This window comes from Trachypithecus francoisi, unplaced genomic scaffold (genome assembly GCF_009764315.1).
Source record: "Trachypithecus francoisi isolate TF-2019V2 unplaced genomic scaffold, Tfra_2.0 Lachesis_group14, whole genome shotgun sequence".
NCBI classification, from domain to species: domain Eukaryota; kingdom Metazoa; phylum Chordata; class Mammalia; order Primates; family Cercopithecidae; genus Trachypithecus; species Trachypithecus francoisi.
The window spans coordinates 26,661,534-26,733,622 of NW_022681459.1; the positions used below are offsets into that span (position 1 = coordinate 26,661,534).

At 41.2% G+C, this 72,089-nt stretch overlaps 1 protein-coding gene across 1 annotated transcript; it reads left to right on the plus strand.

Moving 5' to 3' along the window:
• Positions 1-6,605: 6,605 nt before the first annotated feature.
• On the plus strand, positions 6,606-58,845 carry SH3BGR (SH3 domain binding glutamate rich protein). Its single transcript, XM_033232508.1, has 8 exons — positions 6,606-6,927; positions 17,132-17,317; positions 26,510-26,590; positions 42,467-42,541; positions 44,010-44,102; positions 53,326-53,355; positions 55,712-55,847; positions 58,425-58,845. Exons 1-7 carry the CDS (start codon positions 6,694-6,696, stop codon positions 55,811-55,813), a joined length of 801 nt encoding a protein of 266 aa, XP_033088399.1. The 5' UTR covers positions 6,606-6,693; the 3' UTR covers positions 55,814-55,847; positions 58,425-58,845.
• Positions 58,846-72,089: the final 13,244 nt, after the last annotated feature.

Sequence of the window (72,089 nt, forward strand, 5' to 3'; positions counted from 1 at the left end):
CGGTAGGCTGCTAGGCAGCAGGTGTAGACGCCTGGTCAGTGCCTGGGAAGCACAGTTTCCCTATTAACCCTGTGTCATAAACATGTTTTTTTTTGTTTTGGTTTGTTTTTGTAAAACAAAATCTGATGACAAAACAATGCGTTATTTGGCATAGAGAATTTAGAAATGTACAGGTAAGTCCAAAGCAAAAGTCAAAATCACCTGGATGATGGAGTTACAGCTGCTTTTTAATGGCAGCATAGGAATTTGGCATAATTTAGGAAGACTTACATTGTTTCCTTTTATTTATTTACTTTTTTTCCTGTATCAAAGCCATGTTGAATATCCTTGCAGATGAATCTTTGACGTCACCCCTGTTTCCTTAGGATAAATTCCTACATGTGAGGTTGCAGGGCCAAAACATACGCTCACTTTGAGGCTTTCTAAAGGTAGAGGGAAACTGTCTTCCAGCATAGGTTCCAATCCTTGGCCCGCATTGGAAATTCTCTTTTTTCTTACAATTTTTTTTTTTTTTTGCCCATTTTATTGTCAAAAATTGGCATCTTTGGTTGTATTCACTTCCTTGTTAGTAGGAAGAATAGACTTTTTCCCATATCTTTCGTGCCATTTGTCCTTATTGTGTGATTTGCGTTTTCCTGTCTTTTGTTCATTTTAAAACTTGGCATTCATCTTTTTAAAAATTGGTTTTGTAAGAATTTTTGATGCTTGAAAACGTGGCTTGCGATATACATTGTAAATATTTCCTCAGTTTGTCAGTTACCTTTAATTTTGTTTACAGTACATTTTGGTATTTGTGTAGAGTCAAGCTTATTATATTTCTTTTTATAGTTTCTGCATTTGGTTTTTATATAAAAGGAGAAACGGTTTTTTTTTTTCAAATTGACTTTAATCCTGCTTTGGTAGAAGTGGGTTAGGACAAGCTTTCTCTCTATATCACCATTTCTTCCTCTAGAAATGCATGACCTACCCTGAGTTTTGGTGGGCCATGCATTTCTGGAACTCCTTAGGTAAGGAATTATCCACATAAGATGGGTGCCGGTTGTTTTTGCTGGTGGTGATGGTTGGGGCAACATCTCCAGGTAGGTAAACATTAGACAAATGTCACCCTAGACTTGACATTATGGAAAGGTGGACTGATGCTTGGTGGCTGGTGGTGGTCCCATGACAGTAACAAGAGCAGAGGTTTGCCGTTGAGGGAACATCTAACCCTGGAGCTCAAGACTGGAGGAACTGAAAGGGAGAGGTTCCTTAGAATGGGTTCCTCCTCTTTTCTACCAGCTTTTCCCAGTCTGTAGACATGATAAGGTCACTCTGCAAATCTGCCCTTGAATCTTTCTGTTACAATTGAATAGTCTTTGTTTTTTTTTTGAGACATATCACTCTGTTGCCCAGGCTGGAGTGCAGTGCTGCCATCTCAGCTCACCACAACCCTTGTTTCCCGTTTCCTGGGTTCAGGCAATTCTCCTGCATCAGCCTCCTGAGTAGCTGGAATTACAGATGTGAGTCACAACACCTGGCTAATTCTTTTTGTATTTTTAGTAGAGATGGGGTTTTGCGATGTTGTCCAGGGTGGCCTTGAACTCCTGACCTTAAGTGATCTGCCCACCTCCGCCTCCCAAAGTGTTGGGATGTCAGGCGTAAGCCACCGTCCCCAGCCTTTGCTTTAGCTTTTGAAGGGGGTTGTTCTTGCTGTGTATACAATGGAAGGAGAAGAGCCATGGCCTTTCGCTATTCTGGTGGCCACCTCCATCATGCCACATAGTAAGCATAGCCTTTATTTGTCTGTATTAGGTTCCTAGGGATGCTGTAACAGATTACCATGAACTTAGGGGCTTAGAACAGTAGAACTTTATTGTCTCACATTTCTGAAGGTCACAAGTATGAAACCAAATTATCTGAAAGTTGTGTTTCCTCTGAAGGCTCTTAGGGAGAATTCTTGGACTCTTCCAGCTTCTGGGGGCTCCTGCTATTCCTTGGCTTGTGGCAACACCACTCTAGTTTCTACTTCCATCTTCACAGGGTTTTCTGCTCTGTGTCTTCCTGTCTTTCTCTTCTTAGAAGGACAACCAGTCATTGGACTTAGGGCCTACCCTAAATCCAGGATGATTTACACACAAGGCCCCCCAAATGATTACATCTGTAAAGACCCTATTTCCAAATAAGTTTACATGCTGAGGTTTGGGTGAACATGAATTTTGGGGAACAGTATTCAACCCACTACAGTTATTGTGGTGATCATTCCCATCATTCTACATAATAAACATGTGTCTTCATTTGTCATTTTAAGTTATCTGTAAAGTTAATGTAAATCAAAACATATCGTCTGGTGTCATTTATCATGAGATCATCTGGGGGTCCCTATGAAGTTTGTAGCCAGTAACTCATGTCTTTAAATCAAAATTAGTCAAATCAAAAAGTGATGTTATTTGACTTGTTAAAATATACTCCAACAGACGGACAAAATGAACTACTGGTTCCTAAAATGAGATGCACCAAAAACAGAATGTCCTACTCGGGAGGCTGAGGCAGGAGAATCACTTGAATCTGGGAAGTGGAGGTTACAGTGAGCCGAGATCAAGCAACTGCACTCAAGCCTGGTGACAGTGTGAGACTCCATCTCAAAAACAAAAACCAAAAAACAAGCAAACAAAAAAAACCCCAGACTGTCACAGCCAGAAGGATGAGGGGTTAGTTATGTATTTTTGCATTATTAACTGCTATTAAGTAAGCACAAACCAGCTTCGGAAAAGCATAGCCAACACAACTTCAGCTGGAAAATTCCCAGATGACCCCGATAGACTGCCTAATGCCAGCCAATGGAAACATTCCCTCCCTCACTACACACCCCCGCCAATGCCTTGTGGTCGTACTACAACTCCAGCTGGACAAAGGACTGGTCTTATACACATTCTTTATTAATAAACAGCTGCAGACCTCAAGCCAATTTCCGCCAGCTTATAGAAATTGCACGTCGGCCGGGCGCGGTGGCTCAAGCCTGTAATCCCAGCACTTTGGGAGGCCGAGACGGGCGGATCACGAGGTCAGGAGATCGAGACCATCCTGGCTAACACGGTGAAACTCCGTCTCTACTAAAGATACAAAAACTAGCCGGGTGAGGTGGCGGGCGCCTGTAGTCCCAGCTACTCGGGAGGCTGAGGCAGGAGAATGGCTTGAACCCGGGAGGCGGAGTTTGCAGTGAGCTGAGATCCGGCCACTGCACTCCAGCCTGGGTGACAGAGCGAGACTCTGTCTCAAAAAAAAAAAAAAAAAAAAAAAAATTGCACGTAAAATGTCTTTGTGCCCTATAGTTCACCCGTTGATGTAAAGAGCCAAATTCCATCTCATTTTAATGCTAGAACTCCAGCCCAAAGTGAGCATGGAATGTATGATACATATACGTTTACCCACTGCACAGATGCCTGAATTTCCTCATAAATATTAGTAGATCCTCTGCAACCTTGCTCAGTATGTGTGTAAGGCTGACTCTGTAAGACCCCGATACCAGCTCCTTCCTCTCTTCTGCAGCGTGTGCATTTTTGTTTTTTCCTGTAAGCTGCATTTCCCAATCTGCAGGTTGTATTTCCCTCTAAAAATAAAGTCTCCTTTTCTTCCTCAGTGGATCTCCTGGTCTTTGTGAACAGACGCAAACAGCAAGCACTGGAGATGTTGAATGGTTGGCTGCCTGCATCTTCACGAAATTATACAGCTTCTTTCTGAAGTGGATTTTGTAAGTCAGGGGTTCCTTGAGCTTTATTTCAAGATGCATTGGGAATGTTCGGTATTCCTGTTAATTATGGTGAAGCTCATTCGTGTCATTAGCGTAAAAATACGTTAGAAGGAATCTTTCCGCTGGAGTTTTCAGATTTTTAATTTGTACATGTTTGTGGTCATTTTGAAAAGAATAAACTTAAATTCATAGTGAAAAGGGAGCACCAGGAATTTGAGGGTAGCATCTCAGGAGCCTCTCTTATGGTGTGGAGAGAAATGGGTGGGGCTCAAGTCTTGTATATGCCATTTCCTGTTTCGATCATCTCTAGTTCTGTGTCCTCATAGTGAGTGGGCACAATAATGGAACACAATTTTAGGGTTCTTGTACAGGTTAAGGGAGTGGTTTATGCAAAGCACCTAGAGCAGATCTGGCATGTGGACGACACCTACAAATTGTTAGCTGTTATTTCAGTAAGAAATTAATTTCTCCCCAGAGTTTGCAGATGGAGGAGGTGTCATTATTGAGGGCAGTTTTCATCTGATATGATCAAGAGATGCGTATTCTCTAGAGCATATGATAATCTAGCTATAGTTTATGTTACTAACTTACAAAGTCATTAGAAAATATGCCCCCACTTTCTTCAAGAATATTTGGAGAAACATGGCATGCTTATGTGGCAGACTTTAAGGTGTGAAAATATATAATTGTATGAAAAAATAATACATACTGTAGAAATTTTGAAAATGCAGAAAAGAAAAATTAAACTGATCTGTAATCCTTGGTGTGCTTTAAAATAAAATTTATAATTCTACTGACTTAAATTTGGGGAACCATTAATCATCCTCATTAAGGACTTTATTTTTGGAGCGGCTAACTTTGCATGTTGAAGCCAAAAGTTAAATGTTGGTAGTCACCTCAATCATTCATTGTGATGGAGAGGCATTTAAGTTATATTCCGGGAACTGGGATATTCCGGGGACTGGGATGTCTTTTCTCATTGCAGTCACCTACCTGAGGCCGGAGGAAACATACCTCTGGGGCTCTGGGACTCAGGTGAAGAGGGAGTACAGAAGCCTGGGAGATTCCTCTCTGCTCAGAACGTCGGTGCCACCCAATCCATGATGAGCAGCAGGGGATTTTAAAAAGGGAGCTGGAGAGGCCGGGCGCGGTGGCTCAAGCCTGTAATCCCAGCACTTTGGGAGGCCGAGACGGGCGGATCACGAGGTCAGGAGATCGAGACCATCCTGACTAACACGGTGAAACCCCGTGTCTACTAAAAAAATACAAAAAACTAGCCGGGCGAGGTGGCGGGCGCCTGTAGTCCCAGCTACTCAGGAGGCTGAGGCAGGAGAATGGCGTAAACCCGGGAGGCGGAGTTTGCAGTGAGCTGAGATCCAGCCACTGCACTCCAGCCTGGGCGACAGAGCGAGACTTCGTCTCAAAAAAAAAAAAAAAAAAAAAAAAAGGGAGCCGGAGAACAGAGAGACAGTAAGAGACTCAGCTAAGAGAGCTAAATATCCCCCAAGTGCTTCTTGAAAAACTAACCCTTTGTCCCTAATGCCCTTGATCTTGATTTTGAAACCTACCAGAAGAATTTGGGTAGCTAGCATTTGGGCTTCTTTGCTAGATTTTGTATTCCTTTAATTTGTTTGTTTGATTTTGTTTTGTTTTGTTTTGTTTTTTTTTGAGACGGAGTTTCGCTCTGTTGCCCAAACTGGAGTGCAGTGGCCGGATCTCAGCTCACTGCAAGCTCCGCCTTTGGGGTTCACACCATTCTCCTGCCTCAGCCTCCCGAGTAGCTGGGACTATATGGTTTTGTTTTAGAGATGAGATCTTGTTCTGTCACCCAGGCGAGTGCAGTGGGTGCGATGATATAGCTCACGGCAGCCTCAAACTCCTGGCTAAAGGGCTCAGCGATCCTTCCACCTCAGCCTTCCAAGTCGCTGGAAATACAGATACAGGCGTCTGCCAACACGCCTGGCTGGGTTTCTTGTTGTTGTTGTTTTTGGTAAAGTTGCACTTCACTATGTTACCCAGACTGGTCTTGAACTTCTGGGTTCAGGCAGTCCTCCTGCTTTGACCTCCCAAGGTGTTGGGATTACAGGTGTGAGACACCGCCCCTGGCCCTTCTCTAACTTTTAACACAATTCAGAGTACCTATTAAAATGTATAAACACACACACACACATATATAAAAATATATATGTGTGTGTGTATTTATATAATATATACGTGTGTGTTTATAAATATATATGTATAAACACAAAGTACCTATATAAACAAAGAGCCTATTATAAACAGATTATTTAGTTTTTTTCCCCAAGGACTTTAAAACAGTTAATAAGCTTCAAGTCAGTGACAAGTAAATAAAATAATGAGACAATTGGCTTGTTGCAGTTGTGAGTATTGACAAGCCAGCGGCTACTTCCCTGCCTCCCTGGATGTCAGTGAAACTTTAGATGGCCCATGGCTGGTCAGTTTCTGTTCTTTAGGAGAAACAGGTGGGAAAGAGAGCACACTGGAAACACGCCACTCCTAAAGGGATTTCTATTGTATGACAGTTTACTTAAAAAAAATTTTTTTTAACCTGCCAGGAAAAAAAAAAAGACAAAGACGTTGCTCTTTACTTAAAGGTCTCTGTGGCTATTCTGACCCTTCCAGTTTATTTGTTTGCCAAAAGCCCAGTAAACCCAGCCTCCTCCTAGACTGAGGTAGTGTTTTCTGGGCTTTTCCAGTGCCCAAGAGTTCCTCCCTCACTTCTTTCGCCTCCTGCTGTTCTCTTACCGGGGCCCCACCTCCCTTTGCCCCAAGGCATCTCTGCACAGGTCTCCGATTGGTGCACAGCACAGCCTGGCCTTTTAGGGACTGCTGTCGGGCATTTAAAGTGATAGGGAAATGGTCCAGTGGCTGCTTTTATCAACCAATCAAATATTTTCCTGACAGATCCCCAAATATTCCTGGGCCAATGGAGGGGGGAGCCCAAGATGCCTCTGCTGCTCCTCGCAGAGACAGAGCCTCTTAAGTTGGAGTGGGAGGGCCGGAGCTCAGTGGAGCCCTGGGCTGCCGCCAGCCCGGACCTGGCACTTGCTCGCCTGTGTCACTGTCAGGATTTGTCTAGCAGCGCATTCCCTAACAGGGGTGTGTTGGGGGGAGTCCTCTTTCCAACTGTCGAAATGGTTATCAAAGTGTTTGTTGCTACATCTTCTGGGTCCATAGCGGTAGGTGTCTGGTGGACTCTTTCTTCCTATACTCTTTTCTGAATAACTCAGGGTTGGAAGTATGGCCAACGTTGGCCTTCAGTTTCTTTTTTGCGTGTAGTCAGCTGTGGCTCTGCAATAAGTATGTGCGCCCTTTGCTTTCTGCATTTGATTTCATAGTGTAGAAAAAGCATGGAAAGGGTGTAATCTGGATGGTTGGGTGTGAAAAGGGATTCGAGGAAGGAGGCGTGCTTGACGCTAGAGTTTTTAACATGTGATTTGTGTTGTGTTGCCTTGTGAATATCATAGAATCAGGGACTTTTTTGTGTGTGTTTCTGCCATTCATTCTGCAGGGCTTAAACTAATTTAAAATTGCAAATAAACGACACTTTGTGTAACACTGTTTGGAGCGGATGATGAACCAGATTGCTAAAATGACTCCGGGGTGTAATCACTTGTATATGCCATGTAATGATGTAACCATACTGAAAGTGTAAAGTTAGCATGTGTAATATATTGTTTGAGGAAAGTGATGTCACAGTGACCAGAGCAAACGTCTCTCAGGCCACAGTTATAAACACTCCAGGCATTCAGATGGCCCCAAAATAAGAGCTAAACGCCGACCTCCATAACAGTGCTTTGTCTAATTTTCTTGAGACCATCCACCTCTTCAATTCTGGCCTTCATTCTGTGCAGGCTAGACCTGCCATAAGAAATAGGGGTGATGAAGTGACACTTTTCTCTTTGGAAATGGGTAAGACTTTGATGTTAGGGTTGAACACATATAGTGTCTGTCTGTCTGGGACTGATATTTTGGCCAGCATTTTAGCAGCAGTTAGGCTGTGGAGAGAAAAAACAGTTTTATTAAACCCAAGAGTTAGAGACGAGCAAGGCGGCTGTTTCCTTTTATATCTAGTTTCTGGAGGATCTCAGGTTTCTGCTCGGATTTCAGCAGCCACTCTGCCAGACATGGTACCCAGAGTAAGCCATTGGCTGGGGTGACAGCCCCAAAGGCAGCGGCCGTGTGCCACCATTCCCAGCCCCGAAAGTTCAAGAGGTTTCCGGAGAGGGTGAGAAGAAAACAAGAGAAAATATCTTGGCTGTCCCTTCTGCGAAGCACAACTGATGAGCGATTGTTTTAGTGATCTCTAGAACAAGTTAACCGAAAAAGATGAGGACCCACTCCCAATGTGAAACTCTGCAAGATCTTTTGTGGTTATTGATGACTGCTGAAACTTTCAGTTGATCTAGAAGAAGTGCATTTTTTGGCTATTTGGATAAAAAATATTTTTTGGGAGGAAAATGGCTTTGGTGGGCTTTAAATATGTTGTTGATGCTCATTGCTGAAAACTTTACCTCTTACCTGCCAGTCCTCTATGTAGTCTATAGACCTGGTCTACATATTCTTCAGAAGACAATAAATAAGTTAATGGATTTTTTAGATTTATTTGATGTCCTGTGTTCTTGAAGTTTGGTACCATAATTTAGTTAGCTTCGGATGACCGGGAGATGCAACGTTCATCCCAGGGTCTTGGAAAAGCGAAGTTAATTTTGGTTCCCTAAGCAAATGTTTCAGTGCCGTGTGTAACTGTGTGACCTTGGGAAAGTTACTTCGCCTTGTTAAGCCTCAATTTCCTTGTCTGTAAAATGAGGATAAGAATAGTGCCTACCTCATAGTGTTGTCATGAGGACTGATGAAATGATATGCTTCGGTGTCTCCAATGGTGTCAAGTGTGTATCAGCACTCCGGAAATGTTCTAATGATTAGTGAATGTTATTTATACTTACTAGCTACTATTAGTTAATATTAGTTGCTACTATAATTGTTACTTTTATTATTAGTTACTGTTAATATTAATTAGGATTTCAATAATTATTAGTTACTGTAATTATTAGCTAATATTATTTAGTAGATCGGGGTCTATGATCAGTATATGTGAGAAGAATTTTCCTGAAGCACATTTGTGGGAGAATTTCTGCCTTAGCCATAAGAATGAGAATTGATTATCCCCACGGTGTCAGTGCTAATGATTTTTTCATGGGTAGAGAAATGTCACTCAAAAGCTTCTTGGCAGGAAAACCCCAGAGTGGCTTCTTGTGCCCATGCTACTGTGTGGCAGTCAGTCTGCCAAGCCTTTCCTACTTATTTCTTCAGCCTGTACATTTAAAAAATGGATTCTTGCCTGACACCTCATCAGTAAGGGCATTCTGACTTCTGTTGGTTGAATGAAATAAATGAGAAAGGAAAAGCAAATTGTAATCTCCTTTTGAGGAATTAAATACATGCAGCTATGTATTACATCTCAATTTTAATAGTTGACTCTAAAGAGCTGTCGCACATTTGACCACGTTCTGGACAGATTTGGGTAAAGAGACCCTGGGGAGCAGGAGAGGGCGTGGGACTTCTCCCAGGACCCTCCTTTCTTCCAGAAGGCCACCGTGCGGCGGGGGGGACAAAGGGAGACAGGACAGTCCCTGCTGTCTCCAAGATGCACAGCTCCTGGAACTGATCTTTAAGGACAGACCCTCATGGTGGCTCTTGGGCTTCTCAGTCCTTTCTCCGTCTTGTTTGACAGTGTAAATATCGTGGGAAAAATATGACTCTTGAATTAGATCAGTCTGAATGTCATTCCTGGAAAATTCATTCATTTATTGGAGCCTCAGCATTGTTATAAAATAGCCATCCAAATACCTATCTGGATGGCCCATGTAACAGTGCACTGGGATGGTGGTGTGCTATATGGTGCCTGACAGTGTAGGTTTTCAGCCTGAGATACAGAATGCTTTTCCATGCATCATCATCTTCAGTTCCCACCAAAACCCCATGAGGAACGCATTGTTACATCCCGTTTGCAGATGAAGAAATTGGAGATCAGAACCCTTGCTCAGAAAGCAGCCTTCTAAGCTAGGATGGAAACACAGGTCGTCTCTGACTCAAATCCAGTGTGCTTTATACTACAGTACAGTGATCTCAGTTGGAAAGTCTCCTAACTGTACAAGACAATAAGCGAGAGATGCCAAGTGAGTGGCATTAAGAGGCGCTGCTGTCAGATCACTCCGACACAGTCTAGTAGCTAACAGTGTCTGGGTGACTTTAGGATGCAGAACAATACTTTCTTACAAGTAAATGTAACAGGATAGGAAAACGGAGCTCTCGGAGTGTTCACTGAGGTCCCAAAGGCTCCCAACAATGACACACACCCCAAGTACCCCCAGATCCTACCCAGGACAGACAGTGCAGCCTGGGGGGCCAGCATGGGCCATGGCACCCTGGAGGGTGGAGAAGGGGCAAAGGGGGAAAGGTGAAGAGTAGGAGTGTGTCCATGATGGGAACTGATGCGGTGCTGTGCACACCCCTCCCTCTGGGCTGTAAAGGGAAGGACTTTTCCAAGAGCTGATGCTGTGTCCCTGGGAGTCAGCTCAGCAGGTGCTGTGAGGAGCTGCGCTTTGCAGGCCCAGAGGAGCTCCTTGATCAGGGACCCTGCGAGGGGGAGGACTTTGGAGTAGAGGGGCCCCATGCTAGAGCCAGGACATAGGGGTACAGCAAGACGACAGTGCCAGCCAGGTTAGCTTCATGTGTTCACTCCCCTCTTCCCTTCTCTGGCCTGGATCCTAAGACCCTTTTCTGCAGGCTCCCAGCCCAGGCAGAACTTAAGTGCCCTGAATAGCCTGATGAGCAATGCATTGGGCCCTGTTTAAATGACTGGTGTTTGGGGGATCACAGGGGGCAAACAGATTTCATTTTTCTTTTTCTTTTTCTCTTTTTTTGGGGATGAGGGCTGAGAAACAGCACTTAACACAATGCCATGTGTCCAACAGTCCCGCAGTGGACCTGGATGCAATTGCCTGTCTCGTGAGGCTTAATCGTAACATCGTCTTCCCCTCCCATTGTCTCCATCTCTTTTTGCCTTTCTAATAGAAGAAACGTAAGTCAAGACTTTTGGAAATGTTTTTCATCTATTCCAAACTTGTGGAATAAAATAGAGCTTTTTTCCCATGCTCTGAGACATGGTTGGTAGAATGGAAATAATGTTGGTGAGGTGGCTTGGACCTGCCAGCTGCCTCCTTCAGGCTCCCAAGAGGGTATCTTAGAAGGCTTTGGAGAAAAAGCAGGCAGGGGTTTCAACCAAATAAAGGAGTTGCCTTCTGAATAGTTAATTAAAAGTAAAACTGCCTAAAATGAAGGCATCTCTACTCTTTGAAACAGCAAAGTGATCTCTGAAAAGATCTAAGGGAATAAGTGCTTTATAAAATGGCATGAATAGTTATGGACAGGTTGGAAAATATGTGTAGAGAATGTGGTTAATTAAAATGATGATTTAGTCCAACAACCTGTCATCAGGTCTGATGGGATTTTGTAATGTTGAAAATTCAACCATGAAGCTGTGGAATTTGGAGCAGTTTCCATGTGGAGGCACAGAGGCCAGGCATCCACAGTACAGCTGTTGGAGGAGGGCACCTTGGTGGGGAGCACTCGCCTCCTCCTTTGGTTCTCATAGGCGTGATCCTGGGGAATTACCGGAGTCCATTTGCCAGAAGTTTAAGAGAAATTCTATCATTCCGCACCTTTCTGTCTATCTATATTTATTTGTCCATGCTTGCCCCAAACTGCAATACCTTTGTTGTCCTGAGTCTTACAGATTCAGTAAGTGTTGTATTGTGGTGAACAGAGCCTTTAATTTACTGATCTAATGTTTTTAGTTCCATTATATTTTTTATATTGATGGTAAGTGTTCATTAAATTAAATGTGTGTTTACCATTTATATGTTTATATATGATTTGTATACTTATTTATTTAAACTTTTATAATATATATTGACTTTATGTCAATTTTGTTTTAAAAATTAACATAGTAAATATAAAATTTAAAAAAGTTAACTACTTGATATTAATTTATATTATATACTATATATACCATATATAATCAAATCACCATCAAGACCAAATTATATATAAATCACATAAATTATATATAAGTTATATTATATCATATAAATTACATAAAAATCTTATAGTTATGTATAAAAATCTTATATATGATTATTAGGTATTATAGTTATATATAAAAGTCTTATATATAAGATTATTATAATATAGTTACACATATAAATCTTATATGATTATTATAATATAGTTACATATCTAAATCTTACTATATACAAGATTATTATATATTATATAGTTATATAATTTGGTCTTGGAGGTGATTTGGTTCTAGGGCTTAAGTATCCAGATTTGTCTTACATTTCCTTATATTATGAAACACCCAGCTGGGCAACGTGGGTCTTGGGTCTTGCCTGTAATCCCAGCACTTTAGGAGGGCCGAGGCAGGTGGATCACTTGAGCCCAGGATTTTGAGACCAGCCTGGGCAACATGGTGAAACTCCATCTCTACCAAAAAATACCAAAAATTAACCAGACATGGTGATGTGTGTCTGTAGTCCCAGCTATTTGGGAGGCTGAAGTGGGAGAATCACTTGACCCTGGGGAGGTTGAGGCTGCAGTGAGCCAAGATCGTGCCACTGTGCTCCAGCCTGGGCAACAGAGGGAGACCCTGTCTCAAACAAAACAAAACAAAACAAAACACAAGAAACAAAATCCCCAAAGAAACATCCTAACACTGTATACGTGAGTCATTAAATTTGGCAAAAGTGAATAAAATAGATATTTTGGTTCACATATCTCTGAGAAAGGAGTTGAGTTTAGTTCAAAGAGGGTTTGCATCCCGATATTAGATTTGGGACAGGCATGTACCTAAACAAGGCACATGGAAATGACAAGGGGCCCTCGTGCTCTGTAAAACATTTTTATGAGTTGTTTTTATATGAGATGAGAAGCCTTTAAAAAATTGAGATATTAGATATTTTCATGTCAAAGAAAATATTTAAAGTTTTATTTATTATTTATTATTTTTGTTTTTATTTTTAAATTTGAGATGGGGTCTTGCTCTGTCACCCAGGCTGGAGTGCAGTGGCGCAATATTGGCTCACTGCAACCTCTGCCTTTTGGGTCCAAGCGATTCTCCTGCCTCACAGCCTCCTGAATAGCTGGGATTACAGATAAGTGCCACCACACCCAGCTAATTTTTGTATTTTTAATAGAGACAGGGTTTCACCATGTTGGCCAGGCTGGTTTCAAACTCCTGACCTTGGGTGATTCACCTACCTCGGCCTCCCAAAATGCTGGAATTACAGGTATGAGCCACTGTGCCTGGCCTAAATCTGTCTTTTTTTTTTTTTTTTTTTTTTTGAGACGGAGTCTCACTCTGTCACCCAGGCTGGAGTGCAATGGCATGATCTGGGCTCACTGCAACCTCTGCCTCCTGGGTTCAAGTGATCCCACTGCCTCAGCCTCCCAAGTAGCTGGGATTACAGACATGCGCCACCATGCCTGGCTCATTTTTGTGTTTTTAGTAAAGATGGGGTTTCACCATGTTGGCCAGGCTGGTCTCGAACTCCTGGTCTCAGATGATCTGCCCACCTCAGCTTCCCAAAGTTCTAGGATTACAGGCCTGAGCCACTGCACCCGGCCAAGTTTTAATCTTACTCTTAATAAATGGCCATACTTTTGCCTCATTATCCTGAGTGTATTCTGTATCTACATTGTACCAATTAGTTCTGTACTTTTTTTTTCACCCAAACAAGCAGTTTAAGAATCTATTCACATGAAGGACTTGGCACAATGTATTGTGCAAAGTAGAGAGTCAATAAATAACTGTTGATTATTTGTCTGATTACCCTTTGTTTCTCCTCCTTCCCTCCTTCCCTCCCTCCCTCCTTCCCGCCCTCCCTCCCTCCCTTCCTTCCTTCCTTCTTTTTTTTTCTTTTTTTTTTTTTTGAGACGGAGTCTCTGTCGCCAGGCTGGAGTGCAGTGGCACAATATCTGCTCACTGTAACCTCCACCTCCCAGGTTCAAGCAATTCTCCTGCCTCAGCCTCCCAAGTAGTTTGGGCTACAGGCACGTGCCAACACGCCCAGCTAATTTTTGTGTTCTTAGTAGAGACGGGGTTTCACCATGTTGGCCAGGATAGTCTCAATCACTTTACCTCGTGATCCATCCACCTCAGCCTCCCAAAGTGCTGGGATTACAAGCATGCACCACCACGCTTGGGCCTTTTTTTTTCTTTCTTTCTTTATCTTTCTGACAGAGTCTTGTTCTATTGCCAAGGCTGGAGTGCAGTGGTGTGATCATAGCATTACAGCCTCCACCTCCCAGGCTCAAGTGATCTTCCCACCTCTTGAGTAGCTGGGATTACAGACATGCACCACCCCTGTCTAATTTTTAAATTTTTTGTAGAGATGTGGTCTCTCGACAAAAATTTGTTTGCCCAGACTGGTCTTGACCTCCTGGGCTCAAGCGATTCTTCTGCTTTCAGCCTCCCAAAGTGCTGGGATTACAGGTATGAGCCACTGCACCTGGCCTGATTACACTTTCTGTCAGTTTCTCCCTGTGGTTATTAAAATGGGGTCCACAGAGTCTGCTGTAACTTATTTGCCAGTGTTTATAAAAGATGACGTCACACATTTTCAGGAGTGAATTCTTTGAAGAGAGAAAGTTGTAATTGCTTTTGTAATTGTTTATGGGGAAGGAGTTCTAAGCTTGAGGGATGGCCACGTTGGTACGAACTGGCTACTGGCAGATACGGTCATTACACATTACACAGGTAGAGAAAGGATATTCAACCATGTTCCCTTAGGTGTGGCTGCACTGCTCTCAGAGAGGAGCCAGGTGTGAGCAGGAAAGGAGGAATCTGTGGGAGAAAAGGGTTGTTTTGCTGTGTGGCTTTTTTATGTGCTGGGAGAAACATCCTCCAGCTTTTTCTAGCCCCTACTTGTGCCCTTCCCCTCCAATAATCTCTATGTGAGCTTTTTAAACTCCTGTAATATTTCTGAAGCTACTTTTAGTTCAATGTGACTAATACTCTTATTTTCATAACTGAATGAAATGCATTTTAGTGTGGGTATACTTGATATTTGAATTTCATAGTAAAGTATTTTTTTATTTTATTATTTTGTTTTATTTTTTAAAAAGTAAATAAAAAAAATTTTTTTTTTGAGACAGAGTCTCACTCTGTCTCCCAGGCTGGAGTGCAGGGCTTACTGCAACCTCTACCTCCCAGGTTCAAGTGATTCTCCTGCCTCAGCCTCCCGAGTAGCGGAGATTACAGGCACACACCACCACGCCCAGGTAATTTTTGTATTTTTAGTAGAGTCAGGATTTCACCACGTTGGTCAGGCTGTTCTCGAACTCCTGACCTCGTGATCTGCCTGCCTCGGCCTCCCAAAGTGCTGGGGTTACAGGTGTGAGCCACCGCACCCGGCCTTCTCTTCTTTTTTTTTTTTTTTTGAGACGGAGTCTTGCTCTTTCGCCCGGGCTGGAGTGCAGTGGCCGGATCTCAGCTCACTGCAAGCTCCGCCTCCCGGGTTTTTACGCCATTCTCCTGCCTCAGCCTCCGGAGTAGCTGGGACTACAGGCGCCCGCCACCTCGCCCGGCTAGTTTTTTTGTATTTTTAGTAGAGACGGGGTTTCACCGTGTTAGCCAGGATGGTCTCGATCTCCTGACCTCGTGATCCGCCCGTCTCGGCCTCCCAAAGTGCTGGGATTACAGGCTTGAGCCACCGCGCCCGGCCTCTCTTCTTTTTTAAACAAAATTTTTATTTTATTTTTAAGAGGGTCCTGCTTTGTCACCCAAGCTGGAATGCAGTGGGACAATCAGTACACTGTAACCTCACACTCCTGGGCTCAAGCAATCCTTCTGTCTCAGCCTCCCAAAGTCCTGGGATTATAGGCATGAGCCACATTGTCTGGCCTCTTTTTTCTCTTCTTTCCCTTTTCCCAATCCCTTGTCTTCCTAATTCTTACTTACTTTTTGGCCATTAAAGCTTTGCAAAAAATTAAAAGTATTTTGAAGACTGCAAAAAAGATACGAGAGAGTCTCTATTCCAATTAGGGCATGTTAAAAGACAACATTACAACTCATCTAGTTTTGTAGTTTTTTTTTTTTCCCGACAGAGTTTTGCTCTTGTGGCCCAGGCTGGAGTGCAATAGCACAATCTTGGCTCATTGCAACCTCTGCCTCCTGGGTTCAAGCGATTCTCCTGCCTCAGGCTCCCTGTAGTAACTGGGATTACAAGGCATATGCCACCACGCCCGGCTAATTTTGTATTTTTAGTAGAGATAGGGTTTCTGCATGTTGGTCAGGCTGGTCTTGAACTCCTGACCTCAGGTGATCTGTCTGCCTCGGCCTCCCAAAGTGCTGGCATTACAGGTGTGAGCCACCACGCCCGGCCATTTGTAGATCTTAATTGACTTCTGTGATTCCAGAATCTGGCAGCAGTCCAGGCCAAAAAATGGTTCACAAAGCTCTGCCCCATTACACGTGCAGGTTATATTTACCGCCAGAGAAAAGGAAATGACATTCAGAAAAAGGATGTGAGGTACAGATAGCTAGGTTGGGTTCTAACTCAGTGTTTGCCTTATTTGAAAGTGGTTTGAACAGTTGACCTTCTGTGATTGGCTAAAGCTTGTCTGCTGTCATTAACTGAAACTCAGCTCTGGTTACAAAGGCTAATTTCTAGTTAAGTTTTCAGTTTGTTTACGTACTAAGCTAGGTTGCAGTTCATTACCTAGGACTCCTATGGAGTCTTCTAAAGCCCAAATTTAGTTTTAACAGTTGATTATACAATAATTAATTAATTAATTAATTAATATTTTTTTGAGACGGAATCTTGCTCTGTCACCCAGGCTGGATTGCAGTGGCATGATCTCGGCTCACTGCAACCTCCACCTCCCGGGCTCAAGTGATTCTCCTGCCTCAGCCTCTCAAGTAGCTGGGATTACAGGCGTGTGCCACCATGCTTGGCTAATTTTTGTATTTTTAGTAGAGACGAGGTTTCACTGTGCTGGCCAAGCTGCTGTCGAACCTCTGACCTCAGGCGATCCACCTGCCTCGGCTTCCCAAAGTGCTGGGATTACAGGTGTGAGCCATCGCACCCAGCCTGATTATGTAATAATTTAAACATTGATGATACTAAAATTTCAGAAATTAGTCATTTTGTTGACCCTTTATAACAAAGAGTTGTGATTCTATTATTTTCCTTGTTTGAATACTTAACAAAGTTATTTGTGTTGTATGGTGTAACTAGAGGAAGGATTTAATTTTTGTACATGTAAACACAATATTTTTCATAAACAGCCTAATAATATTTCTCTACTCTTGACCAGATTAGGAAGAAACAGCAAGAAGTAGTGGGTTTTTTGGAAGCGAATAAAATCGACTTTAAGGAATTAGATATTGCTGGAGATGAAGACAATAGGAGGTGGATGAGAGAGAATGTTCCTGGAGAGAAAAAACCTCAAAATGGAATTCCTTTGCCTCCCCAGATCTTCAATGAGGAGCAGTACTGTGGGGTGAGTATGTGCTTCTATTAAAAATCCTACTGTGTGTGTGTTTATTAGAAATTTTCTAAAGCAGATTAATTTTGAGTCAGCATTCGAAATTGTTCACAACTGTCAGGTCATGATCTATTTCTACCATCCAATAGCTGGATGGTAGATCCATTATGAATAATCAATATTTAAGATTTAGAAAAGGACAGAAACAATATCATGATGATTCAGAAGTTTTGGGGATCATTTCAGGTTCTTTCTTTTATTTTGAAGAATTGAGGTCACGTGTTCAAAAAAATATACGTTTAGCTAGGAATTCTGCTCAGCCTTGCAGTGTGCACACACATGTATCTGCACAGGAACATGGTAAGTTTTCTCTGTCGCCCAGGCTGGAGTGTAGTGGTGCAATCATGGCTCACTGTAGCCTCTTTCTCCTGGGCTCAAGTGATCCTCTCGCCTCAGCCTCCTGAGTAGCTGGGACTGCAGGAGTGCAGTACCCCACCCAGCTAATTTTTAAGTTTTTTGTAGAGACGGTCTCCCTATATTGCCCAGGCTGCTCTGGAACTCCTGGCCTCAAGTGATCCTCCTGCTTTGGCCTCCCAAAGTGCTGGGACTACAGGTGTGAGCCACTGTGCCCAGCAAGTTTTCACTTTTATAAAATTGACTTGTAGAAATAAAGTCTTACTATAGATAGAAGATGAATTTGTGTAACTTTAATTAGTTTGAAAACTCTTCTGGGCGTTATGGTTATAAAAACAATTTTGTTTTATACATTTGATAGTTCGTTTCACCATAAGATCACTTCTTTTTTTCCCTGGAGTTTATAGATCGTACTTAATAAATCAAGTTGTTGGAAAGAAATTTTTTCTTTTCTTTTTTTTTTTTTATCTGAGACAGAGTCTTGCTCTGTCGCCTAGGTTGGAGTGCAGTGGCGTGATCCACCTCCTGGGTTCATGCCATTTTCCTGCCTCAGCCTCCTGAGTAGCTGGGACTACAGGTGCCCGCCACCACGCCTGGCTTATTTTTTGTATTTTTAGTAGAGACGGGGTTTCACCGTGTTAGCCAGGATGGTCTCGATCTCCTGACCTCATGATCCGCCCTCCTCGGCCTCCCAAAGTATTGGGATTACAGGCGTGAGCCACTGCATCTGGCCTATTCTTTTCATTTCTACCTTCGGAGAGGTATTTGTAGTTTATCTTACAAGAAGCTTTGCTTAATTTGCTTTTCTGTGGTCTGTGGACACACTTACAAAAGTACATTCATGAAGAACAGGGCTTTGTTTCCAGAAAGTAAGTAAAAATCATTATTTTTATTGTATGCTCAGATTTTAAAAGGAGACTCAAAAGTTCTGAAGGATATGCAGACTTAAAATAACATGAGTCTAGATAGTCAGTGTCCTTTCTACATGATTAAAATGTATGTAACTATTATTTAAGTGGTCTCCCCGGCTTCTGAAGATTCTTGGTCAACCCTATGCCGTGCCTGATGATGGCAGCAGGTGGAAGGAGACCCCAGAGAAAAGCAGTAGATTTCAGTGGGCAGTGAGGGGATTGGGCGTCAAGGGTAGTCCTCAGTGCCTTCCTGCCTCTGCCAGTTTGAATTTCTGCTACTCTGCGCAGAGCAAATGAAGATATTATCCTGAGAGCCAGGGTAGACAACTGTTAGACTGAGAAAGGAGACACCACACTGGAAGCCAGGCACAGTTGAGGCTAGGCTCCCCGCCTGACAGAGGAATGTGAACTGGAAAGAGCAGAGGCTCTGTTGTTGATGGCAAATTGGCATCTGTGCATTTTAGCCCAGGGAAGGGCCAGAGTGCCTGCCTGGGACCAAGATAGCCTGGGCCTGACTGAACACAACCAAAGAGGACCCGGATCGTTCAGCACAGAGGTGCCCATTTAGCAGAGGAACGCGTGTCTCCGGGCACTCAGGGCTATAAGGAAACACAGGATGCAAACCTAATTAGGGTGGGGAGAGGGCTTTTCAACATATCGATGTTACTGAACAAACTGTGTTATGTTCCTAAAATTTATTTTGAAATATGCTGTATGTGATAAGAAATATATAATTTAAACAGGAATGATACAATGAGCGACCACTGTATGCACCATCCAGTTTAAGATGGACAGGATACTATTACAGGAAATGTGGAAGCTCTCTGTGTGCTTCTCCCTGATCACATCCCTCGCCCTCTGCACCAGTGATAGTCATTGGAAAGAAAGGGTCTTGCTCTGTCACTCAGGCTGGAATGCAGTGGCACGATCATGGCTTTCCGCAGCCTCAACCTCCTGGACTTGACCAATCCTCCTGTCTCAGCCTCCTGAATAGCTGGGACTATAGGTGTGCGGCACCACACCTAGCTAAATTTTGTATTTTTTGTAGAGATGGCATCTCCCTATGTTGCCGAGGCTGGTCTTGAATTCCTGGGCTCAAGCAGTCCTCCTGCCTTGACCCCCCCAACGTGTTGGGATTACTGGTGTGAGTCACTGTGTCCAGACCTTATATTTAAAAACCTTTGTCTTCTTTTACCTCCCTGAATATGCACATAGTTTACTATGACACATGTGTTGCCATTGCAATCCCCTATTCCCAAAGAAATATAATTTTCTTTTAGAGAGCGTCTCGTTCATCTGGGAAGCTCGCTAGGCTTGGGCTCTTCTCTGCGGGAAATGTTTCAGTTTCCTTGATGAATGGACTCTTTAGGTTTTCTACTTTTTCGTAAGTTGGTTTTCATAATTCTGTTGCCATAAATTCTAAGACGGCTAGTTTGTTTGTTTGTTTTTTAGAATCAGGGTCTTTGTTGCCCAGGCTGGAGTGCAGTGTTGCCATCATGGCCCATGGCAGCCTTGAGCTTGTTTTTAAGTTTTAAAGTCTAGTATAACATTATTTTTCAAAATTAAGAGGAAGGTACGGAAATTTCCTATATATCCCCTGTTCCCACACATGCAGAGCCTCCCCCATTATCAACATCCCCCAAAGTTTTAAATAAGATATTCTTAAGGCCTGTTTAAAATAGGTAAGTTATGTCCTCTCTTCATTCCTAATGTTTCTAGTGTGTCTTCTCTGATTTTTTTTTTTAATTTATGTTGCTCATAGTTTTTGTTTGTTTGTTTGTTTTTGGTCTTTCGGCTTATTGATTCTTTCTGATCTCTCTATATTTATATCTTTATAGCTAATTTTTCTCTTATTTTTAAAATTTCTGCTCTCACCTTTATCATTTGTTGCTTCTATACACTTTGTTTTTTTCTCCCCTTACCTTAATGTTCAGTTAGATGCTTAGTTCACTTTTAACCTTTTTTCCTTCTCTAATGTAAATATTTAAGGCTAGACATTTTTCACTGAGTACTGTCAGTTCATTCCATATATTTTGATATACAGTATTTTCTTTTGTTTTCACTTTATTTATTTATTATTATTATTTTTTGAGATGGAGTTTTGCTCTTGTTGCCCAGGCTGGAGTGCGGTGTCCTGATCTCAGTTCATTGCAACCTCTGCCTCCCAAGTTCAAGTGATTCTACTGTCTCAGGCCTCCCGTGTAGCTGGGGTTACAGGCGCTACCATGCCTGGTTAATTTTTTGTATTTTTAGTAGAGACAGGGTGTCATCATGTTGGCCAGGTTGGTCTTGAACTTCTGACCTCAGGTGATCCACTGGCCTTGGCCTCCCAAAGTGCAGGGATTACAGGGGTGAACCACTATGCCCGGCCTGCAGTATTTTCTTTATTGTTAAGTATAAATGTTAAAACATTTATACCTTTTTTTTGACCCATGCATTGAAATTATGAGTATATTTGGAGTTTCTTCTACTTGGTTATATGCTTTTAATTTTTCTCAGTTTTGCAGTTTTTTTAATCCTTTCTTGATATAATTTTACTTACTAAAGTCTCTTTTTTCTAATTTTATTTTGCCCTTTACTCAATTCAAATAATCTATCCTTTTAGTGGTTAACTTAGCTATTTTAACATACATACTTAAATTAAAGATAATCAGTATCCTTGCTTTTGTCCCAAACTTTTTTTTTTTTTTAAAGACAGAGTCTCACTCTGTCACCCAGGCTGGAGTGCAGTGGTGCAATCTTGGCTCACTGCAGACTCCACCTCCCAGGTTCAAGCAATTCTCCTGCCTTAGCCTCCCAAGTAGCTGGGATTACAGGCACTGCACCACCATGTCCTGCTAATTTTTTTATATTTTTGGTAGAGATGGGGTTTCATCATGTTGGCCAGGCTGGTCTTGAACTCCTGAACTCAGATGATCTGCCCACCTTGGCCTCCCAAAGTGCTGGGGTTACAGATGTGAACCACCGCACTCGGTCTGTCCCAACCATTAAAAGGGCCTTTAGACACTTTAACCCTAATCACTCTCTCTGTTTACATGTGTTTGGTTTTTCAGTATTTCAGTTGGCCTCTCATTGTGCTCCACAAATTAGGCATTTCTATTTATTGGTTGTACAATCAATGTTTGTTCAGATTTAGATTTACCCACATATTTACTATTAATTTTATCTTCTTGAATCTCAGATATTCCATCTGGAATTATTTTCTTCTTCCTGAATACATCCTATAAGTTTCTTTAAGTGAAGGTCTCTTGGCGGTAACTTCTCTAAGGTTTTGTTTGTTTAAAAAATGATATTTTCGCTGGGCGCGGTGGCTCACGCTTGTAATCCCAGCACTTTGGGAGGCCGAGGTGGGCGGATCACAAAGTCAGGAGATCGACACCATCCTGGCTAACTCGGTGAAACCCTGTCTCTACTAAAAATACAAAAAAGTAGCCGGGCGTGGTGGCGGGTACCTGTAATCCCAGCTACTTGGGAGGCTGGGGCAGGAGAATGGCGTGAACCCAGGAGGCGGAGCTTGCAGTGAGCCAAGATCGTGCCACTGCACTCCAGCCTGGGCGACAGTGCAAGACTGCGTCTCAAAAACAAACAAACAAAAAAATTATTTTCCAGACGACTGTCTTTCTTTCACCTTCATGCTTGAAAAAATAGTTTTACTGGGTCTGGAATTCTGGGCTGATTGTTCTTTTTTCTAAACACATTGAAATTATTATTTTACTTTCACCTGGCCTCTATGTTGTTGTTGAGAAGTCAGCTGTCAGTCTCATCACTATTCTTTTATTGGGAAACTTTCTTTTTTCCTTTTTCTTTTCCTCCCTTTCTTCTTCTGTCCATCCTTTCTTCTTTTCTTCTTCCTCTTCCTCTTCTTCTTCCTCTCTTTCTGGTTGCTTTTAATAATATTTCTCTACGATGTGTCTAGGTTTAGGGTTATTTTTATTTATCTAGTTTAGAATTATTTATTGGGCTTCCTGAGACTAAGGGTTGTTATCTTTCAATAAGTCTAGAAAATTATTAGTAATTGGCCAGGCGAGATGGTGCATGCCTATAATCCTAGCACTTTGGGAGGCCGAGGTGGGAGGATTGCTTGAGCCCAGGTGTTTGAGACCAGCTTGGGCAGCATGGTGAGACCTTGTCTCAAAAAATTAAAAAAAGAAAATGTTTAGTAATTATATGCTTGAGTTTAGGTTTTCCTGTATCATCTCTATTTGCTTCTCTAAGAGCTCCTATACGACATTTGTTAGAACTTCTCACACTGCATTTTCATGCAATAATATTTCCTCCACATTTTTCATCTCTTTTTTCCTCTCTAGATTGTTTATTTATTTTTTTATTATTATTTTATTTATTTATTTATTTTAAATAGAGACAGAGTCTCACCATGTTGCCCAGGCTGGTCTTGAACTCCTGGGCTCAAATAATCCTCCCTTCTCTGCCTCTTACAGTGCTGGGATTATAGGCATGGGCCACCACACCCAGCCTGGATGATTTCTTTGATTGCATCTTCCAGTTAGCTAATTTAGCTAATTTACTCTTCAGGTGTTTTTGTTTAATCCACATATTGGGTTTTACAGTTCCGCTATTATGTCTTTTTATTTTCGGGAGTTCTTTTTGGTTCCTTTCTAAATTTGCTTGATTGTTCTCTCTAGGTATTTATTCTGTCTTTGGGTTTTTCTTTTATTTCACTAGATATATTAAATAGAGCTGTTTTATATTCTTTGCCTGATAATTCCAATATCTGATTCTGATTTTTAATTCTGCCTTCTGTTATTTCTTCTTGCTCTCACTCAGGTTTTCTTTTTATTCCCTTATTTATATGGTAACTTTTGACTTCAAACCGGTCATTTTTAAAAACTTTGTTTGTGGCTATCTTAGTCTGTTTTGTGCTGCTATAACAGAATACCACAGACTGGGTAGTTTATAAACAATAGAAATTTATTTAGCTCATGGCTCTGGAGGTGGAAAGTCCAAGATCGAGGGGCAGCATTTGATGAGGGCTTTCTGGCTGCGTCAAACATGGCTGAAGGCATCACAGTAGCAAGAGAAAGGGAGAGATATAACTCGGAGCCTCAAGCCTTTTTATAAATGTCATCAATCAGTTCACGAGGATGGCCCCCTTATGGCCTCAACAGCTCCCCTTAGGCCCCACCTCCCAACACTGTTGCACTGGGGATTAAGTTTCCAACACATGCTTTCTGGCGGATACATTCAAATCACAGCAGTGGATACTCTTTGAGGCCTGGAGTTTATTTCTGGCAGTTTCCTTAGAACCGTATCAAACTTAGACACATCTTAAACTCAGATTTCCTTTTAAGATTTTTTAGGATCACACATGGCATGGGAATTTGAACTGTAACCTCTCGTGAATTCTACCTGTGGTTATTCTCAGAGGAGAATATTTTCCCCTCCACCCAGAAGCAAAGTTGAATCAGGGACATTTCCTTCCATTCTGTTCTGTCTGGCAGGGTTATTTCTCATTCACATTTACTTTGAAGGCGGAACCCTCTGGAGTTCTGGTGTGTGTGCTTTATGAAACTCCCCACCTTGACGAGGCTCTGGGCTTTTTCTACTTCCCCCTTTTTCCTCTTCAGTGTCAAAGTGATGATCAAGGTGTCCTGTGTGTGTCAGAAACTCTCAGCATGAATGGTGGCTTATGGTGTGTGCTTACTCTCAGGATTCATGCTCTCACTGGCCAGAGTCTTTTCTGCCAGCTCAGCAGTGTATTTATACTTTTTCTTTTTCTTAACTGGGTTAAGAAAAATTTTTTTTGAGACAGCTTTTTAGGGCCTCTAATCTGCCATAATAGCAGAACTGGGAGTTGAAAACCTGTTTTAGGTTCATTATTTTCTACATATTATTTGGTAGCATAAAGTCAAAGATAATGATGAATTGTTCTTCAGCCTTCTGAAATTCTGAAGAAGGTATTTGGTCTTAAATTGAAGCAAAAGACTAATTCACTCAACTATAAGAAAATCTTTCTTGCCTTGAAATCTAGAGTTGGCTAACTAAAGAAGTTTTCAGAACTTTATATATGGTATTTTTGGGAAATAGCATAGATTTACTTTATTACATTTCACCAACTTAATACTACTACTACTATTAACGCAGTAGCTCATGTAATCTTTTAACAATGATTAGTAAGCATGTACTCTGGGAATCAATCAGAATCTCTGATACCAAAGCTCCTGCACTTACTCATGTTGTTATATTCCTTTCAAGCAAGATTTGAGGCAGCTTTCAAACACGTATTCAGTATAAAAGAATAAAATGAATCACTGAGAGACTTGAGGCAATGGATAGGAAAACAATAAAGCTTTAAATAAGAGTAACACTTTGAATAAGTGGCTCACACCTGTAGTCCCAGCACTTTGGGAGGCCGAGGTGGGTGGATCATCTGGGGTCAGGAGTTTGAGACCAACCTGACCAACATAGTGAAACCCTGTCTCTACTAAAAATACAAAAATTAGCTGGGCATGGTGGCACGTGTCTGTAATCCCAGGTAGTCAGGAGGCTGATGCAGGAGAATTGCTTGAACCTGGAAGGTGGAGGTTGCAGTGAGCTGAGATTGTGCCACTGCACTCCAGCCTGGGAGACAGAGCGAGACTTTCTCTCTCTCTCTCAAAAAAAAAATAAGAGTAACACACAGGAATCCTTTTTTTCTCAATAACTGTGACCTGTATTTAGTTTTAAGCTGCTTTTTTTTTTTTTTTTTTTTGTGAGACAGGGCATTGCTCTGTTTCCCAGGCTAGAGTGTAATGGCACAATCACAGCTCACTGCAGCCTTGATCTGCCAGGCTCAAGTGATCCTCCCACCTCAGCCTCCCAAGTAGCTGGGACCACAGGTGTGTGCCACCATGCCCGGCTAATTTTTGTATTTTTTGTAGAGACAGACTCTCACCATGTTGTCCAGGCTAGTCTTGAACTCGTGGGTTCAAGGGATCCTCCCATCTTGGCCTCCCGAAGTGCTGAGATTAGAGGCATGAGCCACCACGCCTGGCTGGTTTTAAGCTTTTTAACATACACTAAGAGTAGGGTAGGCAAAGAACAACTAAGTTGTTTTGTGTGCTGCCCTGTTAAATGAGACAAACGCTTGTGACTTTGTGAGCCTTTTTGCAACACTGTTGAAATTGCATCAAGGCCTTGATGACAAAGATTGGCAGTAGTAAAGTAGCCTGGGGGAATATTGTTTATGTTTTAATTATAAAAACTGAAACTCTTCTAAGCTATTGACAGTTATGTTACTGGGAAGGTGGTTTAGGGCTGGACCTGCCTGGTGAAGGACTGGCCCTGGTAGGATCCGGATGGGGTGGGAGCTTCACTGAGCATCAGATTTCAATCCACTACCAAGTTTCCGATCACTCCAGTTGTTCCCATTTTGCCAAAACAGTCGCCCTCTATGCCCCCGATGGTCTTGTGCCTGTTCATATTGGGAGGGCCTGAGATGCATGTGGGCCCTTAGGGATACTTTAATCACAGTGTAGACAGCCTGTATCATCTCAGTCTCAGCTGATCAGGGACCAAATGCTTAGAGCCAGATTATAAGTAAACCAGGTGGTGGTGTGAAACTTGGAAAAGCCATTTACTGCGTATATTTGGGTCCTGTCAGCAATTCCTGGACATGGGTAGGGGTGTGTGCGTGTGTGTGTGTGTGTGTGTGCGCGCGCTCTTGCTGTGGTATGCAGGCACAAGTAAAGTGTATAAAAACAAATGTAAAGTTCATGCTTAGATTTCTTAACTCTGGAGGTTAGTCATCTTTGACAAAGCAAACTGGGATGATTTTTGTGTGAGCTTCTAACTTAAGATCTAATAAATAAAAAGATCAGTTTCCATAAATAAACTGGCTCACAAGTGTGCAGTCGTTTTAAACTTTCTTTTTCTTTGCTTCAAGGATTTTGACTCTTTCTTCTCTGCAAAAGAAGAGAATATTATTTATTCCTTCCTTGGTTTGGCTCCTCCTCCAGACTCAAAGGTAAGTTTGAACAAACTCTATTGGGGTTCAAAACAGGTAATACTAAATGAAGGTAGAAATCTGCATCCAAGACTGCTTAAGAAATGATGATTTTTAAATTCCCATAATTTTAGTACACTTCTTATTCTGATGAAGTCCTATGCATAGAGAGAATGCAGCTTTTACTAAAAAAAGTTCCAAAATTATGCTTTTTATATTTATGCTATGTTTTCAACTTGTTGTGGTAAATTTTATAATACCTAAGTTAGGAAATATCGTTACTTTGAATAAACTTAAGTGCATTCATTAAATATGTAAACATTTGAGCTCCCGGGTTGTGTTTATACAATTATTTTGTTTTGAATTGATTTCTCATATAGCTTTATATGAGTTAATTTCATAATGATATATGCCCTTATATTATTTTTATTTATTTATTTATTTATTTATTTATTATTATTTTTTTGAGACGGAGTCTCACTCTGTCACCCAGGCTGGAGTGCTGTGGCCAGTTCTCAGCTCACTGCAAGCTCCGCCTCCTGGGTTCACGCCATTCTCCTGTCTCAGCCTCGCAGGTAGCTGGGACTACAGGCGCTGCCACCTCGCCTGGCTAGTTTTTTGTAGTTTTTAGTAGAGACGGGGTTTCACCGTGTTTGCCAGGATGGTCTCAATCTCCTGACCTCGTGATCCGCCCGTCTCGGCCTCCCAAAGTGCTGGGATTACAGGCTTGAGCCACCGCGCCCGGCCTTATTATTTCTATTTAAATGAACCAAACTGCATTTTGGTCTCATAAAAATGGGACAGGTAAGATCTCGATTCAAGAACAAGGTAGGTTTTATCAGGTTTTTTTCTCCCAGTGATGTCTCATCTTTGATTATGTATAATTAAATAGAGAATTATGCTAATAAAGCAGGAACTGTGAATTTGACTTGTGTGCATGTTTAATTCATGAGACTTGCTAAGACTTGCTGATGGATTGAATGTGGATAGGGATGGATTCCATGATGACTTCTAACCAGTGGGTGTAAAAATCTGCTCTGAGAGAGGACCATATTGACAGGAGAAATTAAGTTTGAGACAGCTGAGCAAAGAAGTGAGGTAGGCAATTGTATGCTGATCTGTGTCTCTGCAAAGTCTGGTTGGAGACACACACGTGGAAGCTGTGAGTGTGTAGATGGAGCTGAAGTTGTGAAAAGTGGATGAAACAAAGTAATGAGTTGACAGGAAGGAGACCAGAGTGGGGGCTGTCTAAGCTAAAACAGACTTTAGAAAATTATGTGGAAAAGTTAGAGCAGATGAACTTATTTGCCAGTGTGCAAAGTGTCTGGGATCAATCTCATATTTTCAGCAACAAAAATAAAATAAAATAAACATTTGGAAGTTGATCAATATAGATATTGCCATTTTTCTCTCTCTGAGATAATGACTTGCCATTCATGTCTAGGGACAGCCCACTTCCTAGACTTCTTCTCTTACATTTCTCCTGAGAAGTCTCAGAGTTCACCTCTCTTCTTATTGAGGCTTTTGTAGTCCTGGTATTTCTTTCCACCCATAATCTCTCTCATTCAGCATGAAATGAAGAGGAACCCCAGTGGAAAAGAACATACGATTCAGTTAGAAAACCTTATATGCTTTTTACCTGCTGACCCTGAATTTTTAATGTTTTCCCAGCTGTAAAATGAAGAGAGAAATATGACCACCTACCTCTTAGGGGTACTTATTTTATAATTTATTCTTTCAAGAGAATTTATTTGAGCACATGCTGGGCCAGACACTGGGCTGGTTGATTGAAGGGACTTTATGGTCTAGAGGAATAGTTAGATGTGAGCATTCTATAAGTAGATATAATAACTGTCTATGTGAATATGGAGATGATCCACCAATCTCAGGCCTTAGATTAAGTCTCTGAAAAGAGTTGATATCTCACTTGGTATTGGAAGATTTAGTAGGAGCTCAGTAAGTGGAAAAAGATAGTCAAGACACTATGGGAAGATGGATGTATATACTAAGGCAGTGAAATTTCTGAGAGTATGTTTCGTTCAGTGAAGTCATACTTTGGATGGATTCAGAGGTTTTAATAGAACCCAGGGTATGGAATTGGGTAAAGATAAGAGCTGAGGCAAGAAAAGTTAGTAGGAATGATATTGTAAAGGGCCTTCTGTGTCTGGACTTTTTTCTTGGCGATGAGAATGATGGGAAAAGGTCAATGCGGAATGATTTACATTTCACAAAGCCTCTGACTCAGACAGCAACATAGAAGATTATTAGAGATAAGATGTAGAATCTGGGACCATATCTTTCATATTTATATCATCAGAGCCCATAACTCATAGTAGGTGTTCACCTCTGAAATTTGAGGCAATAATTAACTGGGGTACCAAAGTCAATGAAACACTCCGGAGATATTCAGCACTATTCTTCAAATTGAATGTAAATGGGACAGGTTTGTTTGTTGTAACTTGCTTTTTTTTTAAAAAAAAAAAAAACATATTTTGAGATATATTTATACTAATACATATAAATCTATTTCAGCCTCTGCTGTGTTTTATCTTATCTTATTTTTATTTTAATATCTAACCTCAGTTTTTAGATCCTGCTCTGATTTGTGCTCAGGTACTGTCATATTATATAAAATTCTCATTATGTGGAAGAAAGGGATGGCCGTGGGATTATGAAACCTGGCCTGGAGATACCTAAGAGGCTGTCCAGTCCAGATGCTTCTCTTCTGAGAGGAGCAACATGAAGCCCAAGGAGCTTAAGTGACTTGTAGAAAGACACCCCACTAATTAGCAGCACAGTTTGTGCTAGAGCCTTTGGCGCTGTCCGTATTGCTTGCGTTTATAGCTGTTTATACTGTGCATAGGGACAGAGTACTTCCAGTATCATTTGAAAAGACAGACATCTGATTTATGGAAACATTACTTACCACAGTGTCATGTTGTAGTAAACAAGATTGTGGAAAGGTGTCAGCAAGGAAAATTAATCTCACTCAAGCTAAAAATAGGTACTCTTAACAGTTATGTAGAAAATGCATGCTCATAAAACATGTCATCGTATGCAACATCATTGCTTTTAGAATATTTTTCTTGTCTTAGGCAGGCTGTTCGAGGCCAAGGACTAGGCCAGTTTTCCCAAGAGGGCTTTGTAAGTAAGCATTGGTTCCATAAAGTCAACCTTAGTTCTTTAAAAGCATGTGGTCATATCTGATTAAATGAACATCATTCTTAATAGGACATGGCAGGCAGGACCTAGGTTACACAACGAATGTTTTGAATTGTGCCCTGGCAAGAAGGAAGACAGATTCTTATTGAAGTTATGCAAATAACTATATTGCCAAAAACTATGTGTGTATTCTGATTCAATAAGAATTTTTGAACTCCGGAGGGGTCAGGCAGGGAGAATAAGAGGTCATTTACAAGTGATTCATTTCAGTTTACAAAAGCAGAATCTACAACATTATTATCATGTATGAAAAACTTAAGAGAAAGCCAAAAGGGCTTCCTTATATATAAGGAAAATAAGACATTAAAATAATATCAACAGTATTCCAGACAAAAACTACTATCATCCCTCACCAATTCATTTAATCCTATGTAATTAATTCCTATTTCTTGTGGATCTTGGGTTAGTCATCTAATGAACCCTTCTGCTTCTCAACAAAAGTTCTGGAAGATTTGACTAAGTCCTTGGATATGGTCTCAAAGTTCTTTACACAGTGCCGTCAGAAACGTGAACCCAAATGTATTTAACATATAACCCTTTACTGCGGGGCTCTGAGCAGTCGTTCTTCATGAAAGATGAAGCATTTTTGCTTGTAGCTCATTACAAATAACTTCAGGGAAGTATCAAAGCGAAACATGCGAACAAAAATACCTGTAGATGACAAACAACTTAAAATGGGTGTCATTCGTTGCTTATAATTTTCAGAAGTGAAAGACTAGAAAGTCATAACAAGAATACTACGTTTGATGAGAAAATTTGTTGTTTTCTGTGACATGCAAAACAAACTATAAATTCAACCCCCCAAATTACTTACAAACATAATCATTAGCCCTATTTCAAAGAATACAAAAAACATTATATCTAATTTACAACAATAAATGGGCATAGCAAAAATCTTGATGTAATTATTCAGAGACATAATATACTCTGAATATACCAAGCATATGATAAGAATATCAAGAAACGAGATGTAGTGGGTCTGGAGTAGGTCCTAACATCTATTTATTAATAAAACTTTATGAGTAGGTGACAGGAATTCCCAATTGAAAAATACTGTTGTAAAACATGCTTGATTCAGATTAAAGAAGGATCAAGTTAACATTTAAAACAACTGAAGTTATGGTTGATGACTTAAACCCCTGTTGTCTGATACCAGGCAAAACAACAGTATAATTAATGTCTTTTTATTTTTATTTTTTATTTTTGAGATGGAGTCTTGCTCTCTTGCCCAGGCTGGAGTGCAGTGGCACAATCTTGGCTCACTGCAACTTCCGCCTCCCAGGTTCAAGCACTTTCCTGCCTCAGCCTCCAAAGTAGCTGGGATTACAGGCGTGCGCCACCACGTCCAGCCAATTTTTGTATTTTTTTAGTAGAGACGGGGTTTCAGCATGTTGGCCAGGCTGGTCTTGAACTCCAGACCTCAGAGAATCTGCCTGCCTTGGCTTCCCAAAGTGCTAGGATTACAGATGTGAACCACCACGTCCAGCAATCAATGTCTTTTAGTACATTAATTTATTCAGGGGAATATTATTATACCAATGAAAGATATCCAATTATATAGGCAATTAGATTTCCCCTTAATTGACAGAGATATACACAGCCATAACAATATTTTTTTGTTTCTGTTTTTTGAGGCAGGGTCTTGCTCTGTCTCCCAGGCTGGAGTGCAGTGGCCTGATCACGGCTCACTGCAGCCTCGACCTCTTGGACCCAAGCGATCCTCCCACCACAGCTTCACTGGTAACTGGGACCGCAGATATGCACCACCGTGCCTGGCTAATTTTTGTATTTTTTGTAAAGACAGAGTTTCACCATGTTGCCCACACTGAACTTGAACTCCTGGGCTCAAGCGATCCTCCCACCCCAGCCTCCCAAAGTGCTGGGATTACAGGTGTAAGCCATCATGCCTGGCTGTCGTAGCAGTGTTAAAGTGTTACCTTTACAGATTGCTGTTGGCATGTAACTCCTCAGTGCCAAAGCTTATACATCCCAGCGAGGGCTGTCCTTCTCATGAGAACCACATTAGGAAGTTCTAACATTCCAACAGCCAGACCAACATGGCTCAAAAGAGGTTTCAAATCCCTCTATTGGAGTCATGGTAACATCTTCTATTGGAAGATGGATTTTCTTGTAGAACACATTTCAGTCTAATGAATAAGGCAGGGATAATATATCTGGATCATGTAACTTTTGGCCAAAAGTGACTTGTGATGAAAAGTTCTGAAACTCATTTTCCGGTATGACTAGTGAGTTCCTATTGAAAGCAATTTTGAGTAATGGCAAAATATTTAAGTAAGTGTGGCATTTCCCAGTGACCTGAAGGAGGAAGGCCAAACTGGACAGATGACAGATGACTTCACTTGAAGGAGCACAAAAGGAAGAAGCGGAAGGAGATTTGGGGGAACATTTGTTGAGAAGCATAAAAGATATGAATTTGGAGCACAAAATTCATTCAAAAGATGTTCTGGAATTTTCTAATTTGAAACTACAAGATGGATCCTTACTGCAGGAAAGGGTATCATACCTCACCAATTCATTTAGTCCTATGTAATTAATCCTCGTTTCACTGGATCTTGGGCTAGTAGTCTCATGAACCCATCTGCTTCTCAACTAAAGTTCTGGAAATTTTGACTAAGCCCACTGGTATGGCCTCAGTTCTTTAAGCAATACCATCAGAACCTGTACCCCAAAGTTTCTAGCATATAATCCTTTACGACAGGCCTCTGAGCAGTCATTCTTCATGGAAGGTGACACATTCTGGCCTGTAGCTGAGCAGAGCTGAGTAGTCTGATACGTAACTTTATAGAGAACCAGACCTCAGAGTTCAAGGATGCCTTCCAGCTGTTTGACTGAACGGGTGATGGCAAGGTCCTTACAGCCAGTGTGGGGACATGACAAGGGCCTTGGGCCAGAGCCTCACCCATGCTGAGGTGTTCCTGTTCCTGGGGGAACCTCAGGAGTGATGAGATGAATGTGAAGGTGCTAGACTTTGAGCACTTCCTGCCCATGCTGCAGACTGTGGCCAGGAACAAGGACTAGGGTGCCTAGTCTTAAGATTAGGTGAAGGCCTTTGGGTGTTTGACAAGGAAAGGAATGGCACCATCATGGGCGCTGAAATCCGGCAAGTCCTTGTCACACCGGGTGGGAAGATGACAGAGGAAGAAGAGTTGCTGGTGGCTGGGCATGAGGACAGCAATGGTTGTCAACTCTGAAGAGCTCGTCTGTGTGATGCTGAGTAGCTGGGCACATTCCCAGCATCCCCTAAGCCCTGTCCTTTGCCCTGTGTGACACTGCGTATCTAGCCCCGAAGGCTGTCTGGTCACAGCACCCTCCCCATCTTGTCTCTCTTGGATGATGCTTGCCATGAGCATTCACCAATAAACTTGTTCTCTGTTCCCCCCAACCCAAAACCCTCAAACAAACAAACAAAAACTACAAGTTGAGCAACAGAGAGAGTGAACACTGTTCAGGCCTCCATTCAAGAAGACCGGAGGGAAGAAGGCATCAAACATAAAATAAAACACAAAGAAATAGAAATTGTGAGTGAAAGGCAGAAGTCTGCAAGTCAGATGCTGGAGACCTGATATGTGCACGAAAGGAGTTCCAGAAACAAAAAAAGACCAGATAGAAGAGAGCTAATCATTCAGGAGATGCCACAGGGTCTTCCAGTTGGAGATGCTGCTGCAGCTCCCCCACCCCCTTATCTTATGACTGCAGGAAAACTAGAAAGGGTGCTGCCTGAGGATCAGAAACTATGGGAGAATCCCTGAAAGGTTAGAAAGCAAAAACGTTCGGTTTGAAGAAGGAAATCAAGGTCCAAATGCCTGTCAGAGATGGGAGTGGCTCTATGGGCCCTGCACAGCCCCAGTGGTGTATTCCAGTTACAGGAAGGGCCTGGGCATGGGCTTGAAGCTTGAAAGGCAGAGCCCACTTCCATCCTGCTCTTAAACCTGGCAGTGGTCAACACAGTGGTCAACAGAGTGGTCAACAGGGCAGGGCAGTGAGCATTGAGTTGGGTGGGGAGGCACAGGAGGTCTGAGGGAGCTGTTCTTACTCCAGAGGGACAGAGAGAGGTTTAGATATTGGCAGTCAGCCTCCACCTGGCTGCACACTAGAAGTCTCTGGGGAGCCGTTAAAGCTATTAGGTTGGTGCAAAAGTAATTGCAGTTTTTGCCATTAAAAATAGTATGCCAGGGATACATTCGAGATCAATTAAGACAGAAGCTTCTTGCAGGGAACTCCCAGGTGAACTTAATGTTTTATCAATGTTGAGAGCCACTTCTGTAAAGGAAAACATTGAATAATAGTGAAATCAAGAATTGTAAACTATCTTGGAAAAATCTAGGAGTTCTGGTATCACTAGTGAGTTCATCACTGTGGATGGGGCTATATGAGAAAGGAGATATGTGAAAATATCCTTTACAAGGATAGTGTTCGTGGATGAGGGATATGGCAAAAAGAAGGGAGATAAGTCTAAGTGTTCCAAAGGGCGCGTCTCAATTGCAGGTGAACCATCTTGATGGGAACCCATGTATTGTGTAATTGTGAATGTTAACAGAGAATTATGTTTAATGATGACTATCATAAATAGGAAACTAAACAGTAGTGAAATAGAGAAGCATTTCAGAACATTTATGTTAATGAGGCTGGGGGGCAGAGCTGAGGAAAACAGAATGAGAGAAACTTTAGCCAGCAAGAGTAAGGAAAGGAAAAAGCATAAGAGAGAAGACAGGCTGTCATGAATTAATATAGCAGAAGCAATTGAACTAACTATATCAGTTGTTCTAATAAATTTGAAAAGGCTAAAATTTCCTAGAAGAAAAGAAACTATCAGTTTGGATGTTTGCACAGCTGTTCCACAGTTGAGAATATCTCTGACTATGATTGTGCATTTTTTATTCCTCCCTTTAATCCTGTCAATTTATTCTTCTTGTATTTTAAAACTCTATGTTATTAGGCACATTAGTATTTATGATTGTTATAGCTTCCTGATGGATTGACTTTTTTGTAATTATCAGCTGTCTTTTACAATTTCTGATAATACCCTTTGTCTTTATATCTGTATTATATGATAATAAAACTACTCTAGATTTCTTTTGCTTATGGTTTGCCTGGGATATTTTTTCCATTGATTTCCTTTCAACTTCCTATGTCTTTGTTTCTATAATGTCTTTTGGAAACAGGATCTGATTGGGTTTTGTGCATTTTTTTTTTTTTTTTGAGACAATCTCACACTGTCTGGAGTGCGGTGGCATGATCATAGCTCACTGCAGCTCGACTTTCCTCCCAGGCTCAAGTGATCCCCCTGCGTCAGCCACCTGAGTAGCTGGGACTACAGGCATGCACCGCCATCCTCAGCTGATTTTTAAGTTTTTTATAGAGAGAGGGTCCCACTAGTTGCCCAGGCTGGTCTCAAACTCCTGAGCTGTAGTGATCCTCCCTCTTTGGCCTCCGAGAGTGCTGGAATTATAGGCATGAGCCATTGCACCCGGCTGGTCTTGAGCATTTTAATTCATCTTGATAATCTCTGTTATAAATTGGAGTATTTAGTTCATTAACAATTAATCATTCACATAATTGTGTTTATATTTACTGTTTCATTGTTTTTTCTATTGGTCTCCATATTTATTTATTTTATTTTTTATTTTTATTTTTAGAGACGGAGCGATCTTGGCTCACTGCAACCTCCGTCTCCCGAGTTCAAGCGATTCTCCTGTCTCAGCCTCCCAAATAGTTGGAACTACAGGCGGGTGCCACCACATGAGGCTGTTTTTGTATTTTTAGTAGAGACAGGGTTTCACCATGTTGGCCAGACTGGTCTCGAACTCCTGACCTCAAGTGATCCACCCACCTCATCCTCCCAAAATGTTGGGATTACAGGCATGAGCCACCACGCCCAGCCCCATTTCAATTTTTATTATTTAAAAATACAATTTCCACTGTATTTTTCTCCAGAGAATAGTTTTTCTTCAGTCTTTAAGGCCTCAGCTCCTTACATGGGCTTTGGTCAGGGTCATGGGGCAGCACCCGCAGGTTTAAATAGGGGTGGAGGTGTTCGGTCCTTGCAAAACTTCACGAGATTTATTCCTCACTACTTTGTTTTAATATCATCAACTGCACAACTCACACAGTAATGTAGTTTCAAGTCCAGCTTGGGAAGCACACAGGCATTGAATAAGCTTGCCTAGAAATGTCCCTGACTGCTGTGGTCTCCACTGTGTTTCAAATGACAATTTCTTAATGGCCTTGTTCTTGGGCGCACATCAGGTATAGTTCATGCAGCAAATAGGGTACACGTGGCCATGGCCGTGGCCCTTTTTGGTATGACCTTTGTTCCTTCTTTTATTTGTCATCTTGGAGGCACAGACTGGAGCTGGCCCCCCATTTTCATTCCTCTGTTTTATACTTTTTTGCTTTCTTTTGGGCTATATGAATATATTTTAGACTTCCTTTTTAACTTATCTATTGTATTTTTAACTGTGCCTCTTGGCATTATTTGGTAATGGTTGCTCTAGTCACTATAATATGTAAATATTTTTTAAATTTTTTATTTCCATAGGTTTTTGGGGGACAGGTGGTATTTCGTTACACAAGTAGGTTCTTTAGTCACCACTGATTTGTGAGATTTTGGTGCACCCATCACCCAAGCAGTGTACATTGTGCCCTATTTGTAGTCTTTCATTCCTCACCCCTTTCCCACCCTTTGCCTCTGAGTCCCCAAAGTCCATTATGTCATTCTTACACCTTTGTATCCTTATAGTTTAGCTCCCACTTATGAGTGAGAACATACAATGTTTGATTTTCCATTTCTGAGTTACTTCATTTAGGATAATAGTCTTCAATTCCATCCAGGTTGCTGCGAATGCCATTAATTCATTCCTTTTTATGACTGAGTAGTTTCCATTGTGTGTGTGTGTGTGTGTGTGTGTGTTTGTGTATCATATATATATACCTCACAGTTTCTTTATCCACTCATTGATTGGTGGGCATTTGGGTTGCTTCCATATTTTGGCAATTGCGCATTGTGCTGTTAGAAATGTGTGCGCAAATATCTTTTTTGTATAATGACTTCTTTTCCTCTGGATAGATACCCAGTTGTGACATTTCTGGATCAAATGGTAGCTCTACTTTTAGTTCTTTAAGAAATAGCCATACTGTTTTCCAAAGTGGCTGCACTAGTTTACATTCCCACCAGCAGTGTAGAAGTGTTCACTGCATCCATGCCAACATCTATTATTTTTGGATTTTTTGATTATGGCCATTCTTGCAGGAGTAAGGTGGTATCACATTGTGGTTTTGGTTTGCGTGGGCTTTGGTTGGGGTCATGGGGCAGCACCTGCAGGTCTAAATAGGGGTGGAGGTGTTCCCTGATCATTAGTGATGTTGAGCATTTTTGCATATGCTTGTTGGCCATTTGTACATCTTCTTTTGAGAATTGTCTATTCATGTCCTTAGCCCACTTTTTGATGGGATTTTTTTTTTTTCTTGGTAATTTGTTTGAGTTCATTGTAGATACTGGATATTGGTCCTTTGTCAGATGTATAGATTGTTAATATTTTCTCCCATTCTGTGGGTTGTCTGTTTACTATGCTGACTGTTCCTTTTGCTGTACAAAAGCTCTTTAATTAAGTCCCAGCTATTTATCTTTGTTTTTATTGCATTTGCTTTTGGGTTCTTGGTCATGAAATCCTTGCCTAAGTCAATGTCTACAAGGGTTTTTCTGATGTTATCTTCTAGAATTTTTATAGTTTCAGGTCTTAGATTTAAGTCCATGATTCGTCTTGAGTTGATATTTGTTTAAGGTAAGAGATGAGGATCCAGTTTCATTCACCTACATGTGGCCTGCCAGTTATCCCAGCACCATTTGTTGAATAGGGTGTTCTTTCCTCACTTTATGTTTTTGTTTGCTTTGTCAAAGATCATTGGCTGTAAATATTTGGGTTTATTTCTGGGTTCTCTATTCTGTTTCATTGGTCTATGTGCCTATTTTTATACCAGTACCATGCTGTTTTCGTGACTGTGGCCTTATACTATAGTTTGAAATCAGGTAACATGATGCCTCCAGATTTGTTTTTTGCTTAGTCTTGCTTTGGCTATGTGGGCTCTTTTATGGTTCCATATGAACTTTAGGATTGTTTTTTCTAGTTCTGTGAAGAATGATGGTGGTATTTTGATGGGAATTGCATTGAATTTGTAGATTGCATTTGGCAGTATGGTCATTTTCATAATATTGATTCTACCCATTCGTGAGCATGGGATGTATTTCCACTTGTTTGTGTCATCGATGATTTCTTTCAGCAGTTTTGTAACTTTCCTTGTAGAGTTCTTTCACCTCCTTGGTTAGGTATATTCCTAAGTATTTTATTTTTTTGCAGCTATTGTAAAAGTAGTTGAGATCTTGATTTGATTCTCACTTGGTCACTGTTGGTGTATAAGAGAGCTACTGATTTGTGTACATTAATTTCATATCTGGGAACTTTGCTGAATTCTTTTATTAGTTCTAAGAGCTTTTTGGAGGAGTCTTTAGGGTTTTCTAGGTGTTTAATATATATTCTTAATATCTCACAGTCTACTTAGACTTAATGTTATAACACTTCCAGGTAATATGCAGAAACATTGGCATCATATGCATCCATTGACTGTTTTCCCATACTTTATGCTATACTATCATGTGTATCACGTTTCCATATACCATCAACTCTACTATGTAATGTTCCCATTGAACAGTCTCTTTCTTCTTTTTTTTTTTTAGTAGGAGGTAATCTTTTGTGCTTACCCAGACTTTTACATTTCTGATACCTTATGAAGAGTGAAGTTTCCATCTGGTGCCATTTTCTTTCAGCCCAAAGAACTTCCTTTAGTCATTTAGCATTGTTTCGTAGTGCAGGTCTGCTGGCAATAAGTTCTTTAGTTTTCTTTTGTGTGAAGTGTCTTTACTTTGCTTTCATACTTGAATGATATTTCGCTGGATATAAAATTCTTAGTTGACAGGTTTTATTTTTCCTTTCAACACCTTGGATCTGTTTTTTTCCCTTCTGTCTTTTGATCTCCATAGTTTCTGATGAGACAGGAAAATAATTTGAAATCTTGTTTCCTGTAGGTAGTGTATCATTTTTCTCTGGGTGCTTTTAAGATTTTAATTTTATCTTTGGTCTTCAGCCATTTGATTATGATATGCCTACCTATGATTTCTTTGGTGTACTTATTATTATTGGGGTTTTCTGAGAGTCTTGAATCTGTGTCATTTACCAAATATAGAAAATTTTCAACCATTATATTTTCAAATATTATTTCTGCTCCATTTGTTTTCATTTCCCCTTCTGGCACTCTAATTACATATATGTTAAATCTTTTGTTATTATTTCACATTTCCCTAAGGCTTAAAATATTTTTCAGTCTTGTTTTTCTTTGATCTTCATATTGGATAATTTCTACTGATTTATTTTAAGTTCACTTATTTTTGTCTTTGTCATTTTCATTCTACATCCAGTCTAGTAAATTCTTTATTTCATATATTGTATTTTTCAATTCTGAAATGTTACACTTGTTTGATTTTTATAATTTCTATTTTTCTATTGAGAATGTCAGTTGTTTCATTCATTGCAAGCATGTTTGCCTTTACATCTTTGAGCATAGTTTTAATAGCTGCTTTAAAATCCTTGTCTGCAAATTCCAGCATCCACGTCTTTTCTGTGTTGGTCTTCACTGGTTGTTTTTTCTTCTGAGAATGAGTAACATTTTCCTGCTTCCTTGTATGTTAAGTATTTTGGATGGTATCTTGAACATAGTGAGTCTTGTGTTGTGGAGATTCTGTATTTTGTTACATTTTTCTGAAAAACATTGTCTATTGTGTTTGTTTCAGCAGGCATTTACTTTGTTGGACCCAAACAGCAAACTCTATGTTTCTAGTAGCAGCTATCCTGTTACTTAGGATACTTTCAATTGTACCAAGATCAATCTCAGTTATGAATCAGAGGGTAAAAGTCTCTGGTTGTTTTTTTTTTTTTTTTTTTTTTGGAATAAGGATCTTGCTCTGTCACCCAGGTGGGAGTGCAGTGGCATAATCATGGCTCACTGCAACCTCAGACTCCTGGACTCAAGCAATCCTCTTGTCTTAGCCTCCCAAGTAGCTGGTACTATGGGCATACATCACCATGCCTTGCTAATAAATTTTTTTTTTTTTTTGTAGAGAAAGGATCTTGCTATGTTGCCCAGGTTGGTCTTGAACTCTTGGCCTCAAGTGATCCTCCCACCTAGGCCTCCAAAGTGTTGGGATTACAGATGTAAGCCACCATGCCCCTTCTCAAAAGTCTAAATAAAATACTAGCAAAATATATTCAGAAATGAATTAAAGATAGTTCACCATCATCAAACGGAATGTATTCAGTTGCCATAATTCATTACATGAAGTGATTAATGGAGAAAAACCATATGATTGCACCTATAAGTGCCAAGAAGATATTTGATATAATTTATCAGATATTTCTAGTTAAGAATCAATTAAAATATAAGTAGAAGGAAACAACTTAAAATATAAAATACATTTATCAGAGGTAATTATAAATATCATAATGAACCATGCAATACTGAAGCATTTCTATTAAAATGAGAAGCAAGATAGGTATGCCTGTTATCACTATATTACTAAACATTGTTTTAGGAGCTGTAGTTATTGTAATAATGTAAGTCTTATGTATACAAGACATAGATAAAATTTAAAAATTATCTTTATTTGCATATAATATAATCGCATGCCTAAAAATCTTTAAAACTCTAGTGGAATGCATTAGAATTGATAAGATGGTTTATTAAGTTTCTAGATGAAAGAAAAATATACAAAAATTTGTACATTTTGTTTACATTAATAATTATAAGTAGTAAGTTAAAATGTAAGAAGGAAAAATATCCCATTCATGGTACTGATAAAAATCTGTAAAATGTTTAGGAACAAATTTATCAACAAACATACAGGGCCTCTATGAAGAACATAATTTAATTTTATTCTGAAGGACACTAACAAATACTGAAGAAATAAACCTGCAATGTTCCTGGATGGAATGACTTAACAACAAGGAACGAACATTTTCTAAATGAATAAATGTTTAGTGCTATTTCAAGCAAAATCCTATTTTTTAATTTTTGGAACTAAGAAACATTATCTTAAAATGTTTTTGGAATAATGATTGTCTGAGGGGAGCCAAGAAAATTTTGAAAAAGACTTTGTGTAACAACTTGACTTTCCAAATATTAAAATATGTCCTATAAGCTACAATGATAAAAGCAGTATATATTTATATGTATATCTGAGAAATATATTTTTATTTATATACATTTATATAAAATATTTTAATTTTTATTTTCATTGTATCAGTATTTATATGTAGGATAGTGTAGAAACATAAATTTATGTATATATTGTAATAAATGACAAATATATAATCTGGATTTAATGGGAAATGATGGTTTATATATAATATAGGCAAAATTTCCCATCTATCTGGCAGAAAAGAAATGTAGACATTGACTTTACATCATATACTAAATTAAATTCCAGATGGATTAAAGCTCTAGATATTAATAACAATATAAAGTAATAGGAGGATATTTTAGAGAATAAAAGTTAGATAAATTTGCCCATAAAAAGACAAACAACTTTTAGTAAAGGACAAACAAGTGAAGTAACAATGAGCAATGCATTCACTGCAATGTCTACAAAAAGAAAAAAATAAAATGGGCAAAACATATAAAGACAATGATTTGAAGAGGAAATAGAAATAGCTAAAAATTTATTAAAAATATGCCCTTATTTCCAATAATGATAAATGTATAAATGAAACAAAATATGAAATTCTATTTTCTCTTCAACATATTGGTAAACATTAGAAATAACAATCATCTTCGCTGGTTATGAGGATAAAGGAAAAGGAGACACTTACATATCACTGTCTGGATATGAATTGCTGCCACCTTTTTGAAAACTAGTAAGAATAACCTCACCATTTTATTCAGTTTAGTATAGTGTTATTTGTAGTAGAAGAAACATACAAACATTCAGAACACCCATTGACTGGGGAATGTATGAATAAATTATTATATATTTAATATGAAGCAGATGTTAAAAATAATGATTCAATAGGATCGATCATATGAATTAACCTGGACAAATGTCCATGGTACATTGAGCTAAAAATGAAGTCATGCAAACTGTGTTCCCATTTCTGTTTCAAAATCACAAAAATAAAAGAAAATGACAATCAATTCCCCCTAAAATAGCCTTTATGTATTAGGATGCAGAGGTACCTATCACATTTTTAATACTGATTATCACAGGAGGGTGGGATTGGAGGGTGTGTGTGTGACTTAATTTGCTCCCACGAACTTGCAGTGCCTCTGTAATAAAAATAACCTGATATTTTAAAAGGCTGGAATCCATTTTGTAAGTTGAAAGAGCATCAGGGAGGAGGTGTAGACCTAGTCCTTCCCCTAACCCACAGTGTGACATTTTCTGCCTTTATTTTCCTGTCTCTGAAGTGTGGGGTAGTAATGACTGCCCTACCTACTTAGTGAAGATAAGATTAAGGATGAAGACAAATATAGTTTGAATAGTTAAGACATTGAAATGCAAGCTGCTGTCCTTAAGAAAATTCTCAAACACTCTCACTTTACATAATGCAGGTGACAAAATCACCCGAGGAAGCATCATCCCTTCCCAATGGCGATGTAGTGGGAGAGGCACCGAGCACCACAGAGGTAAGCGCCGGTGTCTCGAGCCATTGTCCCCATGCTAGTTTCCTCAGAATGTCTACTGGGTCCTAATATGTGTCTCTCTCTCTCTGTCCATCCACCCATCAGTCTATTATCTATCCATCTATCTAATCAATCGTCTATTGTCTGTATCTATCCATCCATATTAGTCTGTTTTCATACTGCCATAAAGAACTGCCCAAGACTGGGTAATTTATAAAGGAAAGAGGTTTAATTGACTCACAGATCAGCATGGCTGGGGAAGCCTCAGGAAACTTGCCATCATGGCGGAAGGTGAAGGAGAAGCAAGGCACCTTCTTCACAAGGCAGCAGGAAGGAGAAGTGCTGAACAAAGAGGGAAGAACCCCTTATACAACCATCACATCTCGTGAGAACTCACTCACTATCACGAGGACAGCATGGGGGAAACCGCCCCATGATTCCATTACCTCCATCTGGTCTCTCTCTTGACATGTGGGGATTATTACCATTATGGGGATTATAATTCAAGATGAGATTTGCGTGGGGGCACAAAGCCTAACCATATTATCATCCATCCATCCATCTATTATCTATCTATCTATCTATCTATCTTTATTTCTATCTATTTATCTACCTGTGTCTGTCTGCCTGCCTGCCTGCCTACCTACCCATGTTTGTCCATACATCCATTCCTCTGTCCGTCTGTTTATCTATCTGTCTCTGTACATTATCCATCCATCCATCCATCCATCCATTCATCCATTTATCCATCTATATATGTTTATCTGTCTACTTTATCTTTCTACCTTATCTATCTTCCTAATTTTTTTTTTTTTTTTTCTTGAGACGGAATCTTGCTCTGTCGCCCAGGCTGGAGTGCAGTGGCCGGATCTCAGCTCACTGCAAGCTCCGCCTCCCGGGTTTACGCCATTCTCCTGCCTCAGCCTCCCGAGTAGCTGGGACTACAGGCGTCCGCCACCTCGCCCGGCTAGTTTTTTGTATTTTTTTTAAGTAGAGACGGGGTTTCACTGTGTTAGCCAGGATGGTCTCGATCTCCTGACCTCGTGATCCACCCGTCTCGGCCTCCCAAAGTGCTGGGATTACAGGCTTGAGCCACTGCGCCCGGCCCTTCTTAATTTTTAATCTATAAAATTATAAGCCTCCCTCCATACAAGCAATAGAAAACACTGTGTGAAGATAGGATTCTTTGAGTCTCTCCTCATCAGCCTGAAGTGGGTGAATTGAAACTCTTCACTTAGGCAGTTTGTTACCCTGCAATGCACATAGGGTGTATCTTTGACTCATCCCAGCCGGCATTTTGGGGTTTGGAGATCCTATGCTCTAGTTGCTAAGTGACCTAATGAGTGGGCAGTCTATGTTTGCTTCATTTATATACTGTGTGTCTAAATAAAGCCACAGCATACGTGGCCTGGTTTTTTTTTGTTGTTGTTGGTGTTTTGGAGCTCATATCCTGACTTTCCTTTATGACCAGGGATCAGAGAAGGCTGAAGAAGGTGGAGAAACTGAGGCACAAAAAGAGGGCAATGACGATGCGGGCAACCTCCCTGAAGCCCAGGAGAAGAATGTGAGTGTGCACTTTTCCACATCAGTTTGACTGGATTCTCTGCTGTTCAGTAGAGACTTTTACAGGGCTTGTGCAGCCTGACTCTGGGCACAAGCAATCAGAAAGAGACTGAGTAGCTGCGAGTTTAGCTGGGGAGGAAGCAGGTAATTTCTACGGATGTGTTAAGCACTGGGGTCCCGGTGCAGAGAGGGCTAAAGGGAAGACGAAGGAGCCTGAACCTGGGCCTGGAGGGAGCGGGTTAGAGAAGGCTTGGAGAATTTGTTGTGGTATTGTTATGGCTAGGTTAGGTGCATGCTCTTTATAAACAAGGGCCCTTTCTGCTTAGTTGTGATTAATGACAGACTCCTAGCTTACACCCACCCAGGACCCCTGCCCAGTGGGGAAACAAAGCTAAGGGGGTTCAGTGTATCTGGGGGAAGACAACAGGAACTTGAGGATCAAAAGGACTCCTTGGGGAGGGAAATTGACACTCAGTGAAGTTCAGTCAGGGAAATAGCAGATCCTGGTGAAGTCACATGATTAATTCTAAAGGGGTTCCCTTACAGGAGCAGCAGGATAAGGAGTGGGCAATGTTGGGGGACACTGTGCTTCTGTGAGTGCCAAGCTGAGATAATGGGGGATGGGTTGGGCTACTTCTTCAAGGAGTTCTGAAAACGTGCTGGGAAGCCAGGTGCCAAGGAAGGAGCCTGGTGGGGCTGGGAATGGGGTGCAGGCATTGGTCTGGGCCTCTTTGGAGGAGAATCTCAGAGGCCTTCTCCACTGGGTCAGTTGCAGCAAAGACTATTTTCGAACCCTGATGGTTTGCTAATTTATTTATTCCAGGAGAGGTGTGGGAGCTTTTATGAGAGCTGGACCCTCATTCACCAGATAAAATGTGGCTAGAAAGGGGCTGAGACCCACACCCACACTATGGAAAAAGGGGTGTGGGGCTGGGCATCGATTTGTCTTTACCTTAAAGAATTTAAACTGGGAGGGGCTAGGGAAGGAAATTCCCAATATTTAGACTTATATTTGAAGTAGACTGCTATTTCAAAAGTTGATATTACAACTCTGAAGTTTTTGTTTTAAAGAAAGACAAAATCTTCAATCTTGACCTAGAAGTTAGATGGTGTTTCATGGCAGCCTATGTAATTCAGAAACAATACTTTAAAAATTAAATATAGTGACAATTTCATTATCTTGTAATTAAAAAAAAAATCTCCGTTTCACAATTTGAACTTTGCATGAGTTGCCTGATGCACCCTTACAGTCATATTGATGAATACTTTCAAGTTGAGTTTGCTTCTCTTAAGATATAGAGACGAAGATGAAAAGCATTGCACTCCAGCCCCTTTCTCCCATGGGACCAGCAGGGAGGTAGCATGTTTATAATCAGATCCTGCCTCCTGCAGCCAGGGTGGGCACTGCTTCAGCTTCTCAGCCGCTGGGCTGGGTTAGTTCTATGAAGTGATGAATCACCCAGCTTTTACGTTCTCTTTGCTACTACTTTTAAAAATTGTGAGCCTTTGACAAAGTCAATTATAACCTTGTGAATCCTGATAGGAATTAAAAAAAACATTTTTTTTGTTATTTTCATGTGGGCCATGGTGAAGAAATGACCGTAAGTGAAAAATATTTTTATTTTAGATGAATATATTGCTAACATCATATTATCAAATTCACTTTTCAACTCTTTAATACTATTTATCCTACAGAAAGACAGATTCTGACTTTTTCCTGTTTGAAAACCAACACATGCTCTTTGATTTACTTTAATTCAATTAAATTAGAAAAACCCTCTGTGATTGTCAGTAAACAGATGAAAAATGTTGTAAAAACATGATTAACCCTTATGAGTATATATGAAAATAGACTGAACTTTAAAATTTAAGAAGGAGACAAACACCACTTAGATATTTAGAATGCTTTGCATTTTGTGCTTCAAGAACTTGCTGGCTTGTTTTGACGGTCTTTGGTTTGTTGTTAAAAGCTGAGATGGGGCCGGGCACATGGCTCACGCCTATAATCCCTGCACTTTGGAAGGCAGAGGTGGGCAGATCACTTGAGGTCAAGAGTTTGAAACCAGCCTGGCCAACATGGTAAAACCCCGTCTCTACTAAAAATACAAAAATTAGCCAGGTGTGATGGTGCATGCCTGTAATCTTAGCTATTTGGGAAGCTGTGATGGGAGGATCACTTGAACCCGGGAGGCAGCAGTTGTAGTGAGCTGAGATCGTGCCACTGCACTCCAGTCTGGTCAATAGAGTCAGACCCTGTCTCAAAAAGAAAAAAAAAAAAAAAAAAGCTGAGATAGGAGGACATCGCGGTCTTTTTATAAGGGCATCTCTCCTCCCAGGGCACCCCAGGCATAGACAGGCTGATAGGGAATCGGAAAGACAAGGGAGAGCTCTATGTGTTTTGAACATTGATTTTGAAAGTATGAGACACATCCTAGTAGTTTCATGTAGGTATGACACGTCAGGTAAATCCAAGGCTTTAAAATGCCTAGCTCTGTTGAAACCATCTTGAGGTGATTTCTTTTTGCTCCTCTTGGCTCACTGTGGTTAAAACAGAGGCGCTCCCCTGGGCTTCCCTCCTTAACCAACACGCTGCAGTGGATATAAAGTTTAGAATATTCGTGGGCCCACACTTGGTTCCTAAGACTCCCGGGCAAGGAATATCAGCTTCCTTTATTTCCTTACAGTCCGCTATCAGCTCCATGTGCCCACCTCATGGCTGGCAGGAGCTTCCAGCTGGGTGGGGTGTTTTTGTCCTCCTGAGGGTCTCACAGCCATCCCGGGGTCGTTAATGGTGACTGGGCAGGGATTGGGTGCTGAATATTTGTCTGTGGTGGTGTTTCTGCTGTCTGTTCCTTGGCACGGGCCAGACCCTCTGCTCTGGCTGGACACAGACTAGCTTTTCACAGTGGCTGGCCTTCTGACCACGGACGCTGCTGCCTGTGCAGAGTGCCTGGTTACTTACATGTGCCAGTGGGCCCCGGCTCTGTTTCTGTGTGCGAGCAGGGCCTGGGCAGTACCCCTCCTGGAAAATCCTTTTTTCCTCCTCTGTCTGGCCACCTCCATCTTGCCAATTCCAAGCTCTTTTTTGTTTTGTTTTGTTTTCAGGTACCGCCTAGCTTTATCACCCCATTAGCCTAGGGTTTTGAAAACCAGGGCCTATACTTTCTTCCTTAGGGGTGGAAAGCCAGAACAAATAGGTGGCGTGTGGAAAGAGAAAATAACTCTTACTCTGACCCCTCCACCCACTCAGCTTTGTGTAGCAGAAAGAGCAAGTCACAATTCATATCCTGGCTTTCAGCCATGCTTATTAGGAGAAGGAATAGAAATAGTTTTAAACATTTTATTATGAAAAAACTATAGACTCACAGGAAGTTTCAAAAATAATAGAGTCTTGTGTGCCCTTCACCCAACTTCCCCAAATGGTGACATCTCATCTGGCCTTAATACAATAATGAAACCAGAAATGCGATGCATTGGTGCATTTCTGTTAACTAGATGACAAACCATATCAAGTTTTTACCTTTTTTTAAAAAAAACCTGCCTTCATTTATGGGTTGAAAACAATTGTAATGTGTGCAGTAAAAACACAAAACAAGCAAAAAACCTTTCTCCGGAACCTGGCAATGTTCAGCTGAGTGATAAACGAGGCAAGTGGCTAAATCCGGGACAGGCTCATCTGATCTCTGCTATTAAACATGCACATTCGACACACACTTGTAGGCACTCATACAATTCCATTTAATGGAGAGGAATATTTACCTAATGTTTGACATTGATTAAAAAAAATCAACAGAAATGGAAACAAAAACTATTATCTTCTTTAATAATGTGGACTTCCCCTGACCACCTTCTCAACCTCCAGGGTTCTTAAATACAAGATGCCAAGATGTAAATTCTCTCCTTGATAATGGATTGAGGCAGGAGGACTTGGGAGGTCAGAAGGGTGAACACTGAGAAGACCATGACTTCATGCCTAGGAAGATCTTAGTGTAACTTGAAGAAATAGGGGACCTCATGGGGCCTGGCCTGATGACCCAGGGAGGGTGAGGGGCTAAGGAACCCTCGCCTCAGGAGTCAAGGAGGAAAACAGAAAGTCAGCTCAGCTTCTGGGCATTCTCTAAGAAACGAATTGCAGACTGGGACATCACGAGAGCTTTAGAAAATGCTGGAAACATTGTACCTTGTGCAGGTTTAGTTTGTTTTTTTGATCAACGTCCAATTATTTAAAATTGTGTGCTTTGTCAGTCCCGTCATCCGATCTGAAAGTCATGAGGCCCTTGCTTGACAGACAATATGATCATGGTCTGTAACCACCCCTCTTGGCATCCTCCAATAGCAGTCTTGAGAAAAGTTTCAAGGGACAAACATTGATGTAGGTTTGTGGGAGGAGTCACGGGTCTCAGGCTGGTCCCTGGGGTGCCGGAAGCTCGAGAGGATTCTGCCTCTGTCTACTCATTTCCAGCCACTCTGAGGCTGGCTTCCCTTGCAGGTCATGCTGGGCTAGCCCTTCACTATCTCCCACGCCTGCCACCTGTTCGCACTGAACGCTGCCTGGCACTCACCACCACTGACACCTGTCCTTAGTTCTGGCCACTCGCCACCTCTGCAGTCTGCTTTTCTGGCCAAGTTTCCAACAAAAATAGCTGCTGTGGAAGGTTCTAAGACTTCCCACTTGTGAGGTTTCTCTCTTCTGGCTTTCTCTGAAAAACAAGGTGAAATTACTTTAAGGTGTGTGCTTCCTCAAATGATGATTATGTGAGATCTTGGCTTAATTGACTGGGTGATTATCATTATCTTAAAAAATGCTTTTATGCATGTAATTACTTGCCAACCATGAAAGTCAATTCAGTTTTACATAGATGACTTTTAAGGATCTGCCTAATTCCAGTATTTTATAATTCTGTGAACCAAGGTTGGAAGCTTATTATTATTTATTTATTTTTTTAGAGACAGAGTCTCATTCTGTCACCCAGGCTGGAGTGCAGTGGCATAATCATAGTGGCCTCGAGTGATTCTTCCACGTCAGCCTCCCGAGTAGCTGGGACTATAGGCACAGGCCACCCCACCCAGCTAATTTTTACATTTTTTGTAGAGATGGGGTCTTGCTCTGTTGACCAGGCTGGTGTCAAACTCCTGGCCTCAAGTGATCCTCCCTCTTCAGCCTCCTAAAGTGTTGGGTTTACAGGCGTATGCCACCACACCCAGCCATTATTTTTAAAACTAATATATCCCACCTCATTCTATGGGGGATTTGAAGCTGAGCTGGAGTAGCATTATATAAATACAGCCATTCAACACTTTATGGACAGATTGAGTGCTGCCACATGCCAGGCAGGATTCCAGGGACTGTGGAGGGGGCAATGAAAATGACAGAGTCACCGCTCCCACAGAGCTTATGTTCTGGGGGAGCTTGTGATGATAATATCCAAAGTTCTTCCAAGCTTACTTATCCTTTTGAGGCTAAGTATTTTTATGCATTCTCTGAGCAATCACTTTCCCTGCTTAACATACCTTTTAAGATATTAAGGTCAATTGAAATATTGATAAAGAATGCTAGGGGCCAGATCTGGTGTCTCACACCTGTATTCTCACCACTTTGGGAGGCCGAAGTGGGTGAATCAGCTGAAGGCCAGGAGTTTGAAACCAGCATGGCCAACACGGTGAAACCCTGTCTCTACTAAAAATACAAAAAATTAGCCAGGCTTGGTGGTGGGTACCTGTAATCCCAGCTACTCGGGAGGCTGAGGCAGGAGAATCGCTTGAACCCAGGAGGCAGAGGTTGCCGTGAGCTGAGATCGCGCCACTGTACTCCATTCTGGTCAATGAGAGCAAAACTTCCATCTCAAAAAAAAAAAAAAAAAAATAAGAGTGCTAGATTCCTCCGTAGTTGTTGCTAGCTAACTATAAAAGTTGAGACTTATATTCCTATAAGACTTCTTACTGCCCTCCAGGCTAGCTCTATGGTTGACCTTATTTTATTTATTTATTTTTTATTACACTTTAAGTTCTAGGATACATGTGTACGATGTGCAGGTTTGTTACATATGTATACATGTGCCATGTTGGTGTGCTGCACCCATTAACTCAGGTTGACCTTATTTTTAATAGTGTGTATCTGGTTAATTCATTTGTTTCAGCTGAATATAATTAATAAAAATAATTGGCTTCAGAAGAATGTAAAACTACATAATCAGTAATTCTGTGGTACATATAATGAATTTTATTCTGATCCTATGTGAAGAAGAAAATTAAAGTTCTCTGAGATTCAAAGAGTTACTAATAGATTTCATGTGTTCCTCTATCCAATCCCTAACGTATATTTATTGAGCTTGCCTGTTGGTTCCAGACAGTGACCTGGAGGGGCCAGACAGTTCCCAGAGATCCAAAAATGAGTAAGACACAGGTTATGCCCCCAAACACGTAGACTAGTGAGGGAGACAGGTAAGTAAATAATGATTATGGGAACAAGTGAGAAGGTCTTTAACTCAACCTTGTAGGTTAGGAAAGTCTCCTTGGAAATGTTTTGAGCATATCCTGGAAGGTGTGGCCAATGTGAGAAAATTGCATGTGACTCAGGGTGGCTGAAGTAGAGTGGTAAGGGATGAGGCCAGAGGGGTACGCAGAGCCAAACAGCCTTTTCACTGTTCTAAGGAGGTGTATTAGTCTGTTCTCACGCTGCTAATAAAGAAATACCCAAGACTGGGTAATTTATAAAGGAAAGAGGTTTAATGGACTCACAGTTCCACATGGCTGGGGAGGCCTCACAATCATGGCAGAAGGCTAAGGAGAAACAAAGCCATGTCTTACATGGTGGCAAACAAGAGGGCTTGTGCAGGGGAACTCCCATTTACAAAACCATCAGGTCTTGTGAGACTGACTACCACAAGAACAGTATGGGGGAACCACCGCCATGATTCAGTTACCTCTACCTGGCTCCACGCTTGACACGTGGCGATTATTGCAATTCAAGGTGAGATTTAGGTGGAGACACAGCCAAACCATATCAGGAGGGTAGAGTATCTTGAGGAGATGGAAGTTTCTAAAGATGAGGATAGCACAGTAAGGTTGGGTGCTTTTTGGAACGATCTCTCTGGCTGCAGTCTGGAGCACAGATTGGAGATGAGAAAGAAAGAGGAGGTGATAATCACTCTTTAGGATCTTCCTTCAGCAACCCAGTGAGCAAAGATGGCAGTCATGGCAGAGGAGGGGCGAGACATGGGCAGGATTAGGCAGGATTAAAGAGGCACGATCACCACACCACTGTGAAAGCAACACCTGGATTTTGCAACAACTGCCAGACTCTTCTGCACATTATTTGAGCACCAAAACTTGGGTGTCACCAGTGGCGTTTAATGTAAAGGTTAGTTTGAAGATTCCCAGTGCTGAAAAAGTCCTCTTGGACTGACTCAGACCTGGCCAGCACTGTCAGGCTTTCAGGTTCAGTGCCCATCTCAGAACTATGAAGGTATTGTTCTGGAAATGGCTAAAAGCATGAGGTTGGGCCAGGAGATGTGGGAGTGTGTTAGATCCTCTATAACTTGCCTTCTGTGATATTTATTTATTTATTTTAGACAGAGTTTTGCTCTTGTTGCTCAGGCTAGAGTGCAGTGGTACAATCTTGACTCACCCCAACCTCTGTCTCCTGGGTTCAGACAATTCTCCTGCCTCAGCCTCCCGAGTAGCTGAGATTATAGGCATGCGCCATCATGCACAGCTAATTTTGTATTTTTAGTAGAGATGGGGTTTCTCTATGTTGGTCAGGCTGGTCTCAAACTCCAGACCTCAGGTGATCCGCCTGCGTCGGCCTCCCAAAGTGCTGGGATTACAGGCATGAGCCACTGTGCCTGGCCTACCTTCTGTGATTTTTAAAATTTTATTTTATAGACAGGGTCTTATTTTGTCACCCGGGCTAGAGTGCAGTGGCACAATCATAGCTCACAGCAGCCTCAAACTCCTGGGCTCAAGTGATCCTCCCGCCTCTGCCTCTGGATGCCTGGCTAATTTTTAACATGTTTTATAGAGATGGGGTGAGGAGGGTCTTGGTATGTTGCCCAGGCTGGTCTTGAACTCCTGGCTTCAAGTGATCCTCCCATCTCGGCCTTCCAAAGAGCTGGGATTACAGGCATGAGCTGTTGCACTCTGCCACCTTCTGTGATTTTGATTTTTCCATTATTAATCTTGAGAGGCTGCCTGGTAGTGTAAGAAGGACACTTAATTAGGAATCAATAGACTTGCAGTGAGTCCTGATTGTGTTGACTCCTTGTCCTGTGACCTTTGACTTTGGCAAATGACTTCCCTGTGTGGCCTCAGTGTCCTCATCTGTATAAACACGGTGCTGGGTAGAGAATGTATATGACTGCAAGATCACTTTCAGTGCCCCCTGTTGATGATTCCCTGAGCTCACTGCCTGAGTTGAGAGGCATTAGGAATTTTTAGGGACTGCTCTTAAGAACCTCATCTCTCTCTTTAATTAAAGCAATTGTGGCACTCTGGCTCCAGGGAGGTTTATGGGACCATTCTGGGAAGGGATGGAAAAGCTTTTGTTTTCTTCTTAGAGGCATTTTTAGGAACTGTAACCTGGTTCTCTTGCTTTGATCTGGGGGAAATAGAAATTCCAGTGGGCTGTTGGTTTGCACAATAGAGACTATTGAGCCTTGGGTGACCCCACCCACTCTTACCTTGCAAGTTTCTTTCTTTACCCAGAAATCAGTATTTAAAATGCTATGTGATTCAGAAATGTTATCATTTTGTTCTCATAGAGGAAAAGTTTTTGACCTACTTTTATTAATTTGTTCAAAACTGAAGTAAAGACATAGTTATAAGGGCATAAAGTCAGAAAAGACATTTTTGTTCAAATTTTTAAATTAGTTGCATATGATCTGAATTTCGCTAGAGAGCGCTATAAATCTTTGGTATGCTTTAGAAATAGAATTAAATGTATTACTAAGCAGCATTAATAATTAATTACATTTTCTCAAGAGTTCAAGTGATGGGAAACTGTCTTTAATCTCACAATTATTTTAAGAGCTTGAAATACAAGGTATGAAAGAAGTAAGGATCACCCAGCCATCATATCTTTGCTATTTACTTATTTTATGGATAAACTAATATGCTGTTCATTTTGATTAGCTTGTTTTTTTATTATAGTTTGCTTGATTTTCAGATTTGACTTTAAGCTTACTTGAATTATGTTTTTTTCTTTAATTTTGATTTATGGACGTAAGGAAGAAGAAGGAGAGACAGCCACAGAAGAGGTACGGTTGACCATCTTCAACAGCTGTGCTTAATCTGCTTAATAAAAACATCTTTTAGGTGGGAGGATTGCAGCTTTAGGCACGTTCTTAATAACATGAGAGTGATGCAACCCACACACCCAGAAAATCCTCCTTTAACCTGCTGAGAAGGAAAGTAAGTTGGAGATCAGTTTGTCTGAGGAAGGTGGAGAGAGAAACAGGGCTCGGCTCTTGACCCTGTTCTGAGCCCCCTTGGGTGAAGGTACTTCCGTGGTTTCTCACTGACGTCAGGCCAGGCCAGGCCAGGGCACTGGCTGGAGATACCTGCTCCTCGTCCTTTTCCACCCTGTCGAATGCACTGGGTTTAGGAATCCTGCATGGTGGTGAATGGTGTTTTCACTGAGGGAGTGATTCCTACCTATGTTGTTTTTGAACATCTTTGCATTAATCACTTTATTTTCGTTGTTGTGTTTTGTTTGTTTTTGTTTTTTTTGAGACAGGGTCTCACTCTGTCATCCAGGCTGGAGTGCAGTGGTGTGATCTCAGCTCACTCTACCTCCGCCTCCTGGGTTCAGGTGATTCTCCTGTCTCAGCCTTCTGAGTAGGTGGAATTACAGGCACGCGCCACCACACCTGGCTAATTTTTGTATTTTTAGTAGAGGTGGGGTTTCACCACGTTGGCCAGGCTGGTCTTGAACTCCTGACCCCAAGTGATCCACCCGCCTCAGCCTCCCAAAGTGCTGGAATTACAGGCGTGAGTCACCGCACTGGGCCTGGATTAATGACTTTAAAATGCTAGAGAATTAATTTAAAATTGTGAACACAAGGGTAGGGAGAATAATTTACTAAGTTAGATGTTTTGTCTAGATAGTTCAGCACAAGGTCATCAACATTAAAGAGAGTCCCAAATGTCAAAAGAAATGCCCCCAAAGTAACTTTTGTTAACTTTTGAAATGACAAAATTCATGATCTTTATAGAAAATTTAAAAAATGCAGATAGAAGAGGAAAATGAACATAGCGTTTAACCCTCATTACCCACAGATAACCACTCTAGCTACACACACACACACCCCCCATCAATTTTTGATGAATACTCTTGTAGTCCCCCTTTTTTCATGGAATGTGTCTGTATTTGGGGAGGTATTAAGTATAGATCTGCTTCATTATTTTAAATGTTAATATATCAAACCAACCCCTCTTCTTAGACGTAAAGATTGTTTCTAGTATATTCTACACCATGATTTCTTATTATTTATATCTTTCCAATAATTATTTCTTTTATTTCTCTCTTGCTAGGCCAGCTTCAAAATAGATTTTTAAAAATAAGATAAAAACATGCTGTTAATTTGGAAGAAGTTCCAGATTATATATGTAGGTTGCTGATAAATTTTGCTTGAAGAAATTAGCTTGTTACAAGAAAATATAACCAACTTGTGCATTTAACAGCTTATCCTTTCTGACAAAATTCGATTTGCTGATTCTTTTTGTATTTTATTCTTCTAAATATATATATTTTATATATATATATATATACCTTCTGAATTTGTAAACGTTATTTGCTGAGAATGGTTTGTTAATATGAGTGGAGACTGTACGCTTAGGAGAGATTATAAAACCTGTTAGAATTAGCGTGTCATTCTAAAGCACCATTCCAAATTGAGGAGTCTGTGTTTAGGAGGATTTTGTGTGTGTGTGTATGTATGTGTGGTGTGGTGTATGGGTGATGTATGTGTTTGTGTGTGGTGTGTGTGGTGTGATTGGTGTGTGGTATGTGTGTGATGTGTGTGGTGTGGAGGGGATGTATGTGTGGTGTATGTGTGATATATTGTACGTGTATTTGTGTGTGGTATGTGATGTGTGTGGTGTGTGTGGTTTGATTGGTGTGTGGTATGTGTGTGATGTGTGTGGTGTGGAGGGGATGTATGTGTGGTGTATGTGTGATATATTGTACGTGTATTTGTGTGTGGTATGTGATGTGTGTGGTGTGTGTGGTCTGGTGTGTGCGTGTGTGGCATGTATGTGGTGTGTGTGGATGTGTGGGTGGTGTGTGTGGGGGTGTGTGTGCTGTGTCATGTGTGTTTCTGTGGTGTGTGTGGGTGGTATGTGTATGGGGTATGTGTGTGGCATGTTTGTGTGGCATGTGTGGTATGTGTATTTGTGTGTGGTATGTGTGTGATGTGTGTGGTGTGTGTGGGTGGTATGTGTATGGGGTATGTGTGTGGCATGTTTGTGTGGCATGTGTGGTATGTGTATTTGTGTGTTGTGTGGTGGGGTGTGGGAGGCTCTAACCTCTACTCCAGCCTTTTACAGTCTTTTTCTCACTGTATCCATGGCCTTTACACTCCTTAATACTAACGTAATTTTTGTGAAAATAAGACGGAGTTAACAACTACGGAGGGCGCAGAAGGGGAAGCCGAGGAGGAGGAGGAGGAAGCTGCAGAAGGAGAAGAAGAGCCTGGAGAAGAGGAAGATTCCTAGGCCTTTTCAAGCTTCATTTCTTCCACCTCTCCAGGTAGCCACAGGATTCCGGGGTGGAAAAGCTGCTAGTTACTGTACTGTATGCTATCTGCAGCACATTTTGCTTAGTAATAGTGAGAGGTGACAACGTGCTAGCAGCCCTCACTCTTGGCGCTGCCTTGGCCTCGGAGTCCACTCTGGCAGCGCTTGAGGAGCCCTTCAGCCTGCACTGTGGGAGCCCCTCTCTGGGCTGGCCGAGGCCAGAGCTGGCTCCCTTTTGCTTGCCTGGAGGTGTGGAGGGAGAGGCAGGGGCGGGCGGGAACCAGGACTGCACGCAGCGCTCGCGGACCAGCGCGAGTTCCGGGTGAGCATGGGCTTGGCAGGCCCCCGCACTCGGAGTGGCCAGCCGGCACCGCTGCCCCGGGCAGTGGGGGGTTTAGCACCCGTGCCAGCCAGCACTGCGCTGGAATTCTCGCGGGTCCTCAGCTTCCTCCCCGCGGGGCAGGGCTCGGGACCTGCAGCCAGCCATGCCTGAGCTGCCCCTGCCCCCGCTCCCGCCCCCGCCGGGGGCTCCTGTGCAGGCCAAGCCTCTGGAACGAGCGCCGTCCCCCACTCCGTGGCGCCGGGTCCCATCAACTGCCCAAGGGCTGAGGACTGCAGTGCACAGTGTGGGACTGGCAGGCAGCTCCGCCTTTGGCCCCTGGTGTGGGATCCGCTAGGTGAAGTCAGCTGGGCTCCTGAGTCGGGTGGGGGACTTGAACCTTTATGTCTAGCTAAAGGATTGTAAATACACCGTTCAGCACCCTATGTCTAGCTAAAGTTTGTGAACACACCAGTCAGTGCTCTGTGTCTAGTTAATCTGGGGAGGACTTGGAGAACTTTTATGTCCAGCTAGAGGATTGTAAATGCACCAATCAGCACTGTGTCTAGCTCAAGGTTTGTAAACACACCAATCTGTGCTCTGCGTCTAGTTAATCTGGGGGGCCAATTTGAATAGACTTATAAGTAAAAAGCTAATATAAAAAGCACTTAATCTATTTTTAGAGCATCTTGGAGCTAGTGAGAGTGGCCATCACAGTTTGTTTTTGGACCATAAAGGTTTTGTCATTCATTTGCTTGAATGAGAAAGTGAATCTAGCCCACGATTTGACGTCTCTCCAGGGAGTTTCTTTCATGCTTTGGACCCACAGACTTCTACTTTAAGGCCCTCTGCTTGCCACTTGGTTACAATTCCATTTCCAAGGAGTGGGTTGGGACTCATTTTTAAAAAAAGAAAACTGGCAAGCTTAAGATATTCTACCTGAAGAATGGTAGAAAATGAAAATATGATATTTATTGTCATACCAGAAACAAAACAAAGCAAAACTCACAGTAACAGACTCGTTCGTCCTGTTTAAATCCATGTCTGTTCACTCAACTTGGAAAGTTCTTTAAAAATTGTGCAGTTTTAATGTGATAATTATAAAGAAATATTGGATGTGAAATGGCACAGCCGAGAGAGAATCTTTAATGTAGACAGATGGCTTCTTTATAGGCCATTTCCAAAAAAGAAAGGAAAAAAGGCAAGTTACAGTTGTGGCTAGCACATTCTGCCTGTTTCTCTGATGGGTTCTAGTTTGAAATCCAGTCCCTATTAGTCTGTTGTGAGGTCAAAATGCCTGACAGTGAAGGAGTAAACCAGGCAGCACCCTAAATCCCAGCCACGGACTCCCGAAGAGAGTCAATAACCTTTAAAATGCGACATGATGCAGTCAGGTATTCTGCAAACTATTTGGCTTCCAAAAACAAACCCATCTCATAACTCATAGATTATCCACGCATTTAATTTGAAAAGACTATTTTAGACAGAACAAGGCAATGAATGGAACTATGAAAGAATTCTCATTTCCCATAGTTGGAGTTGGAGTCAATCTTTTTTTTTTTTTTTTGACAGGGTCACACTCTGTCACTCAGGCTGGAGTGCAGTGGTAAGATCATGGCTCACTGCAGCTTTGACCTCCCTGGTCTCAGGTGATCCTCCCACCTCAGCCTCTTGAGTAGCTAGGATTACAGGCACGCACCACTGTGCCTGGCTAATTTTTGTATTTTTTGTAGAGATGGGATTTCGCCATGTTGCCCAGGCTGGTCTCGAACTATTAGGCTCAAGTGATCTGCCCACCTTGGCCTCCCAAAGTGTTGGAATTACAGGCATGAGCCACCACATCTGACCTAGAATCTAAATTGATGTTTGAGTCTCAGGGCAAATAATGTCCAATATGAGACTGGTTTCTACCTCCCAAAAGGTGGCGGCTTAATACGGTCCTCTGTTGTAGCCATGAACCATTTAGAGCTCCCCCTCTAGGACCAACCTGTCAGTTCAACCTATTTTCCATGCAGACACAGTGGGAAATTATAATTGGAGATGTTGACTTCCTTATGGTGTCTGATACGTGTTTGTGCAGAGAAAGGATATAAATCTAGCTTGGTTTTTCCATGAGAGGAATTTCCTTTCAGTGGGGAGCAAATGATGACTAGTGGTTTATAGAATAAAAGGCAACACTTTCCTTTATTGTATGTTAAGTGATGAAGATTGTGGTAAACCTTCTGTGTCTTTCTCTAACAGTCTTTCCCTAATATTTGCTTTTTCTTTTAGAAAATGGAAGCTATGAAGCAACATTTCAAATGTCTCTCCACAAACCAAACTCAACGGAATACTTTGGCTTGAAGCTGGCACACCCGGGGTTCACTGAGGACTTGTGCTGCCCGACTTGGTTAGATGTACATGGATGTATCTCCCGAATCATACGAAATTAAATGTGAAGACAGTTTATGCATACCTTCATGTGCCTGAAAGTCTTAGCTTTTGAAGATTTTTTTTTTCTTTTTTGCTCTGCATAGCTAGACCATCTTATTAATAATACTCTGAAAAAAATGATTTCAAGGCATGGAAGTTCTCTGTGATACAGCGATAGTATTTCTTCAGATGCTCCTTACGCTACCTATCTCAGAAATAGGTTTGAAAATGAAATGCTTTCCAGAGAACCATCATATAAATAAAGATTAATAGAAAAATATCTTGTCCCAAGGAGCATCATTTCATTATTTATAGTCCCTGCTTGCATATGCCTGAACTCCGTCTGTGTGTTGCCAAGTCTAAATCTTCAGCAGCACTTTTCTGCCTGCGTTGGGATCGATGTTTTTTATTGCAGTAATTGTTTGGTCCGTGTTTTCAAATTGCACTGATTGTCTCATTATGTCGTATTTTTTTTTTATTACACACACGCTGTGCACATCATCTTTGAAGCGTTATCTAACTGTAACTCTATCATCCACTTGTGTGGGGATGATGGTAAGGAGGGATGATGGTAAGGACAGAAATTTGCAACCCAGTACCCTTTACACGTTTCTGAGCTGAAGGGAGTGGCTGCTTCTGTGTCTCCTGCTGTTGATTGATTTGTAGCCATGGCTGTGGAGTCGGGTCCTGTAATTTTGCTTCCTGATGGCCAGGAGTGTGTGTTCACCTACAGCTGATCCAGCTCCAATGACTTGTACACCAGGTAAGTTTGATAGCGTTTCTTCACTCACCTGCCCTGCCTTAGTTTACTGTAGATATTTTTTCTTCCTTGTAAGATTTTGTTGATATTCACCCTGCTACCTCCCTGCCTATATGCAAGTCCTTGTGTTTTTGCAGCAAACATTGCTCCTGTGTTGTCAGAGGGGCTCCTCTCCTTGCTGTACTGTTTTCCTATTTCATGTTGATTATGGCAATTCAACTTGGAGTGGCCATAAACTTTCCCCTTTGGAGTCTGCCTCCTAATTTTGTAGCAGAGTCTGTTGGTGTTATTTCAGAGTCTATTCTGCAGTTGCAGAAGTCTTGTGGCTTTCATGAACTCTGGGAAACGGCTCTTTTCTTGTTACCCTAGTAACAAAAAAAAGGCATTTTGAATAGAATTAGGTTCTTTTGTTTCCAATCATTGAAGTAGTCTGTGTTAAAAACATTTCTCCCTTTGCTTAAGGTAAACCACGACCACAGTAAAATGGAAATTCATATAATTGAAAATTTATTTCTATTTTTAATTTCATTGCATTAAATTATCCTATCTAAAAAGTTTGCATAATTTTTACAACAACCGGCTACACAAGTAGACCTTAACCATTTTCTTGCTCAGGGCTGACTTTTCTCTCTTTCATGGCAGAGTAGGAGGGAGATAGATTTAGCTAGGTGCCAATTTTCCTCCTATCTCTCTCTCTCTTTTTCTTTGAAATGGAGTCTGTTTTGCCGCCCAGTCTGGAGTTCAGTGGCAGGATCTCGGCTCACTGCAACCTCCGCCTCACAGGTTCAAGCAATTCTCCTGCCTGAGCCTCCTGAGTAGCTGTAATTACAGGCACATGCTACCACGCGCAGCTACTTTTTGTATTTTTGGTAGAGACAGGGTTTCACCATATTGGCCAGGCTGGTCTGGAACTCCTGTCCTCAAGAGATCTGCCCACCTTGCTATTTCTCATACTTAAAAAATGAAAATAAATACCTATGCTGACAATAAGCAAAGATAAAAACCCGGACCACTTATTTAAATTGAATTTTTTTTTCTTATATTGTTTTCCTGTAGTCAAAAACATTAACATTTTAGAAGGGTATTTGTATTTGCTCCTGTTTGATTTTCTTTAAAGTATCACTGAAATGCAAAAACCACTTAGATCAATAGTACCCTATGGATGGTATCAGTTCTCTGCTAGTTTTGGCTTCAGCTGTCCCTTCAGCCTTCCATGGTTAGCAATCCAGTGGCACAGTGAGGAGAATTCCAAATATGGACTGTGTGGTATCAAAATATGATGAAAAAATCTGAACGCTTTTCCATATAGGAAGCTTCTAGAAACTAAGCAGTATTGTGAGTCTGCAAAAAAGAATAACTCAAAAAGAAACCCCAAGTGAATAAGGAAAAATCGTTTTGGGAAAAAACCAAAAGAGACCAGAGAAATGGAATAATTGCATGTTGATCTGAGTGAATTGAAGTTCAAAGGCTTGGTTTAATAGTATAAAGGAGGTCTGAACATGCAAAGGAATTGTTTCCTTTTTTCTTTTCCTTTTTTTTTTCTTTTTTTTTTTAAATTAGAAAGGCAACTACACAAAAATTTGAGTATTTTTTTTCCAGTCACTGAACAATACACTCTCCCTTCCCCACTCTCCCCTTGTGGGCTCCCTCTCGTTTCTTTGGATGGAAATCTTCCTTTGGTTTGTGGTTGTCTTTGAGTTCTTAGTTTTCTCAATGAAATGTGAAAGATATAGGAAGAGAATGAACTGTATTTCCTGCAAAGATTCTTCGGAAATATTTACAATTTTTTTGTTTGTTTTTGAGACAGTGTCTCGCTCTGTCGCCTGGGTGGAGTGCAGTGGCGCTCTCACTGCACCCTCCGTCTCCCAGGTTCAAGTGATTCTCCTGCCTAAGCTGCCGGAGTATCTGGGACTATAGGTGTGCACTACCTTGCTTGACTACTTTTTTTTTTTTTTCGAGACGGAGTCTCGCTCTCTCGCCCAGGCTGGAATCCAGTGGCGCGATCTCGGCTCATTACAAGCTCCGCCTCCCGGGTTCATGCCATTCTCCTGCCTCAGCCTCCTGAGTAGCTAGGACTGCAGGCGCCCACCACTATGCCCGGCCAATTTTTGTGTTTTTAATAGAGACGGGGTTTCACCGTGTTGGCCAGGCTGGTCTTGAAATCCTGACCTCAGGCCATCTGTCCACCGCAGCCTCCCAAAGTACTGGGATTACAGGCGTGAGCTACCGTGCCCAACCTACAAATGTTTTCTTTCAAAACGTGTTTACCTGGGCCGGGTGCAGTGACTCATGCCTGTAACCGCAGCACTTTGGAAGGTCGAGGTGGGTGGATTGCTTGAGCCCAGGAGTTCAAGACCAACCTGGGCAACATAGCAAGACCCCATCTCTACAAAAAATACAAAAATTAGCAGGCATGGTGGCATGTGCCTGTAGTTCCAGCTCTAGGGAGGCCAAAGTGGAAGGATTGCTTGAGCCCAGCACTCCAGCCCAGCCCATTGATCACGCCACTGCACTCCAGCCTAAGTGACAGAGCAAGACCCTTTCTCAAAAAGAAACAAAACAAAACAAAACAACCCCCCCCCACCTCACTTAACTGTTACACCTGTGCAAGCACAGCAAGTAGGTGTGAAGTGGTCTGGTACTTTGTAATAACAGAAAATGGCCATTAGGTGGCGATGAAAGACAAGCTTCTTGCTATGGCGTCGCTGCCCCCGAGGTCCCCTGGCCGTGAGCCTGAGTCAGGGTACTGCTAGTTGACATCAGAAGGTGGGAAGAGGTATTTGTCAACCAGATGGAGGAAAACAGATAAAAACCCTACTTATAATTAATTGGTAAATTAATTAGTGTATCATTTATAAAGCTTATATCCAAGGTAACTATTTTGGGTGAAATGTGCATTTATTGTTCGGATGCACACATCCTTGCATTATACAAAAGGAGCCTAAATTTAGTCAACAACTGATTGCATATTGACAATTTTGATAAAGATACGGGATCTTCTTTTAGCTTCTGGGGGGGTTTTATTTTATCAAAGAAGTAAAAACAGAACCCTGATTGTTGAAGGGGCTGATTATCTATTCGGACTTTTAGTCCGAATAGAACATATGTCCCAATATTTGGAAACATATTCACGACCCTAACAAAGGCATTCCTTTCACAGTTGTCTAGGTTACTTGGCTTTTTCACTGCTTTGTTTTCGAAGGACTTTCTTGGAAGTAGAAAAACAGAGTTGGGAAATCTTTAAAATGGATCAATGCATCTGGCTGTTTTCCAAACTAGAAGTCAGGAGATTGTTGAAAGATGCGGAAATGTACTCAGCTGTGGAAGATTCCAGTTGGGGAGGGACTCAGGTGGGCAGGTGTGAGTAGCATAGAGGGGGCATGGGGCGGGGGCTTAACTGGGGGGGTCCTGGTTCCAGTCCAGCATTCTGAAGATTTAGCACCCGGATCTTGTCAGGGGAGTGAGAGAAACCTCCTCCCAGGCAGACTTCCATGAATCAAGCTCACAGCCTAGGATTACCATCAGGGTGAGGGCTTTCCTATTATTTTTATTCACGAACACTGACGGAGTGCTTGCTATGAGCCGAGTTCTGTGTTAAAGGCTTCGTGTGTTGCTACAGTAACCCGATGAGGTGGATACCATCTTTATCTGGCAAGGAGGAAACTGAGGCACGGGGACGTTCAATTCAGTACTTTGGCAATGGCTGAGCCGGAACTGAGATGTACCTTTGTCCCACTCCAAAGCCACGAACAGCCTCCTCAACAAGCCCTTTCCTCTCGATCCTGGACCACCATAAGGTTCCCCTACGGTGCCTGGCTGGCCGTGGACAGTGTGCGCCTTGGCCCCAGAGCGCCTCCTGTGCCCGGCTTTGGTCCCTGCATTCTGTCTTCAGACTCCATGCCGTTCGGGCCCTGGAGCAAGGTGCCTTGCACTTCTCACTTAGGATCCACCTGTTTTGTTTTCTTAGTTGCACCATCAGAAGTCAATTCCATTACCTTCATCTTCCAGTTCTTTGGGCGGCTAGCTGTGGCTGCCACCACCAGCGCCAGTTACAGAGGGAACTGGGTCACTGTCAACCCACAGGGTTCTAGAAATTGGTCAATGGCCTCAGATCCGAAGTTTCAGGTTGCAGAGAGAAAAAACTAAAGCTGCCACCTGCCTTTTCCAGCCTGGTTGTCCTTGGGTATATCTTGCCCGCTAATGCGGAAGGACACACCAAGAACTCATTTAATTCTGAGCTATCAACTGCCGCGCAGTGATGTGCCAGAGTTGCAACCAGCCCCACGTGGTATTTTTAGCTGAGAGAACAACTCCTTCTGCCTCTTAGTTGAGGATGATATTATTAATGAGTGCATCTTAATCCCATGACATGAATTTTAGTTTGTTTTGTAGCAGGTCAGGTTTCTCTGTAGTCTCTGCTTTTTAAAAAGTTAATCTTAATTTTAAATTAAAAAATTTTGGGGGGTACATAGGTGTATATATTTATGGGTTATATGAGATATTTTGGTACAAGCATGCATTTTGTTTCTTTGGGAAAGTCTATTTCTCCTTCATGTTTGAGGATATTTCCACTGGATATACTATTCTAGGGTAAGCATTTTCCCTTCAGCACTTTAAATATGCCATGTCACTTTCTCCTGGCCTGTAAGGTTTCCACTGGAAAGTCTGTTGGAGGTCCATTGTATATTATTTGTTTCTTTTATCTTGCTGCTTTTAGGATCTTTTCTTTATCCTTGACCTTTGGGAATTTGACTATAAATGCCTTGAGGTAGCCTTTTTTGGGTTAAATGTTTGGTGTTCTATGACTGTCTTCTACTTGGATATTGGTATCTTTCTCTAGGCATGGGAAACTCTGTTATCTTCCCTTTGAATAAACTTTCTATCCCTACCTTTTTCTCTGCCTCATCTTGAAGGCTGATAACTCTTAGATTTACCCCTTTAGGCTACTTTCTAGATCCTGTAGGATTGCTTCATTGTTTTTTATTCTTTTTTCTTCTCTGTGTATTTTCTTATTTTTGATGCACTTTTTGTTTCAATAATTTTTGGGGTATAGGTAGTTTTTGGTTACATAGGTAAGTTCGTTAGTGGTGATTTCTGAGATTCTAATGCACCTGTCACCCAAGCAGTGTATACTGTACCCAATATGTAGGCTTTTATCCCTCAACCGCCTCCCAAACATTCCCCTAATCCCTTAAATTTCATTGTATCATTGTTATGCTTTTGTGTCCTCACAGCTTAGCTTTCACTTATAAGTGAGAACACATGATATTTGGTTTTTGATGCCTGAATTACTTCACTTAGAATAATGGCCTCCAGCTCCATCCAAGTTTGCTGCAAATGACATTGTTTCGTTCCTTTTTATGGATAAGTAGTATTCATGGTTGTATATATACCACATTTTCTTTATCCATTTGTTGGTTGATGGGCTCTTAGGTTAATTCTATATCTTTGCAGTTGTGAATTGTGCTGCTCTAAACATGCATGCACATGTATCCATTTCATGCAATGACTTCTTTTCCTTTGGGTAGATACCCAGTAGTGGGATTGCTGGGTCAAATGGCAGTTCTAGGTATGTAGTCTGGAGATTCTTTTAAGAATTTCCATTCAGTTTTCCATAATGGTTGCACTATTTTACATTCCTACCAGCGGTGTAAAAGTGTTCCCTTTTCACCACATCTATACCAACATCTATTGTTTTTTGACTTTTTAATTATGGCCATTCTTGCAGGAGTAATGTAGTATCTCGTTGTGGTTTTAACTCGCATTTCCCTGCATTCATGATGTTGAGCTTTTTTTTTTTTTGTATGTTTGTTGGCTGTTTGTCTTCTTTTGAGAAATGTCTATTCATGTCCTTTCCCACTTTTTGATGAGATTATTTTTTTCTTGCTGATTTGTTTGAGTTCCTTATAGATTCTAGATACTAGTCCTTTGTCAGATGCTTAGTTTGCAAATATTTTCTCCGACTCTGTGGGTTGTCTGTTTACTCTGTGGATTATTTCTTTTGTGGTATAGAAGCTTTTTAGTTTAGTAAAGTCCCATTTATTTATTTTTATTTTTGTTACATTTACTTTTGTGATCTCAGTCATGAATTCTTGGCTTAAGCCAAGAATTTTTCTTCTAGAATTTTCATGGTGTCAGGTCTTAGATTTAAGTCATTAATCCACCTGGAGTTGATTTTTGTGTCACGTGAAGGACGAGGATCCAGTTTCGTTCTTCTGCATGTGGCATACCAGCACCATTTATTGAATAGCATATCCTTTCCCCGATTTATGTTTTTGTATGGTTTGTCAAAGATCAGTTGGCTTTAAGTATTTGGCTTTATTTCTGGGTTTCCTATTCTATTCTATTGATCTATGTGCCTATTTTGATACCAGTACCGCGTGTTTTGTTAACTATAGCCTTGAGAATAATTTAAAGTCAGGTAACGTGATGTCTCCAGATGTGTTCTTTTTGCTTAATATTGCTTTGGCTATGTGGTCTCCTTTTTGGTTCCATATACATTTTAGGATTGCCTTTCTCTAGTTCTCTGAAGAATGATGATGGTGTTTTGATGGGAATTGCACTGAATCTATGGATTGCTTTGGGCAATATGGTCATTTTCACAATATTGATTTTTTTCCCATCAATGAGCATGGGATGTGAGCATGGGATGTATTTTCATTTGTTTGTGTTATCTGTGCTTTCTTTCAGCAGTGTTTCGCAGTTTTCCTTGTAGAGATATTTCATCTCCATGGTTAAGTATATTCCTAGGACTTTTTTTTTTTTTTGCAGCTGTTGTTAAGGGGATTGAGTTCTCGATTTGATTATCAGCTTGGTCATTGGTGTTTAGCAGTGCTACTGATTTATGTACATTAATTTTGTAACCTGAGACTTTACTGAATTTGTTGATCAGATTTAGGAGCTTTTGGATGAGTCTTTAGGGTTTTCGAGGTATATGATCATATCATCAGTGAGCAGTGACAATTTGACTTCCTCTTTCCTATTTGGATGCTCTTTATTTCTTTCTCTTGTCTGATTGCTCTGACTAGGACTTCCAGTACTGTGTTAAATAGAAGTGATGAAAATGAGCATCCTTGTCTTATTCTGGTACTCAGAGAAAATACTTTCAACTTTTCCTCATTCAGTATAATGTTGGCTGTGGGTTTGTCATATATGACTTTTATTACTTTGAGGTAAGTCCCTCTGTTCCTATTTTGTTGAGGGTTTTTATTGTTATTGTTGTTGTTGTTGTTTTATCAGAAAGGGATACTGGATTTTATTAAATGCTTTTTCTTCCTCTGTAGAGATGGTCATGTGGTTTCTGTTTTTAATTCTGTTTATGTGGTGTATCACATTTATTGACTTGCGTATGTTAAACCATCCCTGCATCCCTCGACTGAAACCTAGTTGATCATGATGTATTATGTTTCTGTTGTACTATTGGATTTTGTTGGCTAGTATTTTGTTGAGGATTTTTGTATCTATGTTAATCAGGGATACTGGTCTGTAGTTTTCTTTATTTGTTACATCCTTTCCTGATTTTGGCATTAGGGTGATATTGGGTTCATAGAATGATTTAGGGAGGATTCCCTTTTTTCTATCTTTTGGAATAGTTTCAGGAGGATTGGTACCAATTCTTCTTTGAATATCTGGTAGAATTCAGCTGTGAATCCTTCTGGTCCTGGACTTTGTTGTTGTTGGCAATTTTTTAAAATTACTGATTTAATCTCGCTGCTTGTTATTTGGTCTGTTCAGGATTTCTGTTTCTTCCTGATCTAATGTAGGAGGGTTATTTGTTTCCAGGAATTTATCAATTTCCTCTAGATTTTCTAGTTTATGCTTGTAAAGGTTTTCATAGTAACCTTAAGTGATCTTTTGTATTTCTGTGGCATCAGTTGTAATACTCCAGTTTCATTTCTAATTGAGCTTATTTGGACCTTCTCTTTTCTTTTCTAGGTTGATCTTGCTAATGGTCTATCAATTTTATCTTTTCAAAGAACCAGCTTTTTGTTTTATTTGTTTGTATTTTTTTGTTTTAATTTCATTTAGTTCTACTCTGATCTTTGTTACTTATTTTCTTCTTCTGGGTTTAAGTTTAGTTTGTTCTTGTTTATCTAGTTCCTAGAGGTGTGACATTAGATTGTCAACTGGTGCTCTTTCAGACTTTTTTGATGTAGGCATTTAATGCTATGAACTTTCCTCATAGCACTGCTTTTGCTGTATCCCAGAAGTTTTGATCAATTGTGTCACTATTATCATTCATTTCAAAGAATTTTTACATTTCCATCTTGATTTCATTGCTAACCTGCAAAGTATTCAAGAGCAGATTATTTAATTTCCACATATTTGTACAGTTTTGAGTATTCCTTTTGGAGTTGATGTCCAGTTTTATTCTACTGTGGTCTGAGAAGATACTTGATATGATTTGTATTTTCTTAATTTTATTGAGACAGTTTTATGGCCTATCATATGGTCTGTGTTGGAGAATGTTCTGTGTGCTGAGGAGAAAATGTATATTCTGCAGTTTTTGGGAAGAATGCTTTGTGAATACCTGTTAGCTTAATTTATTCTAAGGTATAGTTTAAGTCCATTGTTTCTTTGTTGACTTTCTGTCTTGATAATCTGTCTAGTGCTGTCAGTGGAGTATTGAAGTCCCCCGATGTTATTATGTTGCTGTCTATCTTATTTTTCAGGCCTAGTAGTAACTGTTTTATAAATCTGGGAGCTTTAGTGTTAGGTACATGTAAAATTAGGATTGTAATATCTTCTTGTTGGATTAATCCTTTTATAATTTCTCCTTCTCCTTCTTCTTCTTCTTCTTCCTGTTATTGCTTTAAAGTCTATTTTGTCTGGTATAAGAAAAGGTACTCCTGCCTGCTTTTTGTTTCTACTTGTGTGGAATATCTTTTTCCACCCCTTTACTTTGAGTTGTATAAGTCCTTATGTGTTAGGTGAGTGTCTTGAAGACAGCAGATATTTGATTGGTGTTTACATTTTTTTTAATCCATTCTTCCATTCTGTATCTTTTAAATGGAGCATTTAGGCCATTTACATTCAATGTTAATATTGAGATGTGAGATCCTGTTCTATTCATCATATTAGTTGTTACCTAGATACTTAGTTTTATTTCACTGTGTTATGGTTTTGTAGGTCATGTGAGATTTATGCTTTAAGAAGGTTCTGTTTTGGTGTGTATCAAGCTTTTGTTTCAAGATTTAGAACTCCTTTTAACATTTTTTGTAGTGCTGGTTTGGTAGTGGCAGATGCCCTCATTATTTATCTGAAAAAGACTATCTGTCCTTTATTTATGGAGGTTAGTTTTGCTGGATATAAAATTATTGGCAGAAAATTACTTCGTTTAAGGAGGCTAAAGATAGGACCTGAGTCCCTTCTGGCTTGAAAGGTTTTTGCTGAGATGTCTGCTGTTAGTCTGACAGGTTTTTCTTTATAGGTTACCTGATGCTTTTATCTCACAGCTCTTAGAATTCATTCCTTTATACTGACTTTAGATAGCCTGATGATCATGTGCCTTGGTGATGATCTTTTTGCAATGGATTTACCAGGAGTTCTTTGAGCTTTTTGTGTTTGGATATCTAGATCTCTAGCAAGGCCAGGGAAATTTTCCTTAATTATTCCAAATTCAATTAAGTTTCCAAAACTTTTAGACTTTTCTTCTCCCTCAGAATCACCAATTATACTTAGGTATGGCCATTTTACATAACCCTCTATTTCTTGGAGATTTTGTTCATTTATTTTGATTCTAATTGGGTTAATTCAAAAGCCGTGTCTTCAAGCTCTGAAATTCTTTCTTCTACTTGTTCTAGTCTATTCTTAAAACTTTTCACTGCAATTTGTATTTCCCTAAGTGTGTCTTTAATTTCCAGGCATTCTAATTGGTTTTTCTTTATGATGCCCATCTCTCTGGAAAATTTTTCATTTATATCCTGAATTTTAAAAAAGTCTTTATTTTGTTTTTCACCTTTCTCTGGTATCGCCTTGGGTAGCTTAATAATCAGTCTTCTGAATTCTGTGTCTGCTATTGCAAACATTTTAGATTGGTTTGAATCCATTGCTGGGGAGCTAGTGTGATCTTTTGGGGTGTCATTGAAACTTGTTCTGTCATATTCTCAGAATTAATTCTCTGATTCCTTCTCATTTGGGTAGACTATTTTTTTCAAATTGTTCTTGAATTTATTTTTTATTTGACTGTATTTTTTTCTTTTTTTCCCTTAAGCATCTGACTTTAATGTTTATAGTTTATTATAGCCTAATTTGATTCTTGGTGATTTTAGGGGGGAAGACTCTGTATTTGTTCTTTAATTATAGAGAGTCTTTTTGTGCTGGCTTTCCCAGATGTTGGTTGTAGTATTTCCATACTTGGTGTGTATCTCCTGCCTGGTTGGAATGGCAAGGATCTCTTGAAGCTTATCTCATTCTCCCACTGTGAACAATTTTTAAATTTATTTGATTTCCCCCCAGCATTTTATTTACTGAGCTGGTGATTTAGGCTTCAGGCCAGTAGGGCAGGTATCCTTGGGTAGGCACCAGTTGTAGCTAAAACAGGTAGGTAGCTGTAATACCCAATGGTGGGCGCAGGTTCCAGCCTTGATGAAGGTGTCTGGGGGAGCTCTCAATTAGATGTGGTATGGTTTTATCAGGGTAAAGCATGGGAGCTACCTCAGCTCCCCTCCTAGGCCAGCAGGAAAACTATTTACCTCCCAGTTTCACTCCTATCCCAGTGTTCTGGCTCTTTGGATCAGACAAGCACTTCTTTTCATCGGTAGGAATGTTGATGTTCCAAGTAGAGAGGGGCTGTGACTCTGCCTCCTGTGCAAGCCTACATCTGAGGAGTGCTCCTCCTGTGGGGATGCAGTCACCCTGAATTGTACCAGATGGCTGACCATAGGTGCATCCATGCTGCATACCCATGAGAGACCCTGAATTGTACCAGAAGGCTGACCGTAGGTGCATCCATGCTGCATACCCATGAGAGAAGTCCCAGCTGTGTCTGCAGTGGTGTACCAGAGAAGAACAAGAACCCCTTTTCCAAGCCCCTTCATGTACAGACAGGCTGCCTGCCTACTGGGGCAGACTTTCCTTACTGTCCCTAGTAATGCAATTGTATCTGTGCTGTAAACCACATGTTCTCACTCATAGGTGGGAACTGAACAATTAGATCACTTGGACTCGGGAAGGGGAACATCACACACCGGGGTCTATCATGGGGAGGGGGGAGGGGGGAGGGATGGCATTGGGAGTTATACCTGATATAAATGATGAATTGATGGGTGCTGACGAGTTGATGGGTGCAGCACACCAACATGGCACAAGTATACATATGTAATAAACCTGCACGCTATGCACATGTACCCTAGAACTTAAAGTATAATTAAAAAAAAAAAAAAGAAACTTCCCATTAGTGGATAGATCTGGGACTTAAGACCTGCTGTTTAGATTCTTTCATCCCACCGGGTGTTCTTCCTCTTGATGTTGTATTCCTCCCCTTCCCTAAGAAGGGAAATTCCTGAGAGCCATACTCTAGTGATTGTCCTTGCTCTCCTGGGTCTAGCCACCCAGTGGGGCTACCAGATTCCAGGCTGGTGTTAGGAAATATCTACAAGGGATCCAGTAATGTGACCTGTCTTCAAGTCTCCCATCTGTAGATCCCAGCACCAGCTCTGATGGAGGTGGTGGGGGAGTAACGTGGGCTCTGTGAGATTCCTTGGTTGTAGATAGGCTTACCGTGTTGGCTTTCTTGAATGCTGGTTATAATTGTAGTGAACTTGTCATGTGGATAGACTTAGGACTTCTGGTTAGCCAGGGTGTTATATGCAGTGGTGATAGCTGAGGTCACATGACTGTTTTCTCCTTCTTGGGCACAGTGTTATTCTACTTAGCAGTGCTACAATGGACTGTGTTAGTTGGCCTCCGTCCAGGAGGCAGTGATTGCAAAGGAGCACTAGCTGTGGTAGTAACAGTGGGGTTTGAGCTTGCCCTAAGTTGCCCCAGGGAAGTATTCTGGTTTCTCAGGCAATGGGTGGGGCTATAAAGCTCCCCAGAATTTATGTCCTTTGTGTAAAGCTACTAGGGTGGGTGGAGGGGTACAACCAGGTTGGGGCAGGGTTAGGCAGGTCTGCGTTCTGACTCTCCTTGAGCAGGGCTAGTGGCAGCTCCTGCGAGGGTTGGGGAAATTCTTTTCATGCTGCTTGGGTAATGTTCCGGAGGGGAGTATAACTACATCTGCTGCACAGGAGAGTTTGCAAAGGGAGTGGGGAAAAGTGGGTAGCAGTAAGTCTCTCGCAGCTCCCATGCAGTTGGGAAGGCTGATCTCACTCCTGCAGTACTCTGCTGACAGTGCTGGGTTTAGATCCGGGCAGTCTGTGCACAGAACTTAGAGCTGCCCCAGGCCATCAGCTTCCCTGCGCAGATAGCAATCTTGGCTTTCAGGTCACGCTATTCCCCATCTGCCCACAAGGCTGGGTGCCCAGCTCCTGAGGATAGTGTCCGTAGCGCACTTCCCATTCATCCCTCCCTAGGTTCTGGTTAAGGGAGTTTGTCCCCACTTGAGATTATATTATAAAATTCAATTGAAAACTTCTTAGTTCAGTTGAAAGTTTCTTTTAAGTTGTGACTCCTCCCTGAGTTCGTTGGCTGATTTCTCTGAGGGCCCCTGTGAGACGGAATCAGGAATGGCTTCCCCGAGTTCATGCTGGAGACTGGGAATGTCTGCAAGGCACTTCCTGCTGCTGCTCCCACTTTTATATTTCATGTCACTCCCTGAATCT

Bases quoted from the DNA above. Each gene is read 5' to 3' on its own strand.
- SH3BGR (XM_033232508.1), top strand. From the start codon at position 6,694: ATGCCTCTGCTGCTCCTCGCAGAGACAGAGCCTCTTAAGTTGGAGTGG. The intron at 6,928-17,131 runs GTAGGTGTCTGG...ACTCTTGACCAG, and splicing joins CATCTTCTGGGTCCATAGCG to ATTAGGAAGAAACAGCAAGA. The intron at 44,103-53,325 runs GTGAGTGTGCAC...TATGGACGTAAG, and splicing joins CTGAAGCCCAGGAGAAGAAT to GAAGAAGAAGGAGAGACAGC.